At 26.6% G+C, this 72089-nt stretch overlaps 4 protein-coding genes across 4 annotated transcripts; 2 read left to right on the top strand and 2 right to left on the bottom strand.

Annotated features, from left to right (window-relative positions):
- The first annotated feature begins 495 nt into the window (after positions 1–495).
- LOC145833806 (aarF domain-containing protein kinase 1-like) lies at positions 496–17474 on the top strand. The gene is made up of 11 exons (XM_082940995.1): positions 496–708; positions 2882–3058; positions 3790–3992; positions 4127–4274; positions 6315–6439; positions 11127–11327; positions 11698–11856; positions 12287–12428; positions 12687–12881; positions 17160–17219; positions 17288–17474. Exons 1-11 carry the CDS (start codon positions 496–498, stop codon positions 17342–17344), a joined length of 1680 nt encoding a protein of 559 aa, XP_082797121.1. The 3' UTR covers positions 17345–17474.
- A 10332-nt stretch (positions 17475–27806) lies between these two features.
- Positions 27807–32775, top strand: LOC145833032 (sodium-dependent neutral amino acid transporter B(0)AT1-like). Its single transcript, XM_082940233.1, has 11 exons — positions 27807–28332; positions 28533–28667; positions 28807–28901; positions 28962–29068; positions 30347–30593; positions 30738–30979; positions 31299–31452; positions 31610–31826; positions 31957–32116; positions 32184–32373; positions 32512–32775. Exons 1-11 carry the CDS (start codon positions 27807–27809, stop codon positions 32773–32775), a joined length of 2337 nt encoding a protein of 778 aa, XP_082796359.1.
- Positions 32776–37149: 4374 nt separating this feature from the next.
- LOC145833031 (kelch-like protein 25) lies at positions 37150–42330 on the bottom strand. Its single transcript, XM_082940232.1, has 3 exons — positions 42126–42330; positions 39775–40891; positions 37150–37192 (listed from the first exon to the last, which is right to left on the bottom strand). The coding sequence occupies exons 1-3, from the start codon at positions 42328–42330 to the stop codon at positions 37150–37152; spliced, it is 1365 nt and encodes a 454-aa protein (XP_082796358.1).
- A 19725-nt stretch (positions 42331–62055) lies between these two features.
- LOC145833029 (serine/threonine-protein kinase pim-1-like) lies at positions 62056–68408 on the bottom strand. The gene is made up of 6 exons (XM_082940231.1): positions 68402–68408; positions 68165–68305; positions 67684–67812; positions 67465–67610; positions 64631–64868; positions 62056–62120 (listed from the first exon to the last, which is right to left on the bottom strand). The coding sequence occupies exons 1-6, from the start codon at positions 68406–68408 to the stop codon at positions 62056–62058; spliced, it is 726 nt and encodes a 241-aa protein (XP_082796357.1).
- Between the last annotated feature and the right edge of the window lie 3681 nt (positions 68409–72089).

Genomic DNA, 72089 nt, shown 5'->3' with positions numbered 1-72089 from the left:
TGTTATGCTACATTAAGCAAGCTAAGGGAGTTAAGCATGTCTTTTTAGTCATAAAAAATTTGTATAAAAAACTTAACATATATGACCAAATGAAATTTATGTATATAATTAAAATTAAGTTTTATGTTAAGTTTTTATACATATTTACTTGATACTTAGTTTAATGTTGATAAACTTATTTGATTAAATTTCAACCTAAAGTTATAATATGTAATAAGTAATTACCTAAACAATAGATATCAGTTTAGTTTTTAATACATAATTTAGGTTAAAGAAAGTTTTTGTTAAGTTAAATTCTTGTTGTTTAATACAAAAAATACTAAGTATAAACAATGATTAAGTTTTTGTGTTAAGTTAACATATATTTTAATACTATTTCTTCAAGCTTTATTAACATTTTCTGTATAAGAAATCCATCAGTTTTCACTAGACAATGGGGTATTTTGAATATTTACTCCTCCAAAGTTGAATTTAATTTTCAAAGTTTAAACTAATATGATATTGAATGGAATCAAGCTGCTGACAAAGTTGGGGCTTGCCGGAGGAGTGGGAACAATTGCTGCTGACCAGTTTGACCTGGTTGACCTGAGCGAGTCGACCACGGTCAGAAGCACCAGAACCGCACTGACCACTCTCTCCATAATCGCTGATTACAAAACATCGCTGAGCAACGTTTCAGAGGAAGACTATGAGGCAGAGCAGTCAAAAGTTAGTTTTATTTTTGATGCAATAAATGTGTTAATTGATTGTGTTTGCATCTAATAAGATAATATGCAAGGTGTAACTTAAGGGTTGGTCAACTAATTGAAAATCTCTATTTCATACCTTTTTTTAGTGTTTTAGCTAAAAAAGTTTAAGTTACTAGTAATAAGTATTTTCAAATGTGGTTTAGTATGAGTTCTAGATTAAACAGTGAAGCTTTTTCAATTAAATGTTTTTAAAACTTTTATTTGAGTAAGTTTTCTTTTTTTTAATACAATATATTGTCTAAATTACTTAGTGTTCAGAATCTATATTTCAACAAGTACAGCAAAATATTTTTCTAATAAATCTGGCTGCTGAATAAAAAAGTTCTTCACCCCTAGTGTATATCTAGGTTAAATGTCAAAAAGACAAAATAATTGCTTAGAATACACAAAGCTATGTCATTCTGTTTATATTGTACTTTATGATGAATTATTTTTTTGTTTTTATGTTTGTCACAATCAAATGTTGAAACTTAAATGATTGCAAATAATTGTAATCAGCAAATATATGTATTGTCAAACATTTATTACTTATAAAAATTTATATAATTGTTAGAAAGCTTATTTTGAGAAAATTTTGAATAAAATCCCATTTTTGTAATTTGTTTTTGTTTACTCATTATTCTTATACACAGAATTAAGAATTTGAAACACAAAAAAAATTGATTTCTAAGATCATTTTAAATAAGTTAGTTACTTACTAAAGTTAATTTTAAAAGTGATCAGTATACATTAAAATTATCAAATTATTTCAATACTAAAAATTTTCTCATAGTGTTTATATAATTTTTTGTCTTTAATAACATTTTATGTTTGCAATTCACAAGTACTTTTTGTAGAAATTATGTTTGAAATTCACAAAAACATAGTACTACAAAGTTTATGCAGTTTATTTCATTTAAAAAATATTATTACTTTTTATATGTATTTGTTTTAAAATTTCTATTTTTAACAAATATACAAATTCTTAACTAAAATTAAATGTTCTTTGAAACTAAATTTTATTATTTAAAATTTTGTTAAATCTTTTTTAAATTATTTTTCCTGTATCCTATTTCATAAAAAAATACTGGTACTATAACTTTTAGATATGTTTAAAAAATAATTGCAATATGAAAGAAAAAGTTGCTTTGTTTTCATTTTTAAAAGCAACTACTATAAGCATGGATCATATTTTTATAAATTGGTTTATAATTTGAAAACTGTATATTTAAGAAAATAAATTAAAACATCTAGTTTGAATATATAAAGGTGAAAAACGAGCTTCAATTTGTTTAAGACAATACTATCTGTAACTGTTTAAAAATTTTATGAAAAATTTGTTAAACAAAAGCAAGTGACTTTCATTTAATTTTACGAATTTCCCTAAATATATGCTATTTCACAAGAATAACTAGATTTTGCTTGATAGAATTGAAAAAAACTAAAAAACAAAACACTGGATTTCTCCTGAGTTAACTTTTTTTATTCCTATTTGCTAAACCTATTATTAGTTGCATACATAGGCTTCCCACTTACCCAAACTAGCCCTAGATAACTGCAATAGAGCAAAAAATTACATAAAAAAAAACTTTTCAAATTTTGGGGAAACTAAAATAAAATTAAGCCTTTCAAAAGCATTCAGAAGGCCTTTGCTAGGTTTCCAAAAATACAGGATATCTTGATTTTTAAACTCAGTATAGTTTAGGCCATTAAAGGCTAGTTAAAACTCATTTCAATTCAGGCTTGTTTGATTTTGTTTTGTATAACTCAGACTAGTTTGGATATTTTATTCAAAATCTAAAGCAATTTTTTTTTGTAAATTGTGTTTTCTAAGTCCTGTTGTTACTACTTTGGTATTCTTAGGTATTTAAACTTGATTGTCAATATTTTTTTGGTTTTTGGATTTCATTTAGTTTTAATTTTTATAATAACCTAGGCTGACTAAGCTAGTTTGATGTAATTTAAATGTTTTTTTGCTTAAAAGAGTAGCATCCTTGTCTTTCACATTTTACTTTATAAAATGAACTACTTGATTGCTGATCCTGCACTTAGTTTAACAGTACTAATTGCAAATATTGTTTATTGTGATATTACTCAATATGAAATCAAGCAAGTTGAAGTTAACACTGTTGGTATGTATATGTTTGAAACAGGTGCACAAAAGAAGCGCGGAGAAACTATTGAAGCTGGTGTGGAAGAACAGGGGCACTTATGTGAAGGTTGGCCAGCATCTGGGTGGTATGGACTACCTGCTGCCCAAGGAATACACGGACACGTTGAAAGTTCTTCACAGCTCCGCGCCACAGAGCAGTGTGCAAGATATTAAGAAGGTTGTTTCAATCATGTGTTACTTTTTTTGATAAAAAATGTCTACATGTTTATAGAAAAATCTTTCAGTAAAATAAAACACAATTCTCTTCTGATTGAATGCAATAATCATCTTTTAATTTTGTACTATTTTATTTTTGATTATATATAATACTAAGATTATTTTAGTGTATAAAATATAACTTTCTTTATAACTTTCTTTATACTGTTTTTAAAGTTTTTTGAATGGGAATTTTTTCATCATGTTTATAGTACATACCAGTTTAGTTTACATTTAATCCAAATGATTTAGTCTAATGACTTGATTGAAAAAGTTTTTTTGGAAAGTTTACAAGTTTAAATGCACGTTGATTTAAAAGGTTAAAAATGAGTTAAATTAGTTCTCATACAGGCTACTAGAATGATTGTCAGTCAAAAGTTTTGCTGGGTTGAGTTATAGGTACACATAGTGTTGTAATTAGAATAAACTATTGCTAACAACTATTACCGTTTTATTACTTAAAACTTTCAAAAACAAGAATAAACCAATATTAGTTTAACATGAGGGAAAGATATTTAGAATAAATTTTTTATTAAAAAATGTTTGTTTTTTACAACCATATGTTTTCAGCATTAGTACATCCGAACAATTTTGAGCATACATTTTTTAAACTAAAATAAGATTGAACCATATTAGAAATGTTAGATTTATCACATAATTTTATCGTAGTATCATCAATAAAAACATTTCCAGGTTTTATGCGACGAGTTGAACATCAACACAGTGGACGAAGTGTTCTCAACGTTCGAGGACGAACCACTAGGTACGGCATCGCTTGCGCAAGTGCACAAGGCCGTGTTGAAGTCAAGTGGTCAGGTGGTTGCAGTGAAGGTACAGCACCCCAAAGTGAAAAAGTACTCCGATCAGGACATGGACATGATGGAGAAAGCACTGAAGTTTGTTTACAATTAATATTATAAACATTTAATGAATTTATTTTAACGTTTTTCGTTAACTAATAATACAAGACAATTAAATACTTATAAATAAAGTACCACATAAGCAGTTCATTTAAGTTGTATTACTACAGACAAGTGCTGACATTCTTCCCCGAATTCGAGCTGATGTGGTTGAGCGAAGAAACGCGGGAAAATCTTCCAATTGAACTCAACTTTAAAAACGAAGTCAACAATTGTCTGAAGGCCACCGAAAACTTGAAAGACATACCCTGGGTCAAGGTTGGTAGTTTTCTATTACACTCTGATTGCATTTAAGATATCACCCTTAAAGTATTGATGTTGTCTTTTTAGGAATATTTTGAAGATAAACGCTAACTAAACATTCTTATAAAATACATCAAGTAAGCAAATTTTATATGTTGTGAATTTTATTAGGCCATTTGGTACTTTTGTTTAGGTACAATTTTCTTAACATTTTAGGATAAATGTTAGTTATTACTAAAACCTTATTAAAAATAAAAGTTTATATATGTTTATAACTAATAGAGTAAAAAAGGGAAAATTTTTCATGTGCTTTTATTTCATGTTGGTTTAGTTATTTTTCAGTCTAGAAATAATATTTTTTTATAATTTAACTTTAAAATATGTAAGTTTTATTAACTTAATTTTAATAGCTTTGTTATTACTTTAATAACTTTGTTGTACTTTTATTTTGATTCCAATACTTTTTAAAATAAACGGTATAATAATTATAATATTTTTTTTAGGACTAACTGTAATTAGTATTAATCTTACTCATTTAATTTTTTAGTTTAATTTATTTATTAAAACTACTAATTGAAAAAACTCCAATTTGTATAAATTTGAAGTTTCTTGATTTAAAAATCAAAAAAAAAAAAGATAATTATTGTTTAATTCTTTTTACCCCATTTAAATAAAAGACTGATTGTTTCTATGTATAATAATCCAAAAAGTTTCCTATTGTATTATAATCTTTCAAAAGTAATTTATTGTGTGCAGACTAGTCAAGATTTTTAAAAAACATATAGCATCCTGAAAAACCTGGAACTTTGCAATTTAGGTAAAAAATATTAAGAATTTGAGAAATTTTGAAATAAATCTGTAAATTTGGACAAAATATATAAAAACTTGGGTTTTTAAAGAGTTTTTACACGTAAAGTAAAGAAAATACGATTTGATGCAAAAAATCTGTCATAAATAATTATTAAAAAACACATTTAAAGTAGCTTTGCAGTATCTTTTCAATGTTATAATAATATGTAAGACAATTTTATAACTTAAACTTAATTTTATACTAAAAACGGACCAAAACACTTTTATTTTTAAAACTTGGAAAAACTTTAGATAACGTGAAAAAAAAGATTTAAAAAACCTTTGGCAACTCTGATTATTAAAACATTAAGTTGTTTTTGAAATTTTAACTTTTACAAGTTTTGTTTTAAACTTAACCATAAAATTTATCATCACTGAGCTCATAATATCTACTTGAATAAAACTATTGCATTATAATAAATAAAACTTTGTGCAGTTTTTACTTCAGAGAAAAATTCTTTATGCACTAGGAGATTGTAAACTTTTGTTATCCTAGCGTAGTCGTCAATTTCTCCATTAACATGTTTGGATTTGTACTATCGTAGAAAAAAAAAACAAATTAACCTAATACAAAATATGATTAGATTGACATTATTTTATATAACTCATCATATCTGAAATCCACAGTAAAAACAAGTCTGTTAACATCAAGGTTGTGGTTTTAGTATTTCAGAAATCTTACGATAACATCTTGTATAAGCCTACTGATTTACAGGTTCATTAATAATCAGTTAATATTTTTATTTTTATATCCATTTATTTGTTATGGAACACGTTAAAGTAGCATTACAGTACTTTTACAATATGTTTTTACTGTTTAACAAGTTTTTTACTTTGAATTTAGTTTTAAACTAAAAATTGACAAAACACTTGCACTTTTAAAAACCTTGAAAAAATTTAAGAAAATTTGGCAACATTGCATTTTCTAACAAATAAATATATTCTCAAAATAAATGAATATTAGTTTGTATTGTTTTATAACTGATATAACTTTAGATGCATATCAGAAATTTCTATCAATTTAGTTAGCAAATTGTAGTGTATATTAATAAGGACCTCTAGTGATAATACCTTGTATAAGCATACCAGTCTAAGAGTTAGTTTCTTTTAAATTGTTTTAGTTTAATTTTGAACTAGACAGCATTAGATAAGAAATGTTTTATTTGTGCGAAAATGTATTACTTTATGATAAATTATATTTTTTAGCTACCGACAATGTTCACTGATCACTGTAGTGAGAGAGTGCTCACTATGGAGTATATGGAGGGTGGGCAAGTTAACGACGACAAATATTTGAAAGATCACAACATCGATTACGAGCAAGTTTCGAGGTTATTAGTTTTTATCAAAAATTTTTTTTTTTGATGTTATAGCTGAAGAATATTCGTTTGGTTTTTATGCTTTACTTTTAATAAAAAAAAACTTTTGTACATATAAGCTAAAGATTATTTAAATCACAGGCTTTATACTGTGGTTTAAGATAAATTTTATTTAGTTTTTTAAATAAATATATGACTTAATTTTATTTAAAATGACTAGCTACTGCTCGGGTAGCAACTACAAGTACTAAGAAATATTTTTAAATTTCGCTAACATTTCTACAAGTTTTGCATTTAAGAAAATGTTTTATACAATTTAAAATTATAGTTTGAATTAATGGATTGACATGATTACTATGCAAATAATCATTTTTAATTTTTCTAAGTCAGTAAGTACTATATTTTGTTTTGACATATGTGTAATCTTGTTTATATTTGTTCAATTTAAAGCAAAATTTTAGTTAAATTGAAAAAAATAACTTGGTTTAAGGAAGAGCTATCAACTTTATGATAGCTTTGTTATAGTTTTACAATAATTTTTAGGTAGAAATTTTACCTTTTGGGTAATACTTTTATTAAAGGATGACATTAGTAATAGTTTAAGGGCATAGGGGGGTCAACCTTGATTTTTACAAGTTGATCTTGTTTTATGGAGTTTTATCTGAGCTATCAGACATTTTTAACCGCTTGAAAAAATTCAAATTATTTTTGAGATATGAGAGATCAAACTTGGTTACCTCAATAGGTTCCTAATGGAAGGCGCAAACTAAAAACGCGAAAAAAAGACTATTTCACTGAAAACCTATCTCCTCCTTCATTTTTTAAGCAATCTTCTTCAAATTATTATTGTAGTATTGAGATTATTATTGAGTATAATAAATTGAGAAAGTGTATTATTAAGTTTTAAAAAGATTGAATGCAGGAATTTTTTAAATATTGAAATTTAAAATTTTTATTAAAAAAAACACCTTTTTTTTGTTTTTTTTTTATCTAAAATTTCTGTTTTTTAATATTTTAGAAATTTCAACATTCAAAGTCTTATAAACTATAAAAGGAACGTTTCCTGAAAGTTTGAGGTCTATAGCTCAAAAAAAAAGGAGAAGATAGGTTTTTAGTGATTTTTTTGATTTACGACAAAATTGACCCCTAAAAATTTGCGGTCCATACGTTTGTACCGGAAACTTTTTATATAAATTACAATATCTCATAAGTTAAATAATTTTTTTTAATTCTATAAAAACTGGCTAGTTATTTGTACTTAAAGCTTTTATATAAGATCCAATGTTATTTTTAGCAAAAAAAAGTCTCGGACCCCCTATGTCCTTAATTGATTTTATGTGAAATGTATACAATTACTCTTTTGGTTTAAGTGTTATGATTAAATTTTATTTTAGTAATATTTTTTATCTTATATGATCCATAAAGTTTTTTATAAAGAATATTAGGTTACTTAAATAAATTGTTTAAAAAAAGTGACTTGAAAATTTTTGGTAAAAAGTTGTATTTTTCTTTATAAAAAAATATTATAAACTAAAGTAAGGAACCTAAAAATAAATTGTATTTTTAAGGCTAAATATTAAAACCATCAAAACTAGTTTTACTGAAAAATGTATAAAAAAATTGTATTTTAACGTTTTGACAGTTTTATAATCTCTTATAAATACTTTTCATCTAAAAGATTTTTTAACTCTTTCGATTTAAAGTCTGTTTTAACTTATTTTGAAAATACATCCATAGAAGTATAACTTAAACACCGTAAGAAAATTGTTATTTAAAAAGCCATGACTAGTTAATCTTTTTTAAAACTTAGTTTTTAAAAGAGTCCCTTACCATAAATACTTGTGTATGGAAACAATATGAAAACCAAATTAATTACCACAATTTTTTTTTCTCGACTTCGTTTTCACATACTCCGAGAATCTAGCAGTCTATTGTTAAGTATGTGTTTATTCAAATTAAAAAAGTAAAAATAAACATTTTTGTGTAGTTTTTATAACTTAAAAGTTAAAAACACACTTTAAAAAGCTTCCAAAACGTTATAGTTTTTATGAGAAATAAAGTGATTACATTATGTATGATTACTGTATTTTATTGTTTAAGAAAATTTTACTAGCTGATTGAATATCTACTTAAATTATAGTTTTATTTTTTTTACACAAAAAATATTTTTTTTGTGCAAAAGTATTATATAAGAGCTTATATATTATATTATATAAGAGCTTAAAAACAATAGTCTAAAGTCTAAAAAAAAAACAAAAGTTAGATACAAATTTAGTTTTTTTAATAAATTTAGTTAAAATTGTTATATTCTTTAATTGTTAATTAAAAATTTTTAATGAAACTAATAAAAGTTTAAATAGTAATGGCCTTTAAAATTGAAATTATCCCCTTTTAAAAAAATTTAATTGCACTTGTTTGATTACTGATAAAAGTTTATGTAAAAAACGAAATATTTGTTATATATATTATTTAAACAACACTAAGCTAACTTAAAAAATAGACAAGTTAAATTATTTTACATCATCAATCTTTCTTTTGTCTCATTTACTTTTTTATTAAACAAAATACTATCAGAATTTTTAATACTGAAAGCACTCACAGTTTCAATACACATCTAAGTAGTTTAAATAAAACAAATATGAAGTTTGAAACAGTAATTGTTTTTTATAAGTTGATTCCAAATTTTATGCAACTTATCGTTCTAAGTTGTGTGAGAAAAAGGGATAAATATAGTTTTTATTGTGAACCAAAGTTAAAAAAATAACATTAATTTTTGTATTTATTGGTATTTTATATGTCGCATAACAATTTAGTGAAAAAAAAACTTACGTCCAGGCTTTATATACAATGTATGTTGTGCACTTTCCATCTTAATATAAGTAATAAGTTGGATTGAAATTTAACAAAATGCTTTTTCTTAAAGAATTAAGAACAAGTCAAATACTTTACATAACATTAGTTAGCAATAAAATATTAACCAAGCTAATTTTATTCACAGTTTAGTTGTCATTTTTTCATCATTATACCGCAACAATCTAGTTTGTTTACGAAGCACTGCTTTTATGAATAAAACTATTTAAAAACTTTGCGGCTCTAATTTTTTGTCTTTAGTTAGTTAACATGGGAACGAGTCATTTTTGCACGAGAGTAAAAATAATAAAAAATAAAATACATTACAATAAAAAAAAACTTACCAAAAGAGGGTAAGGGTTAGGGGTAACAGTGTAGTAAAAATAATCATAAAAAATAACTAGTAAAAACTGTTATTAAAAAACAACAATAAAAAATAAATAAACAAAATAAAACTATTAAAAATGAGAAAAAAAAAATCGACGAGGGAAAAGGTAAGGGGTAAAAGCTATAGTAAAATTTAAAGATAAAAAACAAATAATTTTTAACAAAAATTACTCATAAAAATGAAAAAACAATAGATAAATAAAATTAAAATAATACAACAAATAAAAAAAAAGTAAGAAAAATAAGTTACCGACCAAGGTAAGGGTTACGGGTAACAGTGATAGTAAAATTAAAAAACACTATAAAAATAAAATTATCAAAAAAAAAAATTCAACCTGTGCAAAAGTGACCACTTGTGTAAAAGCGTCTTTGTGTAAAAGTGTCCCTCCGTGCATATTTGACTCATACCCAGTTAACATAGATGCATGATAATCTCATTTTGAGAAAAAAAGAAACTGTAGTCACTAGAATTACAAAAGTTCGATTTTGACTACCATGCATCACAGCAGACTAGGCAAATTTAAGTGATAAATTATTTTTATAGAAAGTTTGACAAATTTTTCTCTAAAATTTTTACATTAAGTAGAGCAAAGTATATATTTTTTTGATAATTTTTATTATCTGTTTAAGGCCATAGGGGGGGGGTGGGTTCAACATTTTTTTTACAAAAATTAACTTTGGCTTTTATATGAAAGCTTTAAGTACAAACTACAAGCCAGTTTTTATAGAATTCAAAAATATCATTTAACTTTTGATATATTTAATTGTTTGTAAAATTTTCCAATATAAACGTATGGACCGCAAATTTTTCGAAGTCAATTTTCTCGGAAATTTTAAAATTCACTTAGAATCTATCTCCTCCTTCATTTTTCAAGCAATCTTCTTCAAATTTTCAGGAAACCTTCCTTATAATGAAAGGAAAAAACGTTACTTTAAAATTTTAGTAATTTTAAAAAATAAAAATTTTATCACAAAAAAAAAAAAAAAAAGTGATTTTTTTTTTCAGAAAAAAAAAATCACTTTTTTTTAAATTCCAAATTAATGTTTTTTTATTATTTTATAAAGATTAGACTGTAAAAGTTTGAAGAAGATTGCTTGAAAAATGTAGGAGGAGATAGATTTTAAATGAAATAGTCTTTTTTCGCTGTTTTAGTTTTCCCTTCCCATAGGGAACCTATTATGCGGCCCGTCTTTGACTGGTCATATCTCAAAAAATAATTCGAGTTTTTTAAAACGATAAAAAGCATCTTGAAGCTTAGAAAAGACTCTATAAAATAAGATCAACTTGTAAAAAACATGGTTTACCTCCCTCCCCTATGGCCTTAACTAAGATGTAGAGAATTATTTTATTCTCTTTCGATGGGCAAACTTTCGAGCAAAACAAGTGTGTATGAGAAAAACCCGTAACAACATAATTTTCACAGAAAACTTGGCAACATTTTAAACCAAAATATTTTCACAGGAAACTGGGGAAGCTTTTCAGCGAGATGATATTCGTTCACGGGTTCGTACACAGCGATCCGCATCCCGGCAACATTCTCGTGAGAAGGAAATCCCCCCAATTGAAGAACACGTGGCTGTCGAAACTGTACAGGAGCAATGATGATTTGGAGATTGTTCTGTTGGATCACGGTCTCTACAGGAACCTCAGTAAACAGTTCAGGTGATAACTTGTAGTGTGTTTTTCTTATATTTATTAGTTTAGTGAGTGTTTGTTTTATTATTTTGGTCGAAGATGTGTAAAAAGATATATTTTAATTTATTTAAAAAAAGATGAAGTTACTGTTTTATAATACAAAAATATTTCTTACCTAACATGCAATTTATCCATATAAAAATCTCAGTAATAACATTCGAAACAACAAATTAGCAAAGTCAAATATTTTGCAATTAAATGAATTTACAGGTACAACTAAAATCCGTGAAACAAAAAACTTATTTTTTAAGTCTAAAAAATTTTTTCTATTTATACCGACAAAAATTATATTTAACCTTTAAATCAATGTTTTTTTATTAATTAATCAAGTTTACAGGTACAACTACGCCAACTTGTGGTACTCTATAATCGAAAGGGACGTCCCCGGAATCGAGAGGTGGGCGAGGGAGCTGGGTAGCGAGGACTTGTACCCCTTGCTGGCTACCATAGTAACCGGGAGATCGTGGGAGGTTGTCAACGACAAGGGAATTAAAAAGTTTGTTTTGTAAAGTATTAGATATATATAAACAACCAAAACTTTAATTATAATTTAAATTAAGTAGCTTGATAATACTTTGGTAATAATTGAATTAACTTATAAAACAAAAGTAATCATTTTATTTTGTAAACTATCTTTATTATAACTGTGATAAAAAATGTGCACGGAAAAATCATTGTTTGAAATTTAGATAAATTTTTTTACTACTGGTAGAAGTTTTGTAACAAATTATTTTGTATGCAAAAAATAGGCGTGAACTTGGTACAAAAGTAATTAGTATTTTTTTAATTTATTCAAATTACTTGATAATTCCTTGCAACGCAAGCAGGCGTTTTGCAATATTTTTGCCGTCAGCAAAAATGCATCAATATTCTGCTGTCAAAACATGTAAACTATACAAATAATAAAAATAAATAAAAATTATCAGCGTGAAGTTCACGAAGAAGGAAGACAGAGAAATGCGGGACGGAGTTTCCGACTTCCTGGTGGAAATTGCCTCTGTGCTGAACAGGATACCCAGGGAAATGTTGCTGGTGCTCAAAACCAACGACCATCTCAGGGGACTCGAAGTTTGTTTGTTGCATGTATTAGAAGGCTTACAAGCATCGGTAGTACATATTGGATTTTTTTTCTTAAAGACTGTGCTAAAAGCGTTTTTTTTAGATAAAAATCGTGACGCGCAAGTTGTTATACAAGCTTCAACTTTATAACATGAAAAAAATAAAAACTACGCACAAAAATCTACCTAAAAGCAATTCATTCCCAAGTATATCAGCAAGCGTATAACAAATAAATGAAGTATACTTTAAATTTCAAATTATTCTTAGCACGCATACGGGGTGAGAGGATCTCATTCGGGATTCCTGGACATGTCTGCCTGTTGCCTCAGGTGCCTGAACGAGATGAATGTTGAACGCGCGCAAGACTCGAGTTGGCGGGAATACGTCACGCGTGACTTACCGCGAATTTGCAGCGTGAAACTGAAGTTGATCGGGCTCAGCTTGCTCGACTACTACATGTGGGTAAGTGGAAAAATGATGTTTGTATTTTATAAGTATTTTGTATAGTTTTATACAAAATTTATATAGGCTTTATTGAATGCTATACGCACGTAATTTAAAATTCGATGACTTTTTCTTCAACTTAAGTTCTACTTTACTATAAGCCAGGGGTCGGCAGGCAGTTGGTGGTCGCGGGCCAAATTTCAAGTTTCCAAAGTCTTCGCGGGCCACAGTTTTAGTTTTAGTAACATTTGAATACTCGTTTGGTTTTAGTGTTAGTCACACTAGAGAAAAGCTTTACTTTTATTCAACTTATTGTTTTAAATGACTTTTAGCTATACATAGAATGCCTATTTAGATTAATATTTATTTATTAGAATAGAATTTACATTGACTTATAAACTTAAGTGTTGATAAACTATGTACTTTCAGAAGCACTTAATAAGTTAAACTTAATATTTTTGTAATTTTACTTACAACTTAACTCTCTATAAAACCTAACTTGAAAGACAATTTATGGGTTAGTTTTATACATTTGTTACATTATCAACCGTTTTTTCAAGAATAAAAACTAAAAAAAATTTTTTGCGTGTTAAATAATTTACACTTACTAAAAATTTAGTGATCAGTTAACTTAATTGAACTAATACATGTTTGTATTCCAGAAAGGTAAAACAAATTTTTCAAAATAATTAATTCTCGATTACTTTGATAAAATATTTTATTAGTAATTAGTCTTTTAAATAGTTGCCATTTAAAAAGAAAATATGTCTGACTTGTATCAAACCAGCCTTAATTTATTAAAAGTTAAAAAAGCTAATAAATAGTTGTTATCAAGCTTAAATACTTACTTAAAATATCATCATTATCAAAAAGTACACAAAGTGTAAGAAAACAAGAAATAAATACAATTAGTAAGCTACACTACAGTCTTAAAAACTATTCTGAGAATTGGAAGATTTCTTTAAAGTGTTTGAAATAAAAGTCTCACAAACATCTGAGGTTTTAAGCTTTTATAACAGCCTGTTTGTGTAGCAACCAAATTAAAAAAAAGTTCACAACATATAGAAATAACAAAGGTTATTAACAGTAAATAAATTACTTGCCAAAAAAATATAAGTTAGCTGGAATAGATAATTAAGTTTCTTAAACAAATTTAACAAAAGTATAAAACTTTATTGAGTCATTAGCGAAGTAGAAAAACTTATTTTTTATTAAACATTATAGCACTTTTTTATCTGCAATATAAATATTTCATTTAAAAATAGTAATTGTAAAATATAAGACGAGCTTAAAATAAAATTAGTTTGGAGTTATTGCGAGAGAAATTAAAATCAAACCACCAAAGTCAGTTCCAACAAAGCACATAATTATCTTCAGTAACTACAGAATGATCAGAAAAAATTGTTAAGTTATAAAGTAGCAAAATTTATTACTTAAAATGAGATACCGTTTATAGTTGAAAACTTTTTAAAGAATTAATGTTGGCGGTAAGGAAAAACTTTTGTTTATTTCTTTAATTACAACAAGAAGTGGTGTTCAGGAAATTCATTAAGGTTATAAAGTCGCATAAATCAAATTAGGACTTTAATCAATCTGTTAACATGGGAGCACTGATAGAAAAACTATTGCTCATCTGAGAATGTTAATTAGAGATGTTTTTACTAACTTTGACATTTTAGTAGAATTTCTTGGTTTAGTTCCAACACGAAGCACAACAATCGGTGAAATTTTACAAATAAGGGTGAAAAGCACCAATACAAAGTTTTTGGAAGTACAATTCCTTCTTTTATTTTTAGTAAAAAGTTTAACTAAAGTTAAAAAAAAGTCTTAAAAAATATATCTATATTAAACAATACTGTTAAGTAACTTTAATATATTTTTTAATTAAAAAAAATTCATTTGATAATTTTTTTTGTCAAATCGAAATTTTATTACTTTACATGTAAAAGTTGTTTGAAATTCCAGGTTTTTCAAAAGTTCTCAAATTCAATATTTTTTCCAAAACTTTTAACATAAACTTTCAAATTCAAAGCTTTTCCGGGATTCAAATTTTTTGGCAACACTGATTGTTCATACTTAAATGTACACAATAATATAAACAATATGTTGAATTATATTAGCTGCAAAACTTAAAATTTAACATATATTACAACTCAAACTAACACTGTGGATTGAAAAAAACATACATCATAAGTTTAATTTGCCACTCTTTTAAGCAAAAAAGCCAGCTTGAGTCAACAAAAACTTTCATGATATTTTTGTATACAAAAAAAAATTCTAGTCAAAAACTTAAAAAATGACTTAGTTGGCCTGAGATTTGAAGTCTTCAAGTAGTGATAGTCTGAGTGTGTGGCAATGTTAAATTGTTTATTTGCTTGAATTTGAACTATTTTGATTAAAAATGTACAAACTTAATAAACTTACCATCCCTAAATCTAGTTTATATTAAATAGATAGCTCCAAAAAACAGCAATTGTGTGAATTGATATGCAAGGCATTAAAATTAACTTAGTTTGACAATAACAATGTTTGAAAAATGAAAATGTATACATAAAAAAAACTATAATAATTTATGTCATATATATTGTTTTAAATGTGTCTGTACAAATTTAGATATTACATGTAGAAACAACAATGTAGAAAATTATGCATAAACTAGACTTAAACTAACTAATATTAATGTATTAAATAAAAATTGGTTTAAAATATGAGCATCTTTTTAAGTTGGTGTGCATAGAAATTAATTTAAAGTGCAAAAAAAACTTCTAAAAAATTAAAATGTGTCGAAACAAAAATCAAATAAACCTTATTTCTAATTACTATGTTTTTTTTTATATGTTTTTACACTAAAATATAACATTTACAAATAAAAAATCTATAAAAGAAACTTAGGTATAAAAAATATTGAAAAAGAATATCTAAGATATAAAGAACTGACACTTCAGTTAATTACTGTGCATTACTTTTATACAACATTGAAAACACTTGCATTTAGTTTGTTTAATAAATAGGTATGTAACTAACTTATTAATCCCAAGAACTCTTTACACTCATTTTTCAGATAACTACTTGCTGTTGTAAATAAGAAGTTATTATAAAACTGAGAATAAAATCCTGTTAGAATGCTAATCTGTCTTTTTCATATTTTTAAACTAAAGCAATAATTTCTTCTAAATATTTTAAAATGTTATACAGAGACTTAAAACCAAGCTAATCAAATTAAGTCGAATTACCGAAAAAAAATTATTTTGAAATATATTTTTGCTCAGCGGGCCACATTTACATGCTCGCGGGCCACAAAAATTTCTTTCGCGGGCCGCATTCCATTCAAAAAAATAACGAGCTCGCGGGCCGCAGATTTATCCTTCGCGGGCCGCAATTGGCCCGCGGGCCGCAGTTTGCCGACCCCTGCTATAAGCCATAATGCCATATTTTGATATATATTGTGAGCCACATACATTAATACAAACATGTATAAAAAACTAGCGTTCCGGCAACTTTGCTCCAAGCAATTGGTTTCTAATTTGTAAAGCCTCTAAAATTTTAATGAAAAGGTATGATTATTCTATGATTAGTTTATAGGAAATGTTCTTAATTTAAATTAACTAAATAAGATTATATTTATGGTTCGATGCAACGATAAACAAACTTTAAAAGTTTTAGTTAAAAGCTATGCTTTAAAAATGTTTTCTTACAAAAATACCAGAATACTTGAAAGTTATTTACTAATTTAGTTTATACTTACTAAATTACTTATTTTTTAATTAAAAGTTTACGTTGATTAAGGTTTTCTCAAACTTGTTTATACTTTCTAAAAACTATATTTGCGTAAGTGTTTTATTGTTTTGGAGGGTTTTATTGAATACTCCGAAAAGTTTATTGTTTTATATTTTTAATTATTTCTAAATTGTATAAAGTAAAGATAAATAGTAGGTACAATAAAGGAAGATTACTGTATAATTTGTTTTTATTTATATTCCAGTGAACTTGTTTCACTAGGATCTTTTGTTAGCAAACGATAAAATCTATATTTTGAACAGTTAAATAGTTACTGGATTTTTTAATAATCAAAAAACTGCGTTTTTTCTAATATTTAAAGGTCTAAGAGTAATGTCTATTTTTTGTATAGATTATAAAACTAGTATTTAACGTGTTAAATTTACATCTAGGTATAGATTTTTTAGACTGAAATGTCGTTATCTTAAAAGTGCAAACTTCAGTAAAGTATAAAACTCATATAATGTTGTATGTCAAATGACTTACAAAAATATTATTTAAAATTTATAACTCTTTCAGCTAACAACTGGAAATAAAAAAGTTGAAGGTAATGAAAAAAGCGAAGAAAGTAGCAATGAGGTAGTTTGCTAGAAATTATTAACATTTTGTTTATATTTTCAACATTCATTTTATATTTAACATTTTAGGTAGAAGACAGTTCAGAGAAGAATTCAAAAAATAAATTTTATGTCGTGAAAGAGTGAAAAATAAATTAATACATTCTGGGCTGCTATTTAAATGTTTTAACTTATTTTCACAAATTAATTTGTAATCGCCAAAATAATCTTAACGGTTATTATGTTTATTTTTATTATTTATTTAATTTATCATTGATTTTACCTCTTAAAGTATGAATATTTTAAATATTTTTGAAGTTTTAAAAAAGTAAAGAATTTACAGATATTATTTGCATTTTATACAAATTACTTTTTTTTGTTTAAATTTTAAGTATCTTTAACGAAACTGTGTTGAAGTTTGTAAATGATTTCGTTTTAGTTATGCAGTTTAGATAAAAAGTGTTAGCTAATAAATTATATAACTTACTTTTTTATTACCTTACTTATTTTATAATTACTTCACTGTTTTACTTTTTAAGGAGTTTTAAAAGCACTGAAAAATTTTAAAACATTTAAAAAAGTTTTTATCAATTGTACCACTTTTTGTTCTAAACTTTAAAGTAGTTTTAAGCTATTATATAAAACTTAACAAGTGAAAAAATGAACAACAATAATAAGAATTATTTTTAATTGCAAATATTTCTATAACTATATCAACCTTTTTTTATTAAATACCATTGAAGAAGTAAAATTAATTTTAGTTTTCTTTTTACGTATACTTGTATTATTATGCTGCCTTTATTTTTATACATAATAAAACTTTTTGAAAAACTTTCTATATCAGTGATAAACTATTTAAATTGAATCAGATACTTTTAAAAAAGTTTGCATAAGATTTAAAAATTTTTATTTTTCTTTATAAAGCAACTTTGTAAATATAGTAAAGATAATTTGATACAAGCTTACAATATGACACTGTTAACGTTTAAAATTTAATGGTATTCTTCAATAGAGTTTAAAAAATCTTTTTTACTGTATAATTTGAAAAAAATATCATTTATAATAACATGTATATCTTTAAGGCTGTTATGCAATTACACGAAAAATAACAGTGAAGTAGACATTTTCTACTACTAATTTACTTTTAATTTAATTCAAAATAGCCTAAAATAAAAAAAATAAAAGCTACAAAAATTAAATTCTGTAAGACAACCAGAGTAAATTATAACTTTCTTATTTTCGATATGATATACTACCTAATATACTACTGTAAACATAGATAAAAAGTTAAATTAAAAAAATTAAACAACACATTTTAGAGTGTTTGTTGAATAATAAATTTATTAGTCTTATTTTTAAAAGTAAGTTGGATATATAAATTTTGTCAAAAATATGATGAGTTTAATTTCAAAATCATGCTTTCCTAAATTTACTCTGAAAAATTAAGACCGCAGACTTAAATAAGTTTAAAAATAAAATCGTTTGGTTTTCACCTATTTATAAAATTATCATCGCAGAGCTTTTAGTTGTAAAAATAAGTAGGAATCAAAACGCAGATAAATGAAATATAAGTAAAAACAATTTTAGCAAAACATGGAAACCATTTACAAGTTTGATATTTTTTTTAATCACTGTAAGATAAAATAACTGTACTTAAGGATACATTTACGATTGTGTTTGTAAACATCTGTTTATAAAGTACACTTTTTTTTTATTGACATATGCTTTTTAAATTAATTTTATAAAAAACGAAATTACTACTTTTGTTTAATCTCCAGCCTCCACTGACGTTTACTGATTGTTGCTAAACGTGCACTCTTTATTTTTTTGAAAAAAAGTAGTTAAAAAGCTTAGGCATAAAAATGTTTATATTTAAAAGTTTGAATAACACATAACGAACTAGATAAAGAAAAATAACTGAGTTAAAAAGTAATTAACGATTTGTTTTAAATAGTTTGTAGTAAGAACTTTATGTTTTTTTAGACATTTTAAGGCTGTTCAAAAAAAAAAACTAATTGTATGTTGTACACTTTTATGACTACTTGAATTAGAGTATTTTTTAAACATTTTACTAAACTATTTAAAAACATCGTACATGTCAATTATAATAAGTTCCTTAAAATAATTTAACGAAAAAAATATAACTTTTTAACCAACTGTGTTAAGCATGGTCGGTTGAAGTACAGGTCAAACATGGCCCTGAAGTAAAAATCTTTAACGATGTGCTTTTCAGCTAAAACATACATTTTTATAAATATTTTTTCGGTAAAAGTTTAAACTAAGCTCTTGATTTATTATTAACTGTATAAAATTTTCTCGTGTTACATATTTTATCACATGTTTAGTTTAAAATCGTAATATTCTTGTTTTTACAATTTTTATAAAACAACAGTATACTGCGGGAGATTCTTTTTTACAGTGCACTTCATGATGACCCGAGACTTATAAAAGATTTTTTTTCCTCTGGTGTAAAAGATTTACATTTAAAAATAAGTTTCTATCGTAATCACTAAACTATGATTATTAAATTTTTACATTAAGGCATTAAAAAACAGCTAATCTATCTAAGAAAAAGGCTATATTATTAAGCTTTTAAATTATTGTAAGGTTAAAGACTGATAAAAACAATAGTTACAGCTAAAACTATTTCTTTAAATTGGTTTAATACCTCATTCATTGAAAAGTGCTATACAATTATATACTAATTTAAATCTGCTCATAGCTATCACCAATTCCAGTAAAAGCTTGAATTTAAAAACGAAACAACCACTTTGTTTTTCTTACTTTAGTTTTGTTGTTTAAAATAAGTGAAAATTGTTTTTTTTTGTACATACATGCTTACTAGAAATTTTTTCCTGATACATATGGCCTAACCCTACTTGGAACTTTATGGATATTAACATCAAAACTTTAGAAATTATAAATTATGAAAAATATGAAAAACGTTAACAAAATTAATACAATAGTTAGCAATTTATCTTAAATTTTTGCTATAAAATAAAAAAACGTAAACTTGATTATTAAACGAGTTAAAACAATCTTTATCAGTAAAGACAACAAGTTATACTTGACATTTTTGATTATTTTAGCAAAAAGTTTTACAATTAACTACTTTTCAATATTTTTTTTTGTTGTTAAAAAAAAGTTTAGAGAACAGTACGATCTAAAAAGTTCAGCAATTTGAAGCAAATAAAAAGTTGCTAAAACTTTTACATTATTATCTGTTTTGTGTTACATAGAGAAATTAAAAAAACAGACAAAATATAAATTTTTATAAATATAAATCCTTAATTTACGTTTTAGTGAAAACTCAAATCATTTAACTAATTTGTGAAACAGTTTCAGTTTTTTCAAATTGAAATACTTTTCGTTTATCAAATTTGTTTTGTTTATCAATTCAATTTAAAACCTTTTTAATTCATGTGTCACTTGTAACTATAATCAAACGATGATCACCGATAAGTTATACTGAAAATTAAACGCAAATACATTAAACATTATTAGACAACAAAACATTTATCAATCTTTTTCAAGCTTTTTTATCTTAATTTTTTACCCAAACTAGTTTTTTAATTTGTTTAGCCGACTAGAACTTTTATTGAAAAATTATCGCAGTATTACACAAAGCAATATAAAGTTACTATAATTTATTTTCTTTATAATTTTTCTTATTTAAAGTTATAGTTGTCTGAAACTAATTAAGTCTATTACCTTTAAACAACAACCTAAAAACTAAAAAGTTCTATGAGTAAGCAAGTTTTTCTATTACCGTATTTGTGTTATGTTAAAACTAGCATAATAAAGTACAACTACAATTTAAGATGTATTTTTATATTTTTAAGTAATACTAAGACAAGTACACAAATCGAAACTTTTGAAAAACAATAACTTTTCTAAAAATAATATCTTACAGGCCGCACAGAAGACAAAACATTTAAATCTTTAGACAAATTAATAAAAAAGCAATGGTAATTACAAAATGTTAAATTTTAAAGAAATTAAACATCTCATTTCGTAACTACCCGATGAAGTCCACAGAACTAAATGTATTTTGATGGTTTTTGCTTTCCCTTTCAAAATATGTTTATTGTTTACTGATTAACTGTAGTTTGTTTCACAGTTAGCTATTTTGCACTTATTAAAACAGTAAATATTTTTTTAATTATTTACAATTTGCTGTTTTAAGGATATAGTATGTAAAATTTTACTTTGATTACATGTTTTTTAAGTTTTGAAATAGTTTAAACTCAAAGCTATCACCAAGTTGTGCTGTTATTAAACACATTAATAACATTAAAAAAAATCGACAAAGCAAAAATTAAATGTTTAGTTTAAATTGACGTAATTACATAATCTAATTTAAAGTTAAACCCTTGGTTTGGTTCTTGTTCAAGCTAGGAGGGTGAATAGTTTTTTTTTCGCGCGATTAAAATCTTGTAGTTCTCTTATTGATTTCTCCCAGCGATAAGCGATTTGACAAAATTTAGAATATCGTGATTAATTTTAATGGTATAGGTGTTTAGATGGCCCGTCAGATAAATATTATAATATTAATTGAATATGTGCGAGGTAATTTATATACAGTACGAATAAAAATGCGGTAACAACATTATAATAGATGAAATAAAGGGCTACAATTCTACCGGCAACTGTCACGAGGTTCTCGTAAGCGCAGCAACTATATCTTATTATAAAATCAATCTTAACACTCAGGTCAGATTCTATAAATTTGTATTAAAGACAAGAAACAGTCGTCAATGATAACTATCTTTCTCGCTTTCAATCTAACAACAACCTTTTCTGCACAAAACCTTTTTTAACAAAACACCAAAAACGTCGTTTCTTCATCTCACTCTCTGGATAGGAATTTTTTTGAAGCATCTTTTATGGTGCATCTTTAATAAAGTCTTTTCTATTTGTGTATTTGCAGAAAATTTCCAAAAAAAAGGTTCCAATATTTTGCTCAATATTTGGGTAGAATTTCACAAAAGAGTAACAAAATTAGTCACGCTGAATAGAAACTTTATCAAACTACATTAAAAAATGTTGAAAGATACATGGCTCCATTAAAATCCTACTGCTAGTTTTTGGAGTAACTTCAGCTTACAAATTAAATTTTAGACTTATATGACTAGTTTTAAGTTTTAATCAAATAAATATAATATACAGTTTACGATAATTTAAAAGTTTACGAGGTTTTTGTTTACGAAAACATTGCAAATAACCCCTTTAAGTTAAGCTTAAAACTAAATAAATTAATTTTTCCTCATTTTCGCTCACCTATACACACCCTTCAAAAACTCTATGTATAAAAGATAATCATAATATAGACAAATATCATTATACTTATGGGATCATTATAAATAAAGTGTCAAAATCTAATTTTAAAACCATTAGTAGCAACATGCGAAGTTTGTTTTCTTTTTTAATTGTAATTTGAAAGTACCCATGACTTAAATAAAGTTACATCTTTTAAAAATGACCCACCATATAATTACTTGTACAGTTTATTAAAACTTATTAAAACAGTGAAAAGTAGTTTTCATGCATGTGATAATATTTGCATACAAATAAAAATCACAAACAAATTGCACTTTTTATAGGTCGAGACGCTTTTTCATGTATTTTTATAAAAACAAACTCGAAATACTAGCTAAAGCACTTTTAACGGAGACATTTATTAAAGAAATGTTTTATGTAATGCTGTTTAGTTATCTTTTCACTGTGACATATTTCTGAATTTTTTTGTGCAATTTTTACCCAAAATATACATCATTACATATATTATATACAGCACAAAAATACTCGGTCTACCGAAATCTACCTGAAATGCTCCATAAAAAGTCTCATCGCATTCTCTTTGCATTTTTACGTTGAATAATATTAAGTTAAGCTTTAGTTTCATTATCAAAACTTTCAGACAAATCTTAAAATATTTTTGCTGGTTGAATTTGGAAATTTAAATGTTCTATCTAAACAAATCAGCTAATAAATTTAATTAGTTGTATATACTGTCATTATTATCTTTTTAGTACTGACCAATCTGATACACTAAGTCATTGTATGAAATTTTAAAAACAAAGTCACAGTTAGTTTGTGAATTTAAGCCGTTACTTGCAAGGACTAAAATATAAGTTAGGAACTTTTTGGGTGCACGACTATTCAAATTCGGACAGTTTAAATTCCGACAACTAAAATTAAAAAAAAAAAAATTAAAAGGGCCACTACTAAAAAAATTATGTATATTTGTCAAATGTAAAAAATACAGATGTAGGTCCTATTAATATCTACAAGCCATTTTTATCTTTTGGCAAAACATTAAGTATTTTTTGAGACATGGCTTAAATAATGTAAAAAACATAGTTATTTTAAGATTTAACGTTAAAAGGCGTTAAATCCTGGAGATCCTGATAAGCTAAGCTTATCAGAATATATACCACAGATGTATTTGTGTTAAAACTTTATTTCAACTACCAGCGTTTCATTGCTCTCAAATAAATTTAAGAACAGATCTACGGAGTCTATAAAATATTAACACACATTAGAAAAAAAGCATGTATAAATATGAATAGTGTTTATATGGAATAAAAACATATATTATTCCACATAAACACTAAACATAATTATACATGCTTTTTTTTCTAATATATGTTAATATTTTATAGACTCCGTAGATCTGTTCTTAAATTTATTTGAGAGCAGTGAAACGCCGTTAGTCGGAATAAAGTTTTAACACAAAAACATCTGTAGTTATTTTTAGTAATTTTAAAATAACTTGTAAAATGTTTAAGATTTTGCAAAAAAGAAAAAAAGTGGCTTGTAGATATGAATAAGATTTACATATTTATTTTTTATTTTTCTCAAATTTATTTCAGTAGTAAAGTATTTCAAATATTCTTTTAAGAACTTGAATTGTCGGAATCTGAGTTGTCCGAATTTGAAATGTCATGTAACTGAATTTTTTCATTGTTGAACATTTGAATCAAATTAATAACTTAGTTTCATTTAATTTTGAAAAAAAAAGTTTAAACCAACAATAACTTTTATAAAATATTTTAATTAGATTTAGGACGAATACAAAAAAAAACGCTTAAGCTTTAAGTATAACTTGTAGAAAAGTTTAGAAATTGTTATTAATAGAAAGTTGTTTTTTAAAAAAACTTTTTAGCTAATTTTCATAAACAATAAGAGCAGAATAGATAAAATTTTAATTATTTTTGTCGTAGATTTCTTTAAAGTAAATCTGATTTTTCGACACAAAATTTTAGAAAGCAACCATAAAAACATTAAAAGTTTTGTTTTATAACTTATTTTACAGATACGTAAGATTAATTGTAAAGGTGGTGAAATTCATTTCATTTTATAAAAAATGAGCTAATTATTTTATGTTTATTCTATGAGTGTATGTTATATAAGTAATCTTTTTTTTTTGATGCAGGCTTAAAAAAAAAACTACAACTGTTCCAAATTTAGCTTTAATCCAAAACTCGGAAGCCTTTTATAAGTCGGGGACCAACTTTCCTATAAATGTTGCTTACGGGCCGCGATGTATAAAAAGTACTTCTGCGGACCACAGTATACTTTTAGTAATCACCGTAAAAATAAAATTTAAAATAAAAAATGCGACAAAATAAGCAATAGATATGCGTAACTATTTTAATTACTTGTTATAGTAATTGTTGATATTATATTAGTAGTCAACTGTTAGTTTTTAACAAAAAAACCTTTTTATTGTTTCAAAAAAAGTTCGTTTTGAGATGAAAAGTAACTTGCTTGTCAAAGATTTTGGCTTTGATGGACAAAGTTTCTGACCCCTACTTTAAGGTAAGCAGTAAAAGCAATTCTTGACTCAAGGATGGCAACCATATTTTTAATATAATCAAATTTTTCAAAACACGACTTATCTTTATAGTTAATAAAGAGGATATTAGTTTATGTATAATTTTACATGTCAGATTTTGTAAGAAAATCATGTGCAAACCAAATGTGTAACTAATAATGTTTTTTTTAAAATAATTACGTTTACTTTTAAATAAGTTTGGTGTTTTTATGTGATATGAAAACTAGTTTAAAACTCATCAAACATTATAGTTGTAATAACAGCAAGATTAGTATAATTTGTTACAAAGTACCTCTTTTTATCTACTTAGAATTTGCATTAATAGTTTAAATATTTTTAGAATCCAGATTTAACTTAATTTAAACCTAAAAAAATTCTAAGATTTAAAAACAAAAATAAAGTGTTGGAGCTAATACAATTTTTTAAACATTTAAGATAACATGTTTATAGATTATTAGATTTTGTAGTTACTGTAGCACTACAACTTACAAAAAGTTCTTTATTAATTTTAAATTGTACTGTGATATTTAAATTCTACTCATAGCTTGTGTATGCAGATACTTAGTTACAAAAAGGTAAAACTCAGTATTCAGTAAAATTGTTTGAACTCTAAACCTTAACAAAATACTTTTTATGAACGACTGCCTGAAAATTCACGCTACTTAAAACGAATTTCTATAAATATATCTATATATACACATTCTTAAATAAATATTTTAGTAATTATAGAAATTTGATAGTTAATTTTAAAATTCTAAAACAAAGCATTAAAAAAAAAAACATTGTAAGAGTATTTGCAATAGAAAATGGTTGCTGCTAATATAAGTTTTTATTAAAAAGAGTATTGTATTTGTTATCATAATAAACTGTCTAGTGTATTATTTTATAAATATTTTGCCAAAGTTATAAAAGGGTTTTTGTTATAAGTGTGAGTTAACAACCAATGTTAAAAACTACATTTTTAATTTGTCTATGTATATTAACCTTACATTTTAATTAGAGTCTAGTTTAAATTCAAAAAGTTTTGGATCTAAAAAACTCCGTTGATATTTTTCATATTTCAATATTTTTTAAACTAAAGTGTTATGATAATTAAGCTGAAATTGTATATGTTTTTAGTTTTTGTTTAACAAACAAGCTCTTGGTAAAGATGTCTTTTAGTTAAATTTGACAACAAAAGTTCACATTTAAAACTAAACTTAAGTCAATTGTTGTGTTTAAACACTTTAACTTAAGACTAGAACATATTAGCAAATTTAAAATTAATTACTTAAGAGGCATTGAAGTTAAGTATTTCAATTTAAGTTGTTTTATTTTATTTTATAATCAAAAATACATACAAAAATAATAAAAAAATCAAAGAATAACAAATATGTTTTTATAAATTTATCAATAGTATAATATAAAAGTTCAATTATGGCATTGGTTTGTTTTGAATTCTATTAGCATTTCAAAAAATTAGAAATTTTTTAGACTTGAAACTGTTGTTTATTAAAAACAAAGACAGGAAAAATAATTAACGTAAAATTTTAATAATAAACAATTTAAGTTAACTTTGATTTATTAAGTAGATTAAGCGACGTTAAAATCAGATTTAGGTTGAGCGAAGAAATTATAAACAACATATTTCAGTAATTCAAATATATAATTAGCATTTAATTTAATTTGATAAAAATTGTTAATTATAAACTGTAAATTAGATCAAAATTAGTTAAAACTGTTTAATGTTAATAAAAACTTTTTGTGCACAACATTTTATACATATGTAGTAGCTAGTTTAGTTTTTACTAACGTTTTTTGGATAAGTAAGAAACTTACTTTTTCTGATATTTTTAAATATTTGTTCTTGTTTTTACATTGATAGATACTAATTAAATCAAGCATACCTTTTACTGTTTCTATTGAAAATGTTCTCTGTTAAAGCTTTTTTTGTGTAAATTTTTGTTTTAGTTGAGTCTATGTTACAGTTCAGTGTAAAATTTACAAAAGTATGTAAATTACTTATATTTATCTTCGACACAAACACAACTGTGAAGAAATGTTGCAAATTTTTTTTTCTATTATACTGTACCTCGACTAAAGTTTGATTATAGACTAATTAACTTTCTTATTTAGAAAAATGTAAAGTTAACCTGGTACCTAGTGCAAAATTTCGATCGTATTAAATGTTAATGGTTTAAACTTAAAAATATTAGTAAACTATGCAAGGTATTAGATTTGGTATTTTATTGATTTAATATACTTAAAATACGACTTCTTAAATAAAGTTTAAAAAGTGCTTTTGTAGAATATTAAACAAAATGAAAAATAAATTTTTTAAAGATTCGTTTTAAAAAAAGTAAATAAAATGGTAAAGTAAAAGTATTAAACATTATCAAAACTAAAAATTACCTAATTAAGTAATATTGCGCTAAAGAACTGTTTGTTAATTAATAAGTTAAGGATTAACATTAATAAATAGCTAATTAACTTTAAACTAAGTTATTTCTAATTTATTCACATCTATATTATTATAAATACTTACACATTTAAATATGTATAAAAAACTTAAAACATGCAAAATTGTCTTATTACTGTATTAAAAATACTTACTTCAACAAATAACTTGTAAACATAAGCCTAAAAACGTAAATAACTTAAACCTTTTGCACACGAATTTAATAGTTTTAATACCACTTATACAACAGTTGTTAATTGCTGTTAACTCTTGTATAAAAGTAGCCTGACTCAAACTATTTGAAAATCATTTCTTGCAAGATTAAACAAGTCATGGAAAGTGAAAACAAAAACAACAAAGAAATTTCTGAGCAAGAAAACTGCGCAGAGGCTCCCGTAGAAGCGAAGGAACTTCCTGAAAGTCCTGTCAAAATTGCAGAACTTCCTGAAAGTCCTGTCAAAATTGCAGAACTTCCTGAAAGTCCTGTCAAAGTTGCAGAACTTCCTGAAAATCCTGCCAAAGTTGCAGAAGTTGCTGAAAGTCCTGTCAAAGGTGCAGAAGTTGCTGAAAGTCCTGCCAAAGTTACTGACGTTCCTGCGGAAAGTACCGAAACGAAAAGCACTTCTTTTGTAGAAACGGTTGAAGAGAACGTTTCTGCATCAACCAGCCAACCCGAGGAGTCGGCTCCGAAAGTGGAGCTGAAAGATGCAAGCGAGCCGAGCGAAGACGATGATGAGGACGACGGAGAAGGTGAGACTTACGGATCCAAGTGGTCCTTTCTCCTCACCACCATAGGTTTCGCCGTCGGACTCGGAAACTTCTGGAGGTTCCCGATGACCCTCCAGCAAAACGGCGGAGGTTCGTGTTTTGTTTTTGTTTGCTAAGAAATGTTTCTAGTTTTTAATTCAAAACATTATGCTTAAAAGATAGAATTTAAAATAGCTAAGATTGATAGTATGAATTTACTTACTTCACAAATCTTCAAAACTAATAAAGAAAAAGTAATTATTAAAAACCACTCGGTTTGATAACGCGTTTTTAATTTAAGTATATTTCAGGTGCCTTTCTGATTCCCTACCTGTTCTTCTTTCTGATCGGGGGCGTTCCCCTCCTGTTTATGGAGCTGTCAATGGGACAGGTGATCCGCAAGGGCAACGTCAAAACGTGGATGTCTGTTCATTCGGCCATGGCCGGTAATAACTCTAAACTCCTAAATATAAAGCATATTTAAAGACGTTAAAAAGAAGTTTTAGTTAAACCTTTAGTAACTGTACAAAGATTTTATTAAGTCAGTTAATTTTTTTTAATTCTAAATAGTGTAACTTATCATAGGAATCGGAGTTTGCGGAATGATGATTTCGTTTCTGATTCAGTTGTACTACTCGTGTATCCTCGGATGGGTCGCCTACTACTTAGTTAGAGGAGTGGTTAGTAAAAAGAATTTTGCAAACTAAAATCATTTTACTGAATACAACTTAAATATTTAGTTTACCGCAAGCTGGACCGAGTTGCCATGGTCAAAATGCCCGGAACCCGATGTGCTAGCTGCAAGCAACCTCACCTGTGTAGCCAAAGATTCCGCAAAGTTTTTCTGGTTAGTGCCATCGAAATTCAAACTTAAGCAATAATGTTTAGATTTACATACATATATATATATATATATATATATATATATAAAGGTTTATTTCAAGATGTAAAACTTAAAGGACTCGAGTTTCGTGCTTATGCACTCATCAGCTTCAAAACAAGTTCAAAACAAAGCACAAAACAAAACACACAAATGATAGTTAAAAACTTTAGCATAAATAGATTATGACGTAATTTTGAAACTATCAAAAATCACGCGAAACGGCTTGTGAAAAAATTAATTTACTAATTGACAATTAACTGGCAAAAATTCATAAAACTTCACTGAGTAACTATATATTAGGACAGATAGTTGAAGATATTTTATTTTCATCTCTTTCAATTATCTGTCTTTCAATAATTGTTTGTAGGATGTGCTTAAAAGAATCAACAGCCGTTATGTAAGCGTTAAAAAAGAAAGGTTGTTTAAATAAGAGGAGTGAATTCATGTGGACATATGAAAAAGCTCCTCTAAAAATACAATAAATTTTGAAGTATTTTATAGTCATTTAACTGTTGTTTTTGTTAATTTTAGTTGTTTGAAAGTTAGAAGGTAGATTGATTTTCGTACTGAAATGTAATGCATTTCAGTAATGCAATGAAATGTGATGTAATGCATACTGTAATGCACAATATTAAGTCATACTGATTTGTGTTTTTTTGTATAACTTTTGCTTTTATGTTTAGCAAAGTGCCATTTATTTTAAATTTAGCTGGTTGAAGATTAAGACGTCTAGTCTTATGAAACACGTGTAACCAGTATTTTTGAAATCTTATTTTTCTAATAAATTATTTAAAAGCCCTTCAAGTGTGGCTCAGTAGAAGGTGTTTAAGTTTAAATAACAACCTTATTTTATATATATATATATATAATTGAACTAATTGCAAAGTAGTGTATATAAAGTCTATACATATATTAGATAAAACAGACACTGCTTTGCAATTGGTTCAAACTTGAAGCTTAAAGATTTTAAAGTAATTTTGTTGTTTATAGTACATACTTGACTTTTTTTTAAGTATAGATCACTATACTTAAAAGTTCACAGTACAGTTTAACGTCCTGGACATGACGTTATACTGCACTAATGTATAACTCGATAACCGAAAGGCTTTTTTATGCACCAGGTCCTTGGACTAAACTTTTTGAGCTTTTTTTTGTCGTTCAATAAACAACATGCATTTGTTTATATGAACAGGATTTATTACATAAAACATTTAAGGCTTCCATAACATCACAACTTCGCAGGTTCCAAGACACGCTGCACATAACGCCTAACATCGGAGTGTGGGGCGGCATCCAGTGGCACATCTACGGAGCGGTGGTGGCCGCGTGGGCGTTCGTATACTTGGCCATGTGCAAGGGCCTGAAGACGTTCGAGAAGACGGTCAAGTTCACCACCATCGCCCCCATCCTCATACTCCTGGTGCTGCTGTTCCACGCGGTGTCGCTGCCCGGGTCTTTTTACGGCATCAGCAGCTTGATAAAACCCGATGTTAGTTTGTTGTCAGGTTTTATATAATCAGATTTATATGTTCAGATCAACACTTAATACCAAACTGTTTTCCAACGACATTCAGAACACGTGTGTTTGCTCAAACCTTTTCTCTGTAAATTCAAAACAACAATTCAATCTCAGATCACCATGCTGGCGAACCCGAAGACGTGGCTGACCGCCGCCTCGCAGATCTTCTTCTCGCTCTCTATCGGCTTCGGCGGCATGATCGCGTTCGCCAGCAAGCAGAAGCGCAGCTCGAACGTGCAGATGAACGCCTGGCTCATCGCCACCGTCAACAGCATGGTGTCCCTCAGCGCCGCCGTCATTGTCTTCAGCGTCAGGGGCTACCAGGCCGAGCAGCTGTACAAGCAGTGCGTGTTCGAGTGAGTTTGAACTTTTAACCTTTTTCAACGGTATGAGTAATAACTCTTTGAATAATTTCCATAATTTAAGTGTGACGTAAACCTAGCTGTTTTTGATAACATAGTTTTTTTAGATAGTTAAAAGTCTAATCTTGTACTAACCATGTTGTTGTGCTTTTAATTAAATTATTTTATAAGATATCATTAGAATAAAACATGAGATGTTAAAGCAGTATTTTCATTTTATGATTAGTTAAAAAAAATATTTCTACAAACATGGCACGACAATTTGTTTAAAGTAGTTTTATTGAAATATTTATTTTTACTTATGCTACCACAGCAACATGGCACTAGCAAATGTGGCGATACCGGAGGACGGTGTGTTAACCGATGAGCTGCAACAGTGGAACGGAGCCGACAACAAAACTGACTACTCTCAGTGGAACAGCACTGGAACCTTTCAAGCCTGCAACGTTACCGAAAAGCTCGGAGAGGTTGTTTTTAAAGAAATGCTAAAGTTTTAAACACCTTTTAAAACTAAAACTGTAGTATTGACTCATTTAAATTTTTATATACTGTTTTACGCAAAGACAATTTAAAAATATTAAATAAATTTGGAAACTGCATTAAACAAAAACATCTTTACTTCAGACTGACGTTGGAGGCACTGGATTAGCTTTCATTGTCTTCGCTCAGACCTTGGGATCCATGGGCATGGGGGGACGATTTTTGGCGCCTTTCTTCTTCGCAACGCTACTGCTGCTGGGAGTCGCCTCAATTTTCGGAAACGTGGAAGGTGTGATGGACCCTTTGAAAAACTTGTACGAGATCATCACCGGCAAAAAGTTCAATCACAGATTTGTGCTTAGTGAGAGCTTTTTTAATATAAATATAATAAGTTTTAATCAAAGCATGCAGCAAAATAACTAATCGATAAACTAGGAATAAAAATTAAGCTTAAAATTTTGAATAAAATGTTTGTATTTTTCTTTTAACAGCCGCATTAGTGATTTGCTCCATGATTTTGTGCGTTATTTTCGTGGGAGGAAACGGCACCTATTGGCTCGGATTGTTCGATTCCTTCTGCGGTGAGCTGCCTCTGGTGACGGTGGCCGTGTTTGAGCTCATCGCCCTCAAGTACTTCTACGGGTTCGACAGGTGAGCGTTACAAATCGGTTTTAAGTTGTTGTAGTAGTTTTTATTTAATTTTTTTTCAACCATTTAGGCTGATGAAGGAGCTTGAAAAGTACAGGCCGAGAGGAAGTTCAATTTTTGAAACGATGAGCCGAGGCTTTCTCAGGGGAACTCTCCTGACCGGACTGTCGCTTTACGTGCTCGGAAGCGTCTGCCTGATTTTCGCGTACAAAAAGTTCACAGACCCCTTCAAGTACGGCGTTGTTGACGTCATGAACAATGTAAGTTTTTTTTTCGGATAAAACTATTTACAAAACCCAGACCTGCTTTGTTTAGTTTAATTTTTCTAAATTAAATCAAACAACTATGATAGCAACAAACTTTTACACATGTCATTTAATTGTTTTTTTAAACACTAGATGGCGGAAGACAGTTTGTTTTACGGCAGTGGGCACCTGGTAGTGGCGGTGGTGCTGACCGTGTTGTGCATCGGGGCCATCCCCTTGGCCATCTTCGGCAGCAGGTTCGAAAATTTCAGGAGGTTCTGCCAGCGCAAGACTTCGAACCAGCAAGTCGGAGCCGTGAAGATGACCGACCTCGAAAAATCTCAGCGAGGCGACGAAGACCTCACGGATAAGGTGTGGGCTGGTCCGGAGCAGGACGTTGAAGCTGGCGAAGTGTAATTATTTGTTGTCTTTCTACACGTGATCAGTTAAAAGAATCAAATTATTTTCCTCATCTATTTTGCAAAGTATCTTTCCTTTCAAATAAATAAAACTATGTGCACACAAATATATATGTTCTCACAAACTTACTAACAACTTATTATTAAAATATTAAGCGTCTTCGTTTTATATTTATTTAATTGTTGTTGACAGCACAGTTCGCGTTAAACTGTTACACAAAAATAAAGATACAAGTTTTTGTGTTGTATACAAAATAGCTATTCAAACGTTTAACTATCAACAGTTTTTAAGCACTACTCTGCGTAAATGTTGAAGCTAGTTTGTGAATCTTATAGAAAACCTTTTCTTTATTTTCAATAAATAAACCTTTCAACACGTTTTTCTGTAAAATATAACTGATATTTTAATAATAATCATATTAATAAATATTAAAATCACAGTTTATCCATAAACTTTCTAATGTTATTATCTAATGCAATTTTCTAATGCGGTTTTTAGTTTACGAACGACAATAACACTTTTGTCTTGTTTTTACAATAAGTAAACGATCAGAGCATAGCTTTAGCGTACTTAGTTTTAAAACTGCATTAATTGCTTTACGTTAGTACTGCATCAGGAAACTTGGTTACATAATTTGTCTTACATAGCATCAAAAAGATCTATCTAAACTTCTGATGAGTGAGAATTTTACTTTCTTCTACCTACAACTGGTTTTCAATTTAATACAAGTAGTTACTTTAAACTTAAGATTCTATCTAAACTATGTTTTTCAAAACTACGATAAAGTTAGAGAGTTTCTATACTTTAATTAAGTGCTTTGGTTTCATTTTAATGGTGTTTTGTAAACAATTTGAAATAGAATTACTTGATACAATTAAAATATTACAAATCTATTTAAACTAAAGGTCTTACTAGATTATATTGTTTTTTTTTCGTATCAACTTTATATTTAGATAAACTCGGCTCTAACAATCTGACCTACTGGCGTTGTAGCCGTCTGACCTAATACGGTTATAAGAAGGTGCAGGTCTACTGTAATTATAAGTAAGAGGTCTATAATAGTTACGAGGGGTAAAGCACATGTTTGGAGAGCGAATAGGGAAAAAATAAATATTTTAGTATTATTAATGCGATACTAAAAACTAATTAATTTTATCAACACTACATAATTCAAAACTTGTATTACAACTTATAAAAAAATGTTATATAAGTTAAAACTAATAACTTAAGTTTTCGATCTAGTTGCAAAACTAATTTTAACTTAAACAAGTATATGTTACAATAAGTTTGAAATAAAAAAATGGTTCTTACGATTTAAAATTATAAAAATTAATACATATTTTATGGTTACGTTACAACAAAGTTTAAACAAATATAATACACACACTACAATTTATTACTACGTTTTAAAACTACGGAAAAATATAAAAATATGTAACAGTAGCTTCCAAAAACGATAAAAAGCGTGCACAATAAGTAATTACTATTATTTAAGCGACTAAGTAAAAATACAAGAAAAACTAACTTCGACAATGACTGGAAGTAAATGAAACTCACGATAGATTTGGAACTGCACAAAGAAAATGAGATAAGAATGACCGAATGTAGAATGTTGCTGCTAAATCGAGCAAGAGCTTAACTTCAACTGAGTATTAGAAGATGCAAAAATTTGTAAAATAACGAACTGGAAACAATCTAAAAGATGACACGATGCTGGCTACTTAGCCCTAGATTGTGGGAAGCGCGCCAAAATAGGCAAAACTCATGTTTTTATACAAAATTGATTCGAGAGAACTTGCTTTTCTTTCGGGGAAAATTTCCATTTGCGCGGAAATTTACTATACTTTAATTAAGTGCTTTTGTAACACAATTTTCAAGGCTGGAAAATATCATTTTAAGTCTGATGGTAATACTTGAGAGAATATGTGCTTATCGAAAGGACAGGTTGGGACAATGTCCATACAACACCTTGTAGTTGTATAGTTAAATCATTTACTTTTTTCTCTAAATTTCGACTACTTTCGTTAAATTTAGTTGAGTTTTCCTTAATGCTTGAGTTTTATTTTTCAAGCTATAGTAAACGCTCTTTAAGTGTAGCTTTTTCTTCTTTATTTTTTTTTTAATTTTCCATAACAAATATTACAGTTTCGTTTTCACAGTCTGTACCTTTTACTGTAATGGGACTGTTTTCAGTGTAACTTTTTTGATTGGAGCTGTTTAGAAATTTTACTGCGTCTTTTATACTTTTGAAAACCTTTTTTTTGAACAGCCGGAATTTTGTTATTTTGTTTTTATTAAATAAGTCGTCATCAAGCTCAGATTGTTCCAATAGTGTTTGTACTCTTTGACTAACTTTTTCACTTTCATTTACTTTCTTTCTACTCTTTTCAGCTATTTTGTTGGTTACTAGCTGATAGCCAAACTAAAAAAGTATATTACTCATCATGATAACAAGGTAGTTAAATAAAAAATAAATACTTAAAATTTTATAAAATCTTAATAGCTTGTAATCTGTTCTGAATACAAGCTCATAAGGTTTTTTTAAAATTTAATTGTTTTATTCAAACTTTTTCGTTGTGCGTTCGTTTTTATTTTTATTCATTTTTATAACTTTAAATAAACTTAAATAAGGATTTTACCGAATAAAAAGCTTAACATAAAAGCAAAATGTCTAAATACTATTTTACCCTTAATTTAATTTACTGTTAATTTGCTCTTCTACTTTTTTTACGTTAAAAGTTGCACTACATTATAAGAAACTAATTATGCTTTAAACGTTAATAAAAAAGTTAAAAACTTCAAAATTACATTTATTCTTATAATCTTTAACTTTAAATGGTTTATATATTTGTTTAGCATAGTCTTAACTAGTGGGTTTTAGATTACCATACATCGTTTTAAGCTATATTGTTTAACAAGAAACGTTTCAAACATTGTATTAATCTATATTTTCAGTCGTAGTATAAACAGAATAATAATAAATGTTTTTAATATTTATTATATGTTTGTATTAATTAGTTTTAAGATACCTACACCAAAAAATTTTTACATCAGAGTTACCCAAGAAAAAGATAAGCAATAAGAATAATTAAAAAAGTAAAGAGGGAAATTTGAAGTTTAGACATGTGACAATTGTTAACTTACTTATTATGTGTTTGTTATTAAAAATATCTGTTTTGCTTGTAATAAAATTAGTAGTAAAATATAGTGCTCAAACTTACGATCATAAATTTACTTTAATATAACTAAAGTACAAACCAAATTAGATGGATAAAGTTTTAGAAAAGTTGTGGCAGCTGTTTAAAATTGGAAATAAATGTAAAATAATTTCAATAGAATATTTCAGTAATTGATAATTGTTTGAAACTTTGTTAGAAACATTTGTATAAAATGTAAACCAATGTTATATAAAACCAAAATTTCCGTTTAATAAAAATATTACAATACACTATAAAAAGAATATTATATTTTCAAAAGTCAAAAATATATCATTAGTTTTAATATTTTACTTTTGTTTCCAGGTTATTACGTATTTAAGTACTCTTTACTATTTAGACATCATGTAAAACCAGGTTTTTTTTTGTTTGATATTTAAGTTATGATGCACTCAAATAATATAATTTAGAAGTGGTTTCCAAATGTTAATAGTACAAGATTTTCTATAAAATGGTTTTTCTTTCTTTGATTAGATTAATTTGAAATTAAAAGTGTGCAAACAAAATTAAAACCTTCTAACAAAACAAATTGAATACTACATTAACTTCTTACCTTATAAGCAAAAATGTCTTACATAAATTGATGCAACTTGTTAAAGTCTTTACAGTTATATTCTAAGAGAAGCTTTTAGTTTGTAAAATTTTAGTTGACTAGTAAAGGGTGTTTGGTTTTTGTTAATCCTTTTGTAGTTTGATACGCATTCTAAATAAATAAAAACTGTTCTTTATTAAAAACTTAGACAATTCATAAGTAAAACTTTAGAAATGAAGACAAATTTTTATACTTAAAAATTGCAAACATAAGCAATAAAAAAATACTTTAAGATCTCAATTATACTTCTTATATAAAGAATCATTTTTGTTTTTTCTATTTGTTTTCGTTTGTTTTTTCACAAATTCTGAATGTGCCAAAAACACCTGAAGCAGATAAATTCTTTATATATATAGCTTCGTCACTCAAAGCTCATAAAATGTAATTACTATCTTTATAATTACATTAACAAAGTTTCATTGAAAATTTAAAAACATAATTGTTATCTTACTAAAAGCCCTAAAGTTTTGCATTTTTTGGACTCATAGTTTTTACTAAAACTGACTAACCGTTTAGTTTCACAAAAGTATTTTTGATAACTTTTAGATATTTAAATAAGTGTATTTACATTTCACACACATGTTTTGTGTATCTGATCTTTTTTGACCTGCGTTAAAATAAACGCAAATTAGCAAAATGCTTTTATAAATTGATTTAAGACGTTTATAGTTAGTTAAACAGCATTATCTATCTATAAAAAAAACTTCTGTGATGTTGCATGAGCTATTTTCAAGCAATTAAGAATTAAAATTTATTAGACACTTTTCAAAATTGTGGTTCACTTTTATCAAACTAAAGTGTTTACGTTGTTTTAAAACAACTATTAAAACTTTAATCCATGTTTTCAAAACTGAACTAAAATTTTCACTTTATTGTAATATTTTTTTTAATTTCTTTTAAAATCATTAAAAGTACTCATGAAATTTATTTTTACATAAGTAGATAAATTATATTAAGTTCTATAAATACAAATTCACTTGTTCTTTAATAATTAAAAGGAAGTTTTTTGGAGTAATATTTTATTATCAATTTAATCATTGTTCATTTTTAGACAACTTTTTATCTAATTCTAACTTGTTTTAAGTAAACTTAGTAATAACAAGTATAGTAGAGTGCCAAAGGCGTAGCGTAGTATTTTGGTCAGGGGGTGTGCAAACTTTTTTCTTAAAAAATCCCCTAAATTAAAACTTTTGTAATTAGCTATAAAAAGATCTTTTTATAAGTAATATAATTGAAAAAATATCATAAAGTAAAATAAGTTCGAAGTAACTGGTTGTTACTTTAAAGTTTTTATGATAAAAGTATAATTTTTAAACTTAATTTGTCTGATTGTATTTTTTTTAAATAAAAATCACAAACAAAGTTTATTTTTCATAGGCCGACACGCTTTTACTTGTATGTTTGAAAAAACAAAGATCAGAAAACTAGCAGTAGTCTGTATTGTAGCATGAAAAAAAAATGTATAATTGTTTAGTTTTCCTTTAAGCGTGACGTATTTTTGTAAACTTTTTGTAGAAAAGTCTGTCATAAGGTTATACTACAGCGGTGCGCTATATTAATTGCGTGCTTTTTGAGTCTAAATTCTTATAAAGTTAATAAACTTATAAAATTTTTCCTTATGGAGTTTTTCATCAACATCGGTGCGCACTTTCGCTTGCGCACCGAATCAGTATATTGACTAATTTCCCTAACTTGTCCCTAATTGGTATTTAAAATTTCGTTTAATTTTACGAATACAAGATAAACATAGTAGAAAAAAAGGAAAATTAAGCAGACAAAATAAACAATAAAGGATAAAAATATTGCATTCTTTTTTTATACTTCTTTTCTTTTTTTGGGTGGCACGCATGCGCCAGTGTCCCTCCCCACGCTACGCCCTTGGTAGAGTCTAAGTTTTAAGTATTAAAATTTCAAAGTCTTGTTTAAAGCACACACTCTTTTATTAATTTTAAGTTTTGTTTGATGACAAAATACATTTTTTAATCTTTCAAATTTATTTCAGGTTCTTATGAAGATATTTAAAAATAAAAGGCTAAATTTAAATTGGAGAATGTGTTTAAAATATTTGAATGTAGTTAGTATTAAATTTTTACAAAGCGTACTTGTAAAATATAAAAACATGTACAATATGGAAGTTTTTATAACTTGTCGTATATATCATAAGCTTCAATCTAAAGTGTGTTCCGATAGCAAATGAAAAAATATTTAGGTATTTTATATTATTTATGAATTTAGGAAAAAAGTTCAATGGCGACTTAACTAAAAGTTAAATGTTGTTCTAAACCGTTTGTTTTAATGGCAAAAAATAAAGAGTGATGTCGTTTATTTTAAAGTTATATAAAAGCTCATATACTTGAAAGACTTTTGAATACTGATTGTAGTTCCCCTAAAGTAGTGGCGATCTTGTAATATTTTTTACAAAAAACATAAATTATAAAGATCAGAAAGTATTATACTTCACAACATTCTTTCAAACTATAAACAACGAATTAATAAAGAGCATGTCTTTTATATTTTAGTACTGCATTTTTTTGTTATCAAAAACATATCTAACATTCTCAAATATAAAAAATATAGTATTAAAAAACATTTGTAATAAACACAAAACATTTTTCAGTTGCAAAACTTTTTATTTTACCACAAATTAGATGTCTTTACGAAGTGTTAAACATCTATTAACAATGTTAAATGTTAACTAAATGGTGAAAGCAGTTTACTTGAAAATACTTAAACTGGTGGTAAAGTTTGAAATAAGCTAACGACATAAACTTTTTTTTTTTACAATCTTGTGCTATACTGGACAATGACGTTGAACTGCATCTAAGTAAAGTACGACTCGACAACCGAAAAAAGTTCCTTCGTACACCAGGTTTCAAAACCAAATAATTTTAGAGTGATTTTTTTGGTCGTTCAATATAAAAAATGTAGTAAAAGTTTTAAACACGGATATTACTTATTAAAGAACTTTACCAATTAACATTACCATATGTTGTTTTATAACAAGTTACCGATATACTTAAAAATAGAAAACTTAAATGAGTAAATTTATGTGATGAAAAAATTTTAACAAATAAAAATTTGCTTTAATCTAACTGCGAAATCATTCTTTATGCTAGAAAGCTATGTAAGGTAACTATTGAACGGGTAAACTTTTTCGGACGATCGAAAAAGTTTCTGTTTGTGACATACCATTTATCCTCAAGGATATCGTAGGTATGAACAGCTAAGTTCGTCTTTTCAGGATGAGCCACCAACTTTTGCGCTTGGCTAAACACAAAAACACTGTTTCCGTTGGCAACCAAGTTAACTGTGCCGTAAAAACAAGAGGAGCTGGCGGCGATGAAGGTGAACTGCCCCGTCAAGCAATCGTAAACTTCGTGGTTCGAGAAGAAACCACCCCCCACGACGTACAGCTTGTTTCCCCTTGCCAGCAAGCCGGGAGACTTCCGGCCGACGCGCATCGGGGGAAGGACGGACCACTTGTCGAGGTGATGGTCGTAACTCTCAACGTTTTTCGATGAGAGGTTACTGCCGCCCACGACCACGCACTGACCGTTGAAAGGCGCGCACGACGCCTCGTCCCTTTCGCTCGGCGTGCTCGCCACTAGTTGCCACGCGTCCTCCTCGGGCGAGTACACCGCGCTCACCGCGCTCCAGCGCGCGCCGAAAGCGTATATTTTGCCCATGAACGAGCAAGCGCAAAGGCCATGTTCGATCTGCGGAGGACATTCCAAAACGCTCCAAGCGTCGGTTGTTCTGCAGTAAACTTCAAACGAGTCTATCAAAAAGCCATCGCGCTTGCATGTGCCGATGCAGTAAACTTTTGTTCCCAAAACAATTGCCGCGTCCGTTCTTTTCTGTCGGTTCATCGAGGCGAAGCTTTTTACTTTTCTTATCTCGCAACCGTCAATTTGGTAAGCTGCTGATGATGAACTGTAATCTTTTTTATCATCATAATCATCTACAATGAACATGACTTCAATGCCGTCATTTTTTTCATGGTAACACCGGTATTGCAGCAAACTGCTTTTCACAAAATTGCGTTTGTTTCTTTTAATTTCCAAAGCTTTATCGAAAAGTAAATCACAATATAAATTGTCTGAGCAGAGTCGATGTGGCTTCAAAACATCGACTATTATTTCTTCACTCAACAAAGGTAGTCGAACCCTTTCTACTAAATCATTAAAATACGCTTTACGATCAGAATGTTTATAGCTTATCCAATCTGCTATAAAATTGAAAATCTGTAGTTCTGAATCGATCCTTAAGTTCGAAGAAGAAACAATGCTTAGCACATCTTGATACCCTAGATTGTAAAAAACTTCTAAATTGGACTTTGTTAAGTAGCATTGAAAAAACAAATTATAAAAAAAGTCCTGCAACTTTTTTAGATAAAAGATTTTAGACAGTTCAAAAAAGAAAGAGTAGTTTTTTATAGTTACTTTATCAATAATTTCTTCACAAATGTACTTTCTGAAATTTGGATTATCCAAAGTCCTTTCAGCCTCCAGCAAACTAATAATGTTGTTTTGATCCACTTCTATTTTGCCTAAAAAATTATCAAACATATAAGTTATTTTTAAGGAAATTTTATAAATATAAATAAGGTGTTTTTCTAATATACTTAAAAGAGAAGCTGCTCACCCTAAGATAAACTAATACATTTTTAACACGCTTTAGTTTTGTTTTTGAAGTAACCTTCCGATAAAACTTAAGTTTAGAGTATGACTTTTTTGTGCATTTAGTGTTCAGCGCAACGAATATTTTTAGAAAAAATATCAACACGAAACTTCTCAAATATGTGTGCAAATTTTTTGGTAGCGCTACATTCATGATACCCTACAACACAGCAATGCTGAGTATCTTTTTAAATTATATTACCTAATGTGTTGTACACTAAAACAAGTGACTGTTGTTAGTATTAAAAACAGATTAAAATTTATGATATTTTATTTTCATGTAAAACTATTAACATATTTAAAAACAAGAAGTACCATGAGACTTGTAAGAATAATTTCGAACTCCATAGATTTGAAAATTTTAACAACTGAAGTGTTTTTAAGAGTGTTTTTATGTAGTAATTTGTCTTAACTAAAAAAGATTGCTCAATTTACTGAAATGTAAAGAGTTTATTTAAATAAAGATGTGCAAATTAAATATTTTATTTACAATAAGTATTTTTTTATATAAAAAGATATTGTATAACTTTAAGTAAAAGTTGTGTTTCAAAATTGTCTATTAAAGTTATACAAAATGTATATAAAATAAAAACCATTTTACAATCTTTAAGTAAAAAATGTGTTTTACAATTATGCATTAAAATTATACAAAAAATATTTAAAATAAACATTTAAAAAAAAAATTATGTGCAAGAAAAACAGTTTAGATATAAATCAAGAATTCAATTTTGAAAAGTATATAGAAATGTATTCTTCTAAAATTTAAACAAACGTATTATTGATATTTTGACAACATAAGCAATGTGGAAAATGTGCTAATAATTGATAGCAATTTTAAATTTTTTAATTTATAAGGCTCACCTTTTGTTATAAAGTCCAGCAGACTTTTCACGCTTGATTCGGATATTTCGGGGAAATAAAAGCAATTAGTTTTATCACTTAGAAAATGTTTTCTTCTGTTGAAATATATGAAGTTCTGAATTAGAAAGTTGAGGGGAAGCTGAGATACTTTTTGCTGAGGTCCAGCTACTATCACTGCTTTTTGCGTTGAAATATAGTTTCCCATTGCTTTTATAGTTTATTTTCTGTGTGTGAAAAAATTGTAGTTGACCTGAATGAAACTAAATAAGTGTGTATATCTTAACATAAGGAATTTGAAAGAGTTGAAAATAAAACGACAATACTTTTAATCTAGACGAAATTTAACAGTTTTTTTAAACTAAAAAACTTAACCACTAACTGTTTCTTATAATTATTTTATTTTCTATATTTATAGAATTTCCATAAATAAAGTTGGCAAGAAAGACAATTTTTTATCAAATTATGTTCTTAATAAAAAGACTTAAACATAGTAATAAATTTTTAAAAAGATCTTCAAGGATAAAATAAAAACGAATAAAATCGCTTAGTTATAGAACAGTACTTATTTTTTCAGGGAGACCTTTAAAAACTGTGAGTGAAATAACATAAACACATATGATAGTAAAAAGTGCATTGTTTAACTGCGTTTTTTAAAGACTGAAAAATAATTCTTTTATATAATTTGAAACTAAATCCTACACCACTAGGATTTGAACCCGCGGCCTTCTGGTTGCTTTCGACGGCTAACACTGACCAACAAACGTAATATTTTAGTTAAAAATGAATAGTTTTTTCTACATTGTATTTTATTTTATTTATTCTACCATTACACAAAAGCGTTAGGACAAATTAAGAGTTATAAATTTATCTTATTCTTAAGTAGTTTGTTTAGTTTAGGAAAACAGCCAAAAAGAAAATATAAAAGTTTTAAATAAGTTTTAATAGTTTTAATTTTTTACTATCTTTCTAAAATCAACTGCTTTCTAAAACAAAATTAAGATTTAAATCAACAAAATATTTTTACCCTTACGCCTAGGTCTTTGTTTTGTGTAGTAATATTCGTATTTAAAAGTAATAAGTTTTGCCTATTAAAATGTTTATCATTCAAAAATTTCCTCAGTCGCTTAATTGTTTTGCTTAGTTTGAATCATACAGGTATACAGTAGCGTCGCGTGGTCTTTTTGTAAGGGGGTGCCGTAAATTGACATAGTCAAATTTTAAAAATAGTTTGAAGTTTAGATATGAATTATAAAGGTCTTATAAACAAAAAGCAAACTTGTCTGAACATATTTGAATAAATAAATATTAAACAAACTAAAAAATTTTCAAAAAGAAAACACATTAAATTAAACATATATTATATCTTTGTATATCATCATCCTTTCCAAACAACTATAGCTAATTTTATTTAAAATTTATATTAATGTAAGTTTATGTATGTCTCTAATTATAATTTTACTAACTTAAAATTAAGACTTGTCTAACTAGTAACAAAAATCTAAAATATAATAAAAACTATGCAAGTAATTAAAAAACGAGGTTGTTAAAATCTAATTAAAAATTAGAAAAATTTTATACGTAAATAAATAATGGATAAAGTTTATTTAGACTTAATATGAAAGTTTGCAGGGTTACAACTTTGCCTCAATACCTGGAATTTGAAAAGTTTTGAAAAAAACCTGGAATATTGAACAAAAATCACTAGAAAAACCTGGAAAAACTATGAACTTTAACAATTTTCACATTTTCAGTAGTAAAATTTCGATTTGACTCAAAAAATCTATCATAAAAAAAAAATGTCATCATCAGTTTTTTTTTAACAAAAAACATATTTAAACTAGCTTTACAGTATCTTTTTAATGTTTTTTTTTACTATTTAACACAGTTTTTTACCTCAAACTTAAAACTAAAAATAAACCCGAAATTGTAAACTTTTAAAAACCTGAAGAAATTTAGAAAACCTGGAAAAATTTTTGAAAAATAAAAAACTAGTGAAACCCTGAATTTGTAAACTTCTTACAGGTAATAATTTCTAATAGTGGAAAGAATTTATACAAAAAAACGTATATCTTATATAAAATATGTAGATAGTTTAAAAAACTTAAAAAAAAACTAAAAGTAAAGTATAGTCAGACTTAGCTTTCAATACACATAATTAACAAACAAAGCAAAACTTACAAAAAGTTCCTTGTTTGCAATTTAAAAAAAACTAAAAGTTTTAAAATGATCTATAATTATAAAAGTCTCTTTTCAAGAAACATTGAATTAAAACAACTAACTATTTCTTTGATGTTATAAAAATTACTTATAATATACAAGTTTAACAAAATATGCAAAATCTATGATGTTGTAGTATGTTTGTAACTAAAAAAGCTAAAAATTGTAAAATAATTTATAAACATTAATATCTATTCATTAATAGGTTGTTTATTTAATTTCAGGAGAGGTCTTACTTAGCTTGTTAACTTTTTCTAAAAGTAAATATTTATGATGCCATAAGAAAGAGTGAAAACTTAATTGTTATAAAAACATTAAAAATCAGCTTGTTTTTAAAGACTTTAAACTTAAGTTATAAAAAATTATGAAGCAAAATACAATAAAACAACAACAAAAACAGTTTAATAACCTTTCTATAAACTTCATATTAAATAACTTTTTAGGTTTTACACACGAATCGGTGCATATATCATTCAATATTATTTGCAGGAACTTTTTCCTATTTTATACAATATTCAACATATGTTTACTATCAGGTCCAAATTTCTTCAATGCGCATTTTAAAAAGTAAATACATCGGTAATGTACGCACTTTGAGAGGTACACTTTAAATTTGTTATTTTTTTTAACTATTTATAATTGGTTTTAGAAAACTTATTTAAAAGTAAATGTTTATAAAAATTTTACAGGTGTTATCAGAGACGAAGACAAGCTCTTAAAGGCAAGTTAATTAATTTAGTTTATTTTATTCTATTTAATTTGATTGTTACATTGTATTTATGTTTGTATTGTGTAAAGATTTTGTTTTAAAGTTACAACCTTCCCGTTAAAAGACCATTTCTGTTTTCTAAAAATCCCCTATAAATCTTAGTATTTACATTTTTTCCAAAGCCTAATATATTAAATGCTGAGTAAAAAGATTATCAAAATATATAAAATCTATAGTTAATAAATTATTTAAAATAAACTTCTCTATATTTCATTTTAAATTAATTTAACTTTAAAGTTTAACTTTTGTAAACTACATATTAATTAAAACTCATATTTTAAATGCAAATTTTATTTTCCTTTATGTGTGTATTTTTATTTCCCAATTCATCGCCCTGTATACTTATGTTTTCAGCTTTTTTTAGCGTCTGATGAACTGCTCTGCAGGGAAACGGCGTAACGCAATAAAAGTTTAACAATAAATTTATATAATTCATATCTCCCACCAAGGATTGATAACTCTGTCTGGTTCTGTTTTTTATCAAAAAAACATATTATTTGTTATAATAATTTTTAAAAAAATTTATATGCAGTCTTGAAAAAAATATACTATTTGCAAAAATCATGTTTTATAGAAAAAAAATTAGAACTACTTACTCTGTAAAAAAACTATGTAGTTTTATATCTATTTAACAATAATTAACCTTCATAGTTATATATTTTAACACATTTTGTACAGAAAAGAACGACAGAAAGAATACTGAATTTAAAAAAGAAATTATAAAAAACAATTAAAACTACAAATCAATAATTAAAAAGAGAAGTGAAAAAATAAAAGTCATTAATAAAATGAATTAAAACCATTAAATTAATGACGAAACTTTGTAGTTTGGTGGTGAAGTAAAAGACAATTAGCTTAAGGATATGCATAATTTAGATATAAAAAAAAATTATACTGAGTTTTTTTTTTTCAAATGTTTCACGATGACCACTAGTATATAGATTAATTCTATCGATACAGGTTCTTTTAATGTGCACTTCTCTAATAACTTAATTGTTTCATTCTTTTAATTAAAACAGATGTAGCATGAAACTGCTTATAAATTCAAAATACTTATTCAATTTCCACAATACTTCAACAGCTACTTAAAGTTTTACTAAAAGGAACATTTATAGTTTATATTTTTTGTTTTAAGGGATAAAAAATTACCTTAACACAGTTAAAACTTGAAACATACTTAAGTTAGCCATCTTGTAAAAAAAGTAAAGCAATGTTTTTTGAATACACATTTTTCAGTTGTGTTTAAAGTGTTATTTTGCTCACTGTTTCAATTTTGTATATGTGAAACACTAACGCTTACTTGGTTTTTTAGAGCTATACTTTTAACGCTGACAAACCACTCTTTGCTTGATTTATGCCTGTAAGCCAGGGTCTCGAAACTAAGCTGTATCGCCCCATTGAAAATTTGTTGACCATCAGGGACAAAAAGAGTAAAGGGGTTCGGTGTTCAAACAATGGACGGGTCAATATTTAACAATAGGGAACGATTGTTCTTTAAGTTTCAGTAAGTTGGCGACCATGATAATGAGCCTTGAAAACTCTGCAAACTGCTATAGGCCAAGTAAAGCACAAAATAATTTTTAAACATATTTTATGAACCTGCTTTATAGCTTAAAATAATTTTCAGACCTTGTTTATTACTTCCGTATCTTTTTCTAATTCTAAAACAACTAACTAGTAGAATAAATCACAAAACCAAAGTTGAGGTTTTAATTATTTATTTTCAATTCATCAAAGTTGTGTTTTCGGTTAAACTAAAACCAATTTTTTATCATAATAAATTTTAACCTGTACATTGTCATTGGTTGTGAAGGTAAGCTTAAAAAAATTAATTACAGTGCTTAAATAACCAGTATTAATGTGCATTTTATACTTCTACCAAAACTTTACCATCCTCTACTGACTCGATTTTTTTTTCTTGGTTTTTATGCTCATCTTATTCGGTCTTTGAATTCTTTGAAAAATCATAATTCATCAGAATTTTTCATCAATCATAATCCATCAGAATCTTTAATCACTTTTAAATTCATCAGATCAAACAAAAATACACAACTATTGCATAAAGAAGCAACATAAACCGTTAAAAAAGGTCGTGTAGCTTCATTCGTTCAAATCGTCCATAAACAATACTTATGTAACAGAAATTTTCAACTCATGCATTTTTGAGTCTTAGTACGTGCTTTAAGCGAACTTTAAGTATGTACTTTATAAACAAAGCTTTATAGTCATAGAATAAATAGTTACCAATAAAAAATATTTTTTTAATTACTAGATAAATATAAATTTTTCTCTTTCATATACTGTTATGAGTGCATATTTTAAGTAGTTAAACACTAACTGCAGTTAATTTTGATTTGTTTGTTTTCATTTTGCTTATAAAGATAATATAAAAGTTATGCAAATTATGTTCAGGTGTTTTATTTGGTAAAATATTAATATTTTTAAATTAATGAGTATACATATGCATATTTTAATTAAACTACATTAGTTGCATTTACTTATGTTTTAATTGTTATAACTTCATTGTTTTTTTAACTATAAACATTTTGTTTAGGTACCTGATTTTGCAGCAAAATATACAAATAGAGTCGCATGGTTTAGATTATGCATTTATAGAGATATTAAACTTTTAAAAACACTTTTATTTTTGAATAAATAAAACTATACCTTTAAGTTAAACTATAAGTATGAACTTATTTATAAGTTAAAGTTTTATGTCTAATAAAAGCACTTTATGTAAGCCTGCTGTTAAAATAAAAGTCAAATAAGTTTATTTTTTTTCAACATAAAGCATTAGAATTAAAGTAACATTTGCAATAGTATACTACCTATATATTGTTATATATAAAATAGGTAGTATTGTTTTCTAATACAGTAAATGCTACAGCAAATATATTTAAAAAAGCCATACACCTTTATAATTTTGGCGTGTGATTTCTGTCTTATTACAAATAAATTTTCATGTGACAATAAATTTATGTTTCAAAATTAAACTTTATTGACCTAGTAAAAAAACTTTCAAGTTGTGTATGACCAACAACTGCGAAGGATTCAACGCGTAGTCGTTCGAGACATCAAGCGACAAAACGAAAATTTCAAAGGTCTGACGCCAGAAAGAGTTGAAAAGTTTGAGCATTTTGACGCGGTCGATGAACGATGCGTTGTTTGTCTTGAAGACTTGCAAGTTGGAACGAAAATGGTTCGTCTGTACTGTCACGTTGACCATTACTTGTGCAGACGGTTGGTTTGAAAACCACAACATATGTCTTAATTGCAGGCACGAGTTTAAATAAAACAGTGCCTATCGTTAGTAAAACACTAAATAACGTATCTTAAATATTGTTGTTTTTAATTGTATACATTATGTTATCTATATTAATGAATTATAATTTGAATTAATTGCAACAACAGATAAGTGTTTACATATATTGTCTAATTATTATCAATAATTAAAATTTATGGTGGCTAACTTGACAAAATTAGTGAAAGTCTCCTAAAAAATGTTTTCAACTGCGGATACAATTATTTTTAAATGCTCCATTAAAATTAATAAGTAAAACGTTAGAATCTAGATTTATAAATTTTTGTCGATGTATTGTTATCTTTTCGTTGCTATTCATATGATACTTTTTTAAATGTATTATATTATAAATTTTACTTACTTGCTAAGTCAGGGGTCAGCAAACTTATAGAAACCCGTAAATACGCAAGATTGGCCCGTTAAAGAAAATTTTAAAACTTACTCTATACAAACTGTAGTTTTAAACAAAATTAAAAAAAATTCATAGGTACAATTCAAGTTGAATTATAAACTTATTGTATATATTTCGTGTCTGTTATGAAAAAAAAACACTTAAACTACAACATGACAAATTACAATATATTAATTTCGCGGCCCGAGAATAATTTTACGATCGAAATTTGGCCTGCCACCACAAAAACGCTCACCACCCTTGTTATAGGTTAAAAAATATAAAAAAACATGTTTTTAATGCGAGGTACAATAAAGGCAAGTTCTCTTTGAAATTAAACAAAAATTACAACGAAGTTTCAATATATATGTAGTTCTTTTAAATTTAAAATTTACCAACAGAAAATGACATAGAAATATTTTCATTGTGAAAAATATACTAAGCTGTGATCAGAATTGTGCAAAATAATAACTAGGATTTAAAAAAGTAGTAGACAATAAATTTATGAGTTAATAATTCTGTCATAAGTTTTTCATGATGACCAACCTGTTGATAAAACAATGATTTAAAGTCTACTTCCTCGTTTGTAACGTATGATCGGTTGACTTTAATACTACTGTCCGTGAGACGAGCTAAAGTTAACAAAAAGGTTTGAGCATACCTGTTCGATCATCAGACAACTGCTTTCTGTACCAATAAACGTCTCAGTCTATCGAGAGCTTGCGGTCTAATGATAGAAATGATTTGGTCAAACCTTAAGTTTCTCAATTTTATTAAAACTATTCTAAATGTATTGTTTTGTAACTTATGCGAAACAGTGTTTAATCAAAACGGTTGATGAGTAAGTATACTTTATAAAACATTAATAACAACATTGATAAACTCATAAATTTTTTATAATGTAAAACACGAAGCTTTTATTATATATTCCTTATTTTTTCCTATAGAAATTGATTAAATGGTGAAGCAATAAATGCTTTATTTGTAATTTTTCAGTTTAAAGTTTGTTGTAAACAATTTTTGTTTACACTCTTTAAGTTATAAATACTTCCTTATATAGTTTGTTGAACGACAAAAAAGGCGTTCAAAAAGTTTGGTCAATAGACCTGGTGTACGAAAAAACCTTTCGACTACCTAGTTGTACACCGTTTGGATATGTTTTAACTTCTTGTCAAGGACCTTAAAATATTTATCTTATTTCTATGCTCACAAAAATCTCATTGAGTGATTGGTTTATAAATAAGGTCTCTATTGTATTTTAATCTTTACTAGAATTACTTTTTTTAGTTTCAGAAGAAGAAAAAAAAGCGATAAAAAGTTTTTAAGAGAACATAACTTACAAAATATTTGTTGAAATAACTTACTTTCTATAGAAGTTTTATTTGCAACTTTGAACGATAGTATTTTGAAAAATTTACATCATTTATACAACTCAGTAAACTTCTATTAATTCTTACCCGTTTATAAGTTGAAAAAAAAGTTTGGGAACATAGCTTAATACAACAGGATGATCTTACTATAACCTAACTTTGCTTAAAACTAACAACCACAACCCACAAAACCTCAAATGTGAATTTAGAGCACAAAACTATACACTAGTTAAGCATTACATGTAGTTTTTTGATACATCGGCAGAAAAATACAAACTTCCTTCTCTAATTTAAACAATTTTCTTGATTTAACGCTTGTACATCAGTTCTTTTTTGAGCATATTCACACAACAGGTTATTGCCATCGGTTATAAGCTGTGCTCTTTTTATCACCTCCCAAGTGATTCTAAAGTCAATGTTTTTGTATTTTAAGTCACAAACGCATTTTAAAAGCTCGGTTTTTTTTTATACACGCCAGCTTTAAACTTTGTTTTTTAGTTAGCATATCTGAACCTAAACTGAGTTGAGCATATGTCAATGTATAATTTTTTTTCTCAACTACTTCAAAAATAATAGAGTTTTTTAAACCACAGTTGTTATACATACGAGCCAAAGCAATGACTTTGACTTCGATGAATTTTATTTAAAAAATTTTGGTTCAAATTATTTCTCCAAATAAATAATTTGCTAGTTATTTCCGTCAATTTTGAAATATAACGGATTGTTTTTGTTAGTTATTTTTATTACTAACTTTTATAACTCTCTACCAATATTTGTTTTAACTGAACTGCTTAATGGAAGAATATAATTTTGTTATGTTAATTTTTTTATTTCTGCAAAATTCATTTAAGCTTAATTTCTAAGCATCCAGTAGCTAATGGTTGTAGTAATAAGTGACATAAGACATTTGTTTAATTATTTTATGAAACTATAATTTTTATATAAAGCATTTAAAAGCTTTTTTGAGTTGGCTCAGTAAAATATATATTTTTTTTATGTAATTTCATCTTATAAAATGATATGTATAAAATTTTTATTATAACTTTTATAATTAACTTTTTAAAGGTTTGGAATATAAAACTAATTAAGTGTATAAATATTTGCAGTTTTAAATTAGAAAATTTTAAGCTGACCAAAACTAAATGTTTACCATACAAAGTACATATTATTGTTTTTTAAGTAGATATATCAACAATATTTTTAAGCAATATTTTCAACAAAAAAGTTTAAAAATTAATAAATAGTATACGCTTTCTAAAAATAGTTGATGAATGTTCAAAAATTTTTAGTGTCGATATTCAAAAGATATTTTTAGTCAAAAAAAGATAATGCTAGTATTGGGATAAATATTGCTTTAAAAAAATATTAGTTCAAAATTCTTTGCCAATTATTGTTAAAAATAGTATAATTTTACGTGCATAGAAATGTTCCGATTTTTAATTAAACTTTCATTAAAAATTATTTATCTTAAAATTTTCATAAATTATAAATAAGGTTCTTTTTAATCCGATTATTTTTAGATCGGATTAGTTTTTATGACTCGAAAGCTGTACTTTTCAATTGGCAAAAATTTTCATGACATAAACCAATAATTTTCAATCATCATTACCGTATGTTTTTAATATATATATATATATATATATATTAGTAAAAAATCTGAGAAATTTAATTAAATGTTAACATATTCGTTTCTATTTTTAAACTATATAGCAATAATTAAATAAATTAAAAAAATTTTAATAGCAATTGCAGGTTTACTAAAACTCATTATATATTTTCAGTGAAGTTTTCTTTAATGTAATTATGTAAGTATTTTGCAAAATGAACTAATTTTGTAATTTAAGAATTTAAAAATAACTACTACTGTAAAATTAGTGATTTTTATAATCTTATCTTTTAAGTATAACCTTGTTTAAAATCTATAAAAGTGAATAGTGTATGATAATGCAAATTAATTAAAAAATAAAGATTTAATTTTCGTTTTTAATCGAAATTTATTACCAAAATATGCAAAAATGCTTTATTTTAACTAAAAAACATTGAAAAAACTGTAAGTCTTTGAAGGATACTTCGAAACTTTTCTTTTGCTATTGACTTATTAAAAGTCTTAATGAATCAAATTAAACAACTCAAATAGCTTATACAAAATATTTGACCGAAAACCTATAACATTTTACCAATCAAGAAAACTAAAACTTTTTAATTATTATTTCATAGCAGGTTAAAAAGTTTTAGTTTTAAAACTATTTTAAACTAATAAATAAAAGTCAGATAAAAGTTTTTAATAAACCATCTAAAAATAGAACAAATTTTATTTTTAGTAGGTTTACAGTCATTAAATAAAAAAATAAGTAGCTTCCTAAATAAACTCGTAGACTTATTTTTCAAGGATCATTTACAAACATATGCTAGCTAAGAGCTATTTGAACATGAAAATTATATTTTCTAGTCTATGGTTCAAAAGTATCGATTTTGTAAGAAGAAAACTTTTTTTCGAATAAAATTGTAACGCTTTTCTAAGCACATTTTGTTATGACGTCATCTTGTGCTACGAGAGAAAAAGAAGCTTCTGAGAAAAAAATGCTGCTTAAAAACCGTTGAGTTATGTATCAAGTTACTCTGTGTGATTTAAATCGAAAGTAGTAACAAGCAACTTTTTTAATTTTGAAGATGAAAAAAGACTATAGCAGCAGAATATTTTCTTTAGGACAATGGAAGGTTATTTACTTTACTTTCAACTGTTTATTAATATTTTAAAGTTAAGCAGCTTTTATAGGTGAAGTATTTGTTACAAATATTTTACATTTTTAATAACAAGTTTTCAGCATGTTTTTTTTAGATAACAAATACTTATTACTTATCTACTGGAAAAAAATAATTTAAACTTTAAAAATATTTTTTTTTCGTTTGGCTAACAAGACCTTCAAAAATATATAAAATTATACAACATTAATAAAGAATTTCAGTTCTGAAATTTTACTGTAAAGTATTTTAGACGCTTATGATTTAAAATAGAGTATCCAACTCTGTCGAGTCATAAAATTAAGTTTGCAAAAACTATCAATAAAGTTATAACTTATATATTTTATTAAAGGTGGTCGAAGACCTAATGCCCACAGACTTGCTAGAAGAATACAAACAAGCCTTTCAAATACTGGACAGAAAAAATATTGGAAAAATATCCATCAGGGTCAGTGTACTTTTGAATTTCGCATATTCAAATTATTTTAATGTTTGTGCCTGATTAGTTTAGAAAGTGATACGTAGCTTCTGAAATGCGTGTTAGTTACGTAAATGAGTTCACGTGGATGCGCGTTCTATTGATTGACGTTGAACAAAAATAGAAATTTTGCATCGCCTGTGAACTTATTGCACGTCGTAGTAGCAATAACTTGAACTTTTACAAACTATGTAAAAAAGTTTTGAATATTTTTTATGAAGTTTAGAAATTTACAAATTAAAAATAAAACGTATAGTTAAATAATTTATCAATATATAGTTTTCCAAGTGGAACAAACTTTGTACAGAAAATACAAAGTAAGTTTGAAGAAAAATTATTAAAAGGCATAAAATTACAAAACTATACTTTGCTAAACAAGTAATTTTACGTTAAGGTTATAAATTTTCGATTTATTATAAACTATTTGTAAGAAAGCTGTTAACATAAAGAAAATTGAATTTAAAGGTTTAAGTTAATAAAAGTGCATTAAAAAAGAAACTACTTTTTGTAATGCAAAAAAAATCAAATAGAGTAGATGTCACCAACGCAGCATACCAGAATTAATTTGAACGCAGATTCGAGCTCGACTATTTTCGAATCCTGTTTAACGTCTAGCCATTGATGAGCGTGCCAATCCTATATGACGTCATAATAATGATTTTTGTGATTAAAAAAAGATAAAGTTTGATTGAAAACCTTGGATGAACTTTGATGGCTTAAATAAAATAGTTTTAGTACAAGCTTAAAAGAGTTATCAAAAAAAAGTTGAGCATTATAATAAAATATACAAGGTAATGATATATTTTCATTTGTATTTTATTAAAATCATATATGTATTCTAAAATCACCAAATTATGTCTTTTTGTGTATGTTAATTTTATTTTAGTCAACAAATATAGTAAACAAAGTAAATATTAAGTGTATTCTTTTTTACTGCAATAGTGTTTGAAAATGTTAGAAAAGAATAAAAAACTTAAAAAATAAAAGTTGAAATAAATTTAGTTTTCAACAATTTAGCATAAATGAGAGAAATTACTTTATAGAATTCATCGAAATAATTACTAATATAAAAAGTAGCTGTTCAATTAACAGTATTGCTTAGTATCTAAACAAGTTAAAAAAAAAAGGTTAATGCGATTATGGAAGCGTTCTCTTATAAGAATGTGTATATGAATTCCTACAGGTTTTAAAAGTTATCCTGCTTTAATCTTCACCTAACAAAATATTAAAATAATTTTTGAATATGAAAACTCTATAGTTTTTTTTTTGTATTTTTGCTGTAGGCAATATAAACTCGATTTACCTCAAACAACTTAAACTTTGTTAAAAAAAAAACTATAAGATTTTTTCACAATAATTAATCAAAACAGTTTTGTAAATCACTCGCACAAACTATTACGAGATGCACAAATTTAAACGTTTCTAAGTTATCTTATATTTTTAATGTAGGTAAAACTGATTTGTTTCAGAAAAAACCATGGTATCAAAACAACTTAGTATATTAAACTATTACAAGTTTGAAAACAAAAATTAAAAAAAAAATAAATTAAAAAAATAAATTTCAGGACCTGTCCACTGTGACGTGCAGCATCGGAGTTCAGCTGACTGCCGACGAACTGAGAACTTACGTTGATGACGTCATCACGTGCTTACGTCACAATGGAGAGTCGAGCAGCTGCGTCCCCATCATCGATTTCAGCTCCTTCCTGAAACTCATGGCCATAATACTGACTGTTAGTTCTGTTGTAAAAGTTGTTACAAAGTATGTGAAATGTTTACATAAAGTATTTTTGTGTTTACTATTGTTGATTTTGTATTGTTAAATTCATTTAAAAAGCATTTGATATATTTCAAAATTCACATTGATAGTATATACGATCAAAGATAATTTCGGCGAAAGTCTACAGAGCCTAATATTGGACTTTTGTATGTCGTTAGACAAGTTCTAGCTAACATATGTTTTGATCATACCAATTCGATTATTAGACCATAGCCTTAGGTAGATACTCGGGTTTCGTTCTTATTTAGTCTCGTCAGTCTGCCGCAACCGAAAAACTTGCGGTCGTCGATCTACAAACGGCTTGTCATATTTCACTATGAAGCAGACTGACGAACTTCAAAAAGAACGAAACCCAGGTATTTACCGAAGACTTGCGGTCTGATAATCGTATCGGTATGATAAAGACCTTAATGACAATTTAGTATTTTTTTTGGCACATGTTTTCTTCAGTTTAATCACATTAATTGGTTAATATGTTTCAAAACCTATATTAATGTTAATTGTTAAAATAATACTTAATAAGATTTAAAAAACTCTTCTTTTGACTGAAAAACTTTTTTTTTAATTTAGATTCAAACCTAAACCTTAACTCAGCATAACGCTTGCTAGGATTAAAAATTAATAACTAAAGTAAAACAAGTTTTCTTGCCAAGCGACCACATATACTCTTAATTGACCTTCGCAAAAAGATTTTATTGTAAAAACATAACTATAAAGTTTATTTTACGCAATTTATGATTTAAAAAACTTTTTAGAACACCATAAAACTATACTTACCAACCATATCAACCATATTAACTGTATTTATCAAAAAACTTGAGTTACCAACCTTTTTTCATAACAAAAACCTTCGCTAAAACCTAATATTAAATTCTTAAAATTCAGGAGTGGATCTCGGTGGAGGAGGTGATGACGATCTTCAGGGAGTTCGATTCCGACGGAGACGGGTTCATATCACCGGAGGAGCTGAGGAGCATACTGGACAGGCACCAGACCAAGCTGACGGACGAACAGCTGGAAGACATGATGACCGAAGCTGACAGGTTTGAACGATAAGTTGTGGTGTTACATACAAGTATTTGTTGTTTACATCTCTGGTTTATATTATATATAAGTATATTGTGGTATAATATACAAGCATTTGTATGATAGGTTTGCATGACGAGCTTGTATTTTGTAGCAATTGTATTCGTGTATTGAGGTCGACAGGTTTGAGATTGTAGGGATGTATTTCTATTTGAAAACCTTGACTGGCACAATTTAAGTAAACAGAATACTTAAAAAAAAATTAAAACTTTTCAAAACTTTTTATAAATTTTGACTTTTAGTTTGTATTTGTAAATTTACTGAAAATAAACTTCTTAACTATAAACAAATAAAATAGGTTTATGTCGTCTACATTTGAGGTAGAATTTTAATCGAGTAGTTTTGTTTAGAAAAGCGAAAAAGAAAACTTGTTAAGTTTAACAGGCAACGCTAGAACATCTTAAGAACCCCAACTTACTGATAATTTAAAAACTAACTGATTATATAAATACAGAAAATATAAATAAAAAAAAATATTTCAGGGACGGTGACGGAATGGTTTGTTTGCGTGAGTTCGTCAGCGTCATGTCCACCTCCAAAGTTATGGCGGACCGCTTACTTAACAACATGGACCAAAATAATGGGAAAAAAGGTTGGCGAATAATAAAATAACATTAAAGCTTTTTTAAAATGGCTTTGCTTAAATGCTTAATTTAGTATGCACAGATTTTCTTTAAAATACTTATCGTTTTGTTTAAACTAGATAAATGTTTTTTTGATTATAAATAAAACTATAAATTTTTGATTTTTTTATTTGTTTTACCATAAGAAACTAATCAAATTATAGTGCTTTATTTAATCATTTAAAACATTATTTCAGGAAAAGGTTGCAGTTCAGGAAAGCAAAACATCGAGGAAAGACGAAAAAGTTTGGTGAACTGGATCAGGCAAAACTCTTTCAAGCTGGAAGAGGAAGCGACCGACAACAAAAACTCCAACAACAACAAAGATAATGACAAAGGTGTTAAAGTGAAAAGTGATGCGAAGAAGAGCAGCTTGAGCGACAAGTTCACGGCGACGCTGAACATTTTGAGGAACCAGGTATCAAGAACGACGATCAGAGAAACCGAGAACAACTGATAAAATTTTATTGACACCTTTTTGTTTTTAGCCATAAAAATGCGTAGCTCATACTGTTAGCAACTTGTTTTGTTTACTGTTTGAGTTACTTCTGTGAAATTATTTTTTTTACTTTCAAGGTTATTAACGAACTGAATTTCCAGTTTATGTCTTCACTGCCGGCCGCTGAATAAAACAAATTTTGTAAACTTTTCTTGTTTATCAGATTTGCAAAATAAAACAAAATTTGTTTTTTTTTTCAGGTTTATTAGTTGCTAACACTTCGTTTTATTAGTAACTACCTTTATTTTGATAAAAGCTAGTGGTAAAAGAAGGTTTTAGATTCAAAAAATAAATATATTGATTGGGACTAATCAAATTAACTTTACTCTAAAAATAAATTCTAGAACAAAGTTGACTTTTTTTTATGAAACTAGTTATTGTTGTATAGTAACTTAACTAGTTATTCCTAAAATGACCTTAAATTAATCAAGCATTTTTTGATTATTTTTTCAAGCTAAATTACTAAACATTTTGAAAACTTAAGTGAAATGTTTATTTAAACTTATTGATTGTTAAACCTCGTAAAAAATTCAGGTCATAATATGAATTAACACTTAACGTCCGTAGAGTAATTGTTTTAGTTTCTAAGACTTAATTTTTTAAAATAGTTAAAAGCATGTCACAATTTTCTTAATTTTTTAGTTTAAAGATTTTAGTTACCTACTTGAAAAAACCCAATGGCAAAACCCGCTGTTTTGATTAAAGTGCTTATAACTAAATTTAAGGTGATCAATTTATAACTGCTAGTTTACGGCAAAAAATAATCAAGTATAAACTATACAGTTTTTTTGATGGGTAAACTTAAAGTCAGCACAAACGATCGAAGTTTGTTAATTTGAAACTAACAGTGCTAGAAATCTTAAAAACATTAGTTTATCAAAGTTGTATCTTTTAGCAACAATCTTTTTTTTAAATTATTGTTTACAACGTACAGTTAAAAAGTTGAATAAAAAAAAACTTTTAAAACTGTGTAAAGATTTGTTTATATAACAGCATGCTTATGAATTTAACGGTTTAAAGCTTTTTTTTATATTAACAGAAACATATTGTTATTATTACATAAAAATGTTGTGTAACTAATATCTTTAAACTCTTATTCTTTGCTGAACTTTTTGTGACGTATTCGACTCGTTTGTAACGTCATAATTTAATTTTATTTTCAGTTATAAATCATGAAACTCTCATTGTAATATCGATTTTCTATGAAAACTGTAACTATGTTTGCAGCCTTTGCAAAATGTTTCTTTTATTTGAAAGTATTTGTATTAAAAGTTTATAATTCGTTTTTAAGTTTAAAAACCACCAAAACTTATTGAACTTATTATGAAAAAGTATTAACTACTTAAGTAAAATCTAAGTTTTGAAAAGTTTAATTTTATCAAATAGTGTAATGTTTGTAATTTAAAAACTGAACTATCGGTTGGAAGATAAATTATCGAAATCGTTTTTAGACTTAATTTAAGTTTAATTGTTATTTTTCGATTAGATTGTTTGTTATAAGTAAAAAAAAGCAAATGAAAATTTTTTTAAGTTATAATTTTTTTTATTAAACCTCAAAACTTAGCTTAATAGATTTTAGTTTCATATCTTTTAAAATATTTCATATTTTTTAAGTACGGCACAAAATTATGAAGTTATAATAAGTTAAACAAAATTAGTCATTTAAATTATCCGCTGTTAAAGTAATACTAGTTCTTGAAGAAAAGACAAGTTTTTGGATATCTATTTTGCATTTTTTTTTTTTCAAAATAACTAATTTCAACAAAGATATGTATATAATAATAAGTTCTTAGCATTTAAAATTATTTGTTGTTCAATTTTTGATAAATAGTAACACATGGAATTTATTATCTTATATATGTTGCACTTATTAAAGTTAGTCTAGTAAAAAAATAATTAAAATTATTTTAAAACTATTTAGCAGAATTACTTTCTTATATATAGTTCAGTGTCTAGCTTTATACGAACTGTTTGCTTATAACTTTTGAATAAGTAGAACATAGAAACTTAAGATGTACCTAGCCATTCTCTTACATTAAATTTAGCTAATTATATTTTTTCGTTTTAAAGAATTAAAAGATTGTTACTAAGTAGAGGTTTAAAAGTTTATATAATGTAAAAATGTTCGTACAAAATATTTTTTTTATAATAAAAACCTCTTGAAACACAAGAAAAAATTTTTTAGCAGTTTGATTTGTTTTAAGTCATATAGGTTGTTCAGAATAAATGTTTTTAAATTTAAGATAAAATAATAAATTTTGAAATAAAATTTATAGCTACACACGTACTAACAAAAAAACTATCTTTTAAATTTAAGAAAAGTCATAATAATTTAGTTTAGTTTAGCTAATGATTAAAACTTAATAAACCTTTACAAGCCATAACAAGTTTTACTTAAGTGTTTATTTAAACTTAAATTATTAACATAAATATTTTAAAATTAAAGAAAACTGCTTATGAGTTTTTATAGTAAAACTTACAGTTCTGTCGCTTATTTGAGCGTTTTGTGGAACAATTGTTATAAATTTTTGAAAATGTAGTAAGTTTAACTAAGCTATAAAACTTAAAAAATGTTTCATTGTTTTTTTTTTTTGTGTTGAAAATCATTAATCATTTTAGAAATTAGTTAGCTTACACACATGTATAGTATTACTTTTGTAGACTGCGTAGTATTATTTATTTTAATCAAAACTTATGTTACTTTTAACATTTATAAAATAGACTTGAACTTGTAGATAACTCTAAATAACAATAAAGTAAATACAGAGTTTTAGCAAAGGGTAAAGTGTAAACGGCTTCGAGTGTTTAATGAAACGTTTAACGCTTAAAATAATAAATTCAATTAACTTTTGAAATTAGTCTAATTAAAAAAGTAAAAATTCAACACATCGTGAACAATTTAATGTTTTAAAGAATATTAAATGTACACCACCGGACGAAATAAACAATAATTCAAGCAGGAAGGTGCAATACAGTATTTTTTTTAATAACATAATAAACTACAATTGCTAAAATAAGTGACTTTTAAACTTAAAACTTGTTGAACTTTTAACAAACTAAAAAAAACATATATGTGTAGTATAAAGTTTAAAGTTAAACAAACTACTTTAAATTTTATAGTCACTTATTTTAGGTTTTGTACGTTAGAATCGGATTTATTTTACTTTTGTGTTCTTGTACCAAAAAATAGTTTATAATTTGTTAAGTCACCTGACTGTATTTGTAACAATAAAATCATCAGCACTAGTTTTATCACTACTAAATTTTTAATATGCCTGTAAATTTAAAAGCAATACTTTATAATTTTATTGTTTGATATAACTTTTTTAAATCAAACAATAAGTTACAAGACACACTCTGCCTATATTTAAATATTTTTTTTTGATATGTTTTAATTATAAAAGCTCGTTGTTTACTTTTTGAGAAATGTATTCAGTTTTGAGATTACACAATGTTAAACACATTAAAATTAAAACTAATTCGTTAAAACTTTAAAGACATAAAAGTTTCTCAGAAAACATAAAAAAAAATACTTTTTTATAATTTTTTCACTTAAAAATCTCTGTTTAAAATAATATAATAAACAAAAGACTTAACTTATTACTAATATATAGTTTAAATGTACATCAAAAATAAATATGAATACAAATAAACACAAATCTCTAATTATATGTGATCAGTAATATACTGAAAAAATTAAAAGTCTCACATTATACGCTTAGCAAAGAAAAATTCGACAATTTATACAGTACTTAAAAAAATTAAAATATTGTAAAAATGTATTGTATATAACATTACTTTATACTTTAAAGTTTAGAATTTTTTAGACTTAGTATACATATTTTTTAAATTTTAACCATTCTAATAGCCATTTACCAAGATAAAAACATACTTATATAACTGTTTAGAATAATGTTGTTACTGGCCTAAAATAAGAATATAGCCTGATTGAAAAATGCTAGTATAAATGTCTATCATGTTTTTTAGTAATAACTCGATAATATCAACTTAAGAACTATTTTTAAATATGTTTCAAAGGAAAATATTGCTATCCTGGTTAAAACAAAACAATTACTTGTAAAATTTGGACATTAAACAAAATGGAAAAATTTTATACAAATTTATAAGTCTAATTATATTTATGCAAAATACAATGTTTCGTACCTTAATTATCAAAAATTTCCCTGTACATTTTGCAATTGTAAATAGTTACAAAGTAATTATATTTTAAAGTTCACTTTGCAAATAAATTTTACTTATTTGTTATTTTAGCCTTGTGAAAACGGTAATTTCAATTTCTAATAAGTTCGGGTTTTACCTTAACAATAACAAATTCTTTTTGTTCTTATGAACTGTTAAAACAGCTCATGATCAATGAAGCATTAAAACTTATATTTGATTTTGTAAAAACTTAATTACTTAATCATCAAAAAGTGGCTCGTTGGTCTAGTGCAGGGTTTCCTACTTTTTTGCAAATGACCCCTTTAAAGAAATTGAAAAAGCCATGGCCCCCTTCAACAAGATTACTCATAAACTACATTAAAAACACCGAAAACTTTTTTTTTCTAAACTAGCATAAAATACACCTAAGTCCTTTTTTTTCTCTTAATCTGCAACTTAAAAAAACCTAGTGTTAATTTCAAATTATGACCTCATGGTCCCCCTGTGGCTCCTTTACTGCTCATAGCCCCTCCTCTTACCCCTTTGCAGCTCGTGGCCCCACTTTGGGAAACCCTGGTCTAGTGGTATGGCTGGGTGAAACCAACGTCTTTCATTCTAGGTAGTCTCGGGTTTATAATCCGTATGAGTTACATTTTTGTGAAACTAAATAATGTAATTATCTCGTTTATTTAAAGTAGAGTTTTAAAACTCCTTTTCGTTGTTTTTTTTTTCAATAAATAAAAATATCGCACCCAATTAATTCAGACAGCAGAGGTTTTAGTACAACCTTTAAATTTCCCGTTAGTTATATTTAAGACCTTTTTTAGTTATCAATTAGAAAAGCAAGAATATCTAAGTATTTTAATTTTTAACTCTATACCATTTTTAGCCCCCTTTGTGTTTGAAAATTCAAAACAGCCTATCATTTGCTGATTACTAGATAGTGCTCTCCGACTTACTGAAAATGGTCCTCGACCTACCTACTTGAAAACAGAGCGATATCAACCATATAAACCTAAAGAGAGTTTAAAATACTTACATTAAAATATTTGTATGGTTATTCTAAAACAAAAATTGATAAGTAATTTTAAGACTTACTAATTATAAAAGTTACTTAGGCTATCTTTTATAAACAAGCCATAACAAACTAATGTTTATGTTAAATTATAAAGAACACAAAATAATATACACGCTAGTAATATAAAAAAAACCTTTTACTATAGATGATTTTATAGTAGAGTTACAACCTCAACACATACACTAAGTCTTGGAGAGTTATATCTAAAGAAACGTTTAGACTAAAATAAAAATTAACTACTTATTGTTTAAATTGTAAAACATTTCTAAGAAGTTAACATTGTTATAAAAAACGAAGTTTGCTAAAGAAAATTTATTTATGTTTTTCAACTCTTTCCATACATTATTTGTTGTGCTTACTTTTAATCTAGTTCTCTTGAGCATTTAATTCAGGTTTTAGCTGGTTGCGGGCCACTAATATTAATTGTATTAGTAATGTATAATATGAACAAGTATAAGAGTAAAACAAACACCAACTTGATAAACTTATGTTGGAAAAACTTAAGATATCACAATATTAGTTTTTACTTGAGATAAAAAAAAAATTAGGGTCAAGTTTGCTTTTAAATCTAATTAATTGAAATATTTTTGGTAAATGCGCTACTAGTTTTTTTAGACTTTAAGACTCAAGAGCATCCCTATAAGGGCTAAATGTTACTACTTTTATTATTATTACTTCACTAAATCTTGTTGTAATTTACCGTAAGTAATTATCTTTTTTTGACTAGGAATGATCTCAGTTATGTGACAGTTGATTAAAAAGTCTTAGCAAAACAATATTACCTGCAACACAAATATTGTGTTGCAAACTTAATTCAAAACTATACAAAATTTCGATAAAAAAAAATTAAATATAAACAATTTTAACGTCTCATCCCAGTGGCGTAGCGTGGTATTTTGGTCAGGGGGTGCGCAAATTTTTTTTTCAAAAGATCCTCTAAATTAAAACTTTTGTAATTAGTTATAAAAAAATTTTTTATAAGTAATATAATTGAAATAAATTTATTAAGTAAAATAGGTTCGTTAACTGTTTTAAAAAATATTTATATATTACAAAATTAAACAATTAAATAAAAGTATAAATTTCATTAGAATTACTTATACTTGCAAAAATGTAAACTTACTAAATAAAAATTGTTTTTATTACTTATAGTAAACTTAATATCTTTAAAAATTAATATATTCAATAAAACGAAAGTATCTGTTTTATTTACGAAAAAAATATCAACCTCTTAAATATACAATACAACAGTGATAACAACACCTCATTGTACATAATTTTAATAAAGTTACACAGAAGTTCAAGTAGACCAACTTTATAACTGTTATTACAGTTTATTACAACTTTGTAAAATAGTTAAATATATACTTTTTAAATTTAATTCATTTGATTGTATTTGTTTGAAATAATAATCACAAACAAAGTTTATTTCTCATAGGCCGACACGCTTATCTTGTATGTTTACAAAAATAAAGTTCAGAAAACTAGCAGTAGTCTTAACAATGTAGCATAAAAAAAAATTTGTAAAATTGTTTAATTTTTCTTTAAGCGTGACGTATTTTTGTAAACTTTTTGTAGAAAAATAATCTGCCATAAGGATATACTACAGCGGTGCGCTATATTAATTGCGTACTTTTTGAGTCTAAATTCTTATGAAGTTAATGAAGTTATAAAATTTTTCCTTATGGAGTTTTTCATCAACATCGGTGCGCATTTGCAATTACGCACCGAATCAGTATATTGAGTAATAAGATGTACTTTCCTAACTTGTCACTAATTGGTATTCAAAATTTCGTTTAAATTTTTGAATACTAGATAAACATAGTTGAAAAAAGGCAAATTAAGCAGAAAAAATAAACTATAAAGGTTAAAGATATTACATTCTTTTTTTTTACATTTTTCTTTTTTTGGGTGGCACGCATGCGCCAGTGTTCCTCCCCACGCTACGCCCCTGTCTCATCCATGAGCTTTTCATCAGTTTTTCGTGAGTGAAACTGTCATCGAAAATACTGTTCAGCATATTTGTGATGAAGTTCTTGAACGGTCTAGATCCATTTTTTCCTTTCAGCGTGAAGTCCTTTTTAGTATTCGAAGTTTCCTTATCGTTTTCGAAAATGAGCAGACCTTCAACTAGCTCGTACAAAGTGACTATCAGGCTCCACACGTCAGCAGTGACGTAACTCTTCCTAGAGAGTATCCCGGGAGAAATGTATCCTTCCGTGCCGATGTTTCCCCAATCGTCAAAAGCCTGAATGGGTAAAATTGGAAAATGACTTATTTTAAGCAAATTATTTTTGTAGATATTTCTGTAAGAGTTTTTAGGCAAATAATTTAGACCCAGTCTTAAGTAACTAAGTCCTCTTTTTTATACAACTGTGACTTTTTATGCTAAAATTATGCTATCTAAGTAAATAGAAAAATAGATTTTTATACCACAACTTAATTTAAAAAAATAAAGGTATAAAATACTGCTAAAACTTTTAAAACTTATACTCTTAACCAAATAATCATAGATTAGTAACGGCTAAATTAATCAAGTACAAATAATTTTGCTTTTCTAGCCTTCACTGTGCTACAGTGTACAGATTTGTTTAAAACTTTTTTATTCATTTTAAATTAATGTATCTCAAACTCGTCAAAATTATAAAAAAATACCAAGTTTCACAATTTATTAAAAACTGTTTAAAACTTTTTGTACAAACTTACGGGTTTATAAAATCTAAAGTAGGTATGCCCGAAGTCTATGATTTTAAACTCATACTCTTCGTTAACTTTCTTCAGCAGAAAATTTCCAAGCTTAATGTCCAGATGATAAACTTGGAATGTATTTATACGGTGAATTGTTTTGTACATCTAAAAGTTTCATTAATGTTAGAAAATTGTTAAACTAAAAAAATTAATCAACGATTTAACGATTTCTTTAGTCCGTTTTATTATACTTTTATAAAATCAATAGTAATAAGACTAATTTAAGTGTTTTTTTTTTAATATAATTCGGGTGCACGACTGTTCAAACTCCGACACTAAAATTTCTTTAAAACAACTATAAACAAGGAACCACAAGTAGAAATAGTTATGTATATTCGAAAAAAATAGAAATACTTATGTAGGTCTTATAAATGTCTATAAGTTCATTTTTATTTATTTATAACTTTTTAAAATGCTCCTAAAATAACTTTTTGAGCATATTTAGTTTTAGTATTGTTTGAATACCGCAAAGAATAATTATTGCAAAATAAGAACAAATAGTTGTTGATATTAATAAGACTTACTTAATAATTTTTCACCTTTAAAAACATTTTTATTTTTTTAGGTATGGTTTATTAGATACTTTTTTTTTAGAACTTTATTTGTCGATTACGAATAGTGTTGTACCGGACTCACTATCCGGGTCCGGATCCGGCCGGATATTGTATTTTTTGTCTGATATCCGGGTCCGGTTACGGCCGAATCTTAATTTAAAAAAAAAATCCGGGTCCGGGCGAATCTTGATTTTAAAAAATGGTTCGGATCCGGTTCCGGCCGGATTCTAACAGAGATCCGGCCGATTCGGATCTAGTTAGTAAAAAAGAGCATACAGAAAAGTATTTTTTTAAAAACAAACCCTGTGTAAATTAAAAAGATTCATTTTCGTCAGTTAAAAATAAACACCTACCGTGATTGGCTCATTTTGTACACGTGACTAATTTACTTTTGTTTACATTTAAACTATGAAATAAACATTTCAGAAATTCAACTCTTTACTTATGTTGTAAAATTTAAAACTTTACTACCAAATTGTCAACCTTATGGCTAGCTGTTCAACTGACTAATAGATTAAAGGAATTTTTTCAGTTTTTAAAAACCCATGTCTGACTCAGGCTAGTTTATACTCAGTCTAGCTAGTTTTTTTGACTTAAACAGTGGCAACCCTGCTAGTTTGAAAACTTTTGGGAATATTTGAAAATGTTAGGCTGCCTCCGGCTAGTTTAGTTTTTTATAAAAACTCAGGCTAGTTTTAATATTTTTTGAAAAACTCAGTCTAGTTTTCTTTTAGATTTTGAATGAGTTTGAGCTGATCCAGCTTTCAATATTTTGTGATTTTCTAGTTAATTTGTTCAAGAACTTGATTTCAGATTGTTAAATGTAAATATTATCTAAAATTGTCAACCTTGTGGCTAGAGGTTCTATTTATTATTAGATAAAGTATTTTTTCAGTTTTTAAAAACTTCATTCTGACTCAGGCTAGTTTATACTAACTTTACAGGATTCCCATATCCCTAAATTTCTCTAGATATCCCTAGATTTTTGCAATTATCCAAAAATAAAACCTAAATTTCCCTAAATAAAATTGAAAAAGTCATGAATTTCCCTAGATTTTTCTAGATTTAATTTTTTTTTTAGTGCTAGACCGATTTTTATGATATATATATATATGTAATATAACATAATACATATAATATGACTCACTATCCGGGTCCGGATCCGGCCGGATATTGCCATTTTCGTCTGATATCCGGATCCGGCCGGATCTTGATATGAAAAAATTATTCGGGTCCGGTCGAATCCTAATTTGAAAAAAAAAAACTAGATCCGGTTCCGGCCGGATTCTATTTGGAAAAAAAAGTCCGGATCCGAGTCCAGCCGGATCCTAATTTGAAAAAAAGTCCGGATACGGGACCAGCCGGATCCTAATTTGAAAAAAATGTTCGGATATCGGTCCGGCCGGATCCGAAATTGTGGGTGCGGTACATCACTAATTTCGAATCGTAAGTAATCTTCTATTTCACAGGTAAAAGTTATTGACTTTGCATAAGTTGAAAAAAATATCAAACTATCTTAATAATGGTATACATTTCGCAAACCTTTTTAAACAAGTCTTTAGCATGTTTTTCCTCAATTAACCCGTTTTTGTTCACATAGCTCACCATGTCTTCAAATCCCTCCAAATACTCCATCACAATGACGTAGTAGTCTTTGTAAACGTACCAATCGACTAGTTTCACTATGTCTGCAATGAAACAATGGTAAATTATTAAGGTTGATATAAAAGACGTGAATTAATTAATAAAATAGAAAATAACTTTTTGCGTGAACTGTGTTTTTTACTGCATATAAAACGTTCTGGTGAGCTTCTATTTCGCTTGGCAAGTAACTGTTGCTTGATGTGCTGTATTTGATCGCAACAAGTTCATTTGTGTTTATGTTCTTACCTAATAGAAAATGCACAGTATAATAGTTAATCAAGTTTATTAATTTATCATCAGCATAAAAAATTTGAAAATGAAACTTTCTTTATAAAAGCAAACAAAACTTAACAAAGTATCTTTTTTTTAATATTTTCAGCTCAAATATAAAAACATACGGTTAATAAAAATTTATAATAAAATTAAACCTTAAATTTTTTACTTTTAGTAATTTAAATATGTTTCGAAGCTATACACAGACTATCTTTTATAAATTACTTTTTTTGCTACAACTAGCTACCTATTTTAAGTCTAATAAATTATCAGTATATGACACAAACCAATTTATAAATTGATAAAATTGTTTAGATTTATCTACCTTTAAACACGGCTCCGTTACCACCCTGCATTATCAACTCTCCGATTTCGTATTTTCTGAAAAACGCCATTTTAGTGCTAGATCGTTTCAGCTGCCGGTCGTTGATGATGACTTTTCCGACTTTCAACTTCAGAGTCTGCTCTGTCGGTTTTCTTAAAACTGCTTTTAATTGTTTTTTCTTGGTTTGCTTTGTTTTGTTTTTCTTTTTGTTTATTGTTTTACGTGTGAATACTTTACCTGCCATTTTTGCTTCTTTTACTGTCTTTAAAAAATATAAGTACTACTTCTGTAAAAGATAAATTCAAGTTATAAAATTGTGAATCAAACTTAATTGACGAATATAAGACTCTTAGTGGTTTATTAAATCAATACTTTTATCATTTTAACAAACATTAAACTACTTTTGGTGTTGTGAAAAACTTTTGAACAATAAAACATAAGCAAAAATGTGACACTCATTTGTATAAAAACAGATTAACATTATCAAAACCGCAGTAAAAAAAATTTGTAGGATAAAAGATTGACAGTAAAGCTTAAGGCCAATATTTTTTTGCCCTACACGATCCGTATACTTAATACAAAGACTTTAAATGTACTTTATTATTTTAATCGAAGAAAAGTATTAATGGTTTTACAAAACGTTAAAATATCAATGATATGTTAAAAATACATATTAGATCAAATTACATTATTGAGTTGTAAATTAAGACAAGGTACTTTTGTTTAATAGATAACATCTGCTAAATATATTAAAGTATAATATGCTTTTGATAAAACATGATACACTTTATTGGTTTTACTTTTAAAATTTAATAAGATTTTAAACTCTTAAGTCTGAATTAAATTTATTTTTACTCAGTATTTTGAACTTAAACACTAACTATTATTAACTATTGATGAAATATGAGAAGGATATATTCAGCGTATTTTCTAACATGATCGTTTTGAGCTTAATTTTTAGTATGCAACAAACTAAGGTTTATAAATTAAATTAAACTAATAAATGCAAAGTAACAACTATCTTTTTCCATTTATTTCTCCAGACATGCTTAAATCCTAAAATTTGACTTTTTCCTTAATACACACATCTCTATATTTATTTTTACATTTAAATGTTTTACATAACCTAAAACAAACTGTGATGTTTTAAGTTACGATTTAGAAACTATTGCATTATAACATAATGTATTTTTTTCTCCCTAAAATGTTTTTCTTTTAGTTTTAAAAAGTCTAATATAAAAAAATCAAATGCACCTCGTTATTTTGTTGTTATTAAATAGTATTTATAATTAAATAACCTTCTTTTGGATTGTTAAAAATTTTATGCTTATGTAGTTCAGTAGTTAACATCATAAGTATACAAAAATTAAAATAAAACCTTTTCTGTTGCTGTTTAGAGTTTAATTGGCCTAAATGTTCACTTTTAAAAGAAAAAAAAACTTTATAAAAAATTCTAAAGAACGAACCATAAATGAAAATTTAACAAAGTATTTAAAATGAAAAAATAAAATATTTTTGCACTTTCATGTTCTGGTTACTGAATAAAAAATATTCTGTTTTGTAAATTATAAACAGTTGTGTTCATACTTTTCTAGTTGCTTGATCCCATTTGCCTGTTATAACTCAAGGCTATTTGATATATTTATTTTCTGAAGCTTACTTACAAAGCTGAGTTAAGATAATTTTTCTTAATTTTGATTTCAAGCTCATGACTGCCAGCTATTTATTTTAAATGTTATAATCCTTGTCAGATGAAATAGATTACAAAAGTATGGAGAAATTTAAAAAAAGTAGCCAAGAGAAATAATTGAGCAAATCTAAAAAAAAAACTATGTTTCTTCGGGGCTCAATTTAATTTTATTGAAAGTTTAGAAAATAGAAGACTCTAGTATTTTAAAAATTTAGAAAAAAATAGTTTTAGCTTAAACTTCTTTTAAGTTTTAATAAATATTAAAATGTTTTTGCTGTTGTAAAAAATGTTCGTACTATAAAATGAAAACAGAGCTGTAACTCTCATCTATAAAAAAATATAGTTAAAAGGTTAACATTATTAAAACCACAATTGAATATACATTTTAAGATAACAGATTAATAGCTAGGCTTAAAACTTGCATTTTTGTTCTTAAAGCTCAGTGGCCTGAATACAAAGAATTTAAAAGTACTTTAACTTGTTAATCCAAAAAAGATCACTGATGTTACAATGTTAACAATACATATTAAATAAAATTACAAAATTGTACTGTAAATTAAGACAACGTACTTTTATTTTACAGACACCCTCTGTTTAATGTAGTGAAATATGATCAGTTTCAAGAGCGTAAACACTAACTAGAAATGAAAAGTGACACTTGTATATTCAGCGTAAATTAATATATAAATGTTATACATCTTAATTTTTAGTGAGCAAAAATATAAAGTTTAAAAAGTTTAATAAAACCAATAAATGCTAGATAAGAACTATTTGCTTATGTTTATTTCTCCAGACATATTTGACCCTCAAAATTGACTTTGTTTTAGATATAAAATTATCTATATTAATTTTTATAGAAACAGGTTTTATAAAATCTAAAATAAGCTGTAACACTTTAACTTACTATTTAGAAACTATTTTGTTGTAACAATATATATTTGGTTTTTTAATGCTTTTTTTAGTTTCAAAAAGCGTAGCAAAAAAATTAAAAACAAATGTACCTCAGTTTATGGTAGTTATCAAACTATTTTTTTAAGTAAAAATAACTTTGATTAATTTAGCTGTTAAAAAACAATGCTAATAGTTCAGTTGGTTTGAGATAAGAAAAAATTAAAATAAAACCATTTTTTTTGCTATTTAGAAACATTTAAGCTTAAACGCTCATTTAAAAAATATTAATACGAAACAACTTTCTAAGCCTTTTTGAAAGAATTAACCAAAATTGAAAGTTTAACAAAAAATCTTGGGAAAAAAATAAAACATTTACATTTTAATCTGTTCTGATCCTAAATGCAAAATGTTCGATTGCGTAAATTAGTAATAATTGTTTTTAGACTACTTTTAATTACAAGGTCCCATTTGCTAGTTACAACATAACACTATTCTTTCTGTTATTTCTAAAGCTTGCTAACTTAACTGTGCTTTTTGTCAAATAAAACAAGTGTACCTTTTTAGACAATTGCCCTTTATTCAAGATTCTAACTACTAATCACTAATTTAAAATATTTTATCCCAGTTAGAGTTAAACACATTGTAAGAGTATGGAGAAACTTACAAAGTAGTGGCTAAAAGAAACACGTGAGCCAATCTTTAACAATAAGCTACTTATATGTTTATTTATAAGCTTAAACAACAATTTAATTATCAGCTGGAAAATTTAATACTTTATTATTTTAATGTGATTACATTAATACATAGTTGACTAGTTATGCATCAACTAGTTATACCTAAATATAACAGACTTTAACTTATTAATTTTTTATTTACTTAAATTTTCTAAGTATTTAGCGGTTCTCAATATACTAGCGGGTCAGGCCACAAGGTTATTAAATTTAAAATTTTTTTTTATCTTGTATACTAGCTTCCTTATATGTTTTTAGTTATTGAAATGTATAAAAAAAAAGTTTTAAAACTAACAAAACAAAGTTGTTTAAATATCAATACGAACTTTATAAAATTAATAATTTTTTAATGATAAAAATTTATATTAGTTTTATCTGTAAATTTTCAATAAGTTAAACTACACTTTGTATCTGTTAAATTAAAAAACGATACATAATATATAAAGTAATAATGCTATCCGATCCTAGTTGATTTTTTCTAACATTGTACAACTTAAAGAACTTAAAAAATTATTAATTTTATAAAGTTCGTATTGATATATAAACAACTTTGTTATAATAGTTTACTAGCTTGTTTTTATACATTTCAATAACTAAAAACATAAAAGGAAGC

This window comes from Thalia democratica, chromosome 4 (genome assembly GCF_965202585.1).
Source record: "Thalia democratica chromosome 4, ktThaDemo2.hap1.1, whole genome shotgun sequence".
Lineage (NCBI taxonomy): Eukaryota > Metazoa > Chordata > Thaliacea > Salpida > Salpidae > Thalia > Thalia democratica.
The sequence above is the reverse complement of the archived record's forward strand: the minus strand, read 5'-3'. Positions and strand labels throughout refer to the sequence as shown.

Bases quoted from the DNA above. Each gene is read 5' to 3' on its own strand.
- LOC145833031 (XM_082940232.1), bottom strand. From the start codon at position 42,330: ATGGGAAACTATATTTCAACGCAAAAAGCAGTGATAGTAGCTGGACCT. The intron at 40,892-42,125 runs GTGAGCCTTATA...TTTACAATCTAG, and splicing joins GCTGGACTTTATAACAAAAG to GGTATCAAGATGTGCTAAGC. The intron at 37,193-39,774 runs GTATGTCACAAA...ATTTTAACGCAG, and splicing joins GATATCCTTGAGGATAAATG to GTCAAAAAAGATCAGATACA.
- LOC145833029 (XM_082940231.1), bottom strand. The intron at 64,869-67,464 runs GTTTGCGAAATG...TTACCCATTCAG, and splicing joins CTAAAGACTTGTTTAAAAAG to GCTTTTGACGATTGGGGAAA. The intron at 62,121-64,630 runs GTATTTTCGATG...CCATACCACTAG, and splicing joins CATCACAAATATGCTGAACA to ACCAGGGTTTCCCAAAGTGG.
- LOC145833032 (XM_082940233.1), top strand. From the start codon at position 27,807: ATGGAAAGTGAAAACAAAAACAACAAAGAAATTTCTGAGCAAGAAAAC. The intron at 30,980-31,298 runs GTGAGTTTGAAC...ATGCTACCACAG, and splicing joins TACAAGCAGTGCGTGTTCGA to CAACATGGCACTAGCAAATG. The intron at 31,453-31,609 runs GTTGTTTTTAAA...TCTTTACTTCAG, and splicing joins TTACCGAAAAGCTCGGAGAG to ACTGACGTTGGAGGCACTGG.
- LOC145833806 (XM_082940995.1), top strand. From the start codon at position 496: ATGATATTGAATGGAATCAAGCTGCTGACAAAGTTGGGGCTTGCCGGA. The intron at 12,429-12,686 runs GTTTGTTTGTTG...AATTATTCTTAG, and splicing joins ACCATCTCAGGGGACTCGAA to CACGCATACGGGGTGAGAGG. The intron at 17,220-17,287 runs GTAGTTTGCTAG...TTAACATTTTAG, and splicing joins GCGAAGAAAGTAGCAATGAG to GTAGAAGACAGTTCAGAGAA.